Here is a 62,718-nt window from a genome sequence, read left to right as displayed (position 1 = left end):
ACTGATTGCTCATCCACATTCTGCTTGTTTGCCCTGCTGCTTTATGCAGATTGATGTTTCTTCCGATTCAGGGGTCAGCCATCCCCACACTCTCACCACCACTTCTCTCTTGGCATTTTTGTGCCAATGACATGTTGCAGAATGCATCCCACAAAATGGCCCCATGGAGACCCATGTCACATAGGCAGGCATAGCTGCTGAAAGGTTCCCAAGAAGAGAACAGAAGAAGAGACAGGCCAGCATCTGATACGTGAAGAAAGCCACAGCCTTTGAGACAATAAATGGACATATGATGGGGCCGACATATTTTGAAGAGCAAAAAAGAAGACACGTTTGCCGACTTCTGCCTTTAACTACCGGTACGGATTGCTTATGATGACTCTCCTTTTACATATCCATGAAAAAGAGGGCATGTCCTGGAAAAAGAGGACATATGTAATATGAAAGCACAGTTGCTTGACCCATTCTCTCTAGCCCCTTTTGTGGACTAGAGAGCATTTTATCCTGAAAGTATGCTTGATGGAGCTTCATTTTTTTATATGGAAAACGAGAAACCGAAAGAAGTTCTATTTATTATCTCTTCTTCCACCTTCCCTCAGCCAAATAACTTGTAATTCTACTTCATACTACTACAACCAAAAAACAATGTATTCTATAATCAGAGCAGCAATTAAGTTACAGAGTAATTGGTAGGTGATGTGAAGCTTAGAATGGGTGAGCCCCATTATGAAATCAAGTCTGCCATATGTTTAAGAGATACGAGTCTGTTTCAGAAATGCTTGGAATGTGTGAGACATTTATTCCTATGGGATGCTAACTGAATGCATAAGCAAGACAGATTAAAGGAACTAACAAAGCTGCAGATGCATTGAATATGAGGTGTCCATGTTAATGCGCATAAATGTATTAACCTGCCAACTGTTCCATGCTGAATTCATATTCATACCGTGATTGTGTGAATTTTGCTGGGAAAATCAAGGGAAGTAATTGGACGCAGGAGTGCTGTGCTGAACAAGTCTGAAACAAACTGACTTGTTAAATTCAGTTTGCTGTATGGCACATAGAGGTATTTAGAGAGTACTTTGCAACAGGGAGTGTAAAAAGATACAATTCCACAGGAAAGGACAACTAAGAGCCTTGTGGCACCTTCAAAGGGTAGCGCACTTACACGGCAGTATGAGGTTTGGTAGTTAAAAGCCACAGAACTATATGAAAGTTCACGCTGCACACACAAAAATGTTAGCCTTCAAGGTGCCACAAGCCTCTTTTCTGCAGCATTTGCACCTTTTAAATTTCCTGTTTCAAAGCAACATTCCCTCCACGGCAATTCTCCGCTCCCGTGAGAATCAATGTGGTATTTAGTCATAGAAAAATATTATTATACTGCCAGCTCATATTAAATATCAAGGGGTACAATAAATCATAAAAAGGTAAAGGGATCCCTGACCATTAGGTCCAGTCGTGGATGACTCAGGTTGCGGCGCTCATCTTGCTTTACTGGCATGACTAAGCCACTTCTGGCGAATCAGAGCAGCGCACGGAAATGCCGTTTTCCTCCCCGCTGGAGTGGTACCTATTTATCTACTTACACTTTGACATGCTTTCGAACTGCTAGGTTGGCAGGAGCTGGGACCAAGCAACGGGAGCTCACCCAGTTGCGGAGATTCGAACCGCCGACCTTCTGCCCTTCTGATTGGCAAGCCCTAGGCCACCCACATCCCACAATAAATCATAAAGCAATAGAAAACACAAACACATGTACTTAGAATAACTTTCTGCACACAGGGAAGGAACTGAGCAGAGGAGCAAGCTGCATTTTGACTACCCTGGCAGGCTCTGAATGTGCTTGTCTGGGGGGAAAAGACTGTGCAGACTTAATGAGGGAAAATGGAAGGACCGCCTAGATCAGCCTACGCCAACCTGCTGCTCTCCAGATGTCTTGGGCTGTTGGTAGGTCCAAAGCCAATCATCTGATGGAGCCTTCCTAGTAGTCTCCCATGGAACAGAAACACAACTCATGTCAATGAGGAGCTATGCCTTCAGTACAGTGGGCTCAACTCTACAGAACTCTCTCCTAGTAGAAATCAGCCAGAGACCGTCCCTGCTACATTTTGGATGCCTGGTTACAGCCATTTTATTCCAGGGGGCCTTTGCACCACGAATGCTGCACCAGTGTTTTAATCCTCTGAAGTTTAATTTATAGTTTTCATTTTGTATATTTTCTGTATGTATTTTATGAGCAGCTTGGGGATTGAGATGGTGAAAAATGGGTTATGCATTTAAAAAATAAAGGAATAAATTAAAAACAAACCTGCACCAGCCCCCCTCCCAGCACAGAGGGGTGGGGACTTTCCTGCCTCAGCATCCCAGCAGCTTTCCACTTTGTAATTTTGAACAGAACAAAGCCACGCCATGATGTTGTCTCATTCCCAGAGGCATTATTTTGTGGGGTGGGATGGGGGGGCAGGTGATGACAGCCCCTATTGGCCAATTACAGGTGAGGATAAGGAGGAGGAGGAACGTGTTTTGGGGATGTGAGCTGGTGATGAGCTGATGAACGTTGTAATAATAATAATATAATAATAATTTATTATTTATACCCCGCCCATCTGGCTGGGTTTCCCCAGCCACTCTGGGCGGCTTACAACAGAAAAATGAAATAAAACAATTAAACATTAAAAGCCTCCCTAAACAGGGCTGCCTTCAGATGTCTTCTAAAAATCTGGTAGCTGTTTTTCTCTTTGACATCTGATGGGAGGGCATTCCACAGGGCAGGCGCCACCACCGAGAAGGCCTTTGTTAAGAACAAAGGGAGCTGCCTCATACTGAGTTGGATCACAGGCCAGTATTGAATACACTGGATGGTAGCAATTCTCCAGGATTTCAGACAGGTACCTCTCCCAGCCCTATGGAGAGATGCCAAGGATTAAACCTGGGACCTGCTGCATGCAAAGCAACTTCTCTTCCAATGAGCAATTTGAGAAAATACAGCAGACAGACAGACAGGTAAGTTTTCCAAAGTCTCGGATTGGCTCAGAAAAATTGTTTCGATTTTTTTATTTCCCCAGAAGAGCTCAGATCATTTCAGAGTAAATCCAGGGCAACTTTGGGAGAGCTTGGTCATTTCAAAAGCGAACTGAAACATGTTATTCAATCAAAATACCCATGACCAGCATTAAGCTGGGGCTGGGTTTCCAGTTTTATAATTGTCTAAATATATTCAAACTTTGGCCAATACTTGATGTTACAGATATCCCAAGCATTTGGGGGTCGGGAAAGAAAGAGAAAGGGAGTGAAGTGTAAATGGGATCTTGCATATTTCAGATGACTGGTGTTCACGCTGGCAGTCCTGGGAAATCTATACCTCTTAGCTCTTATTTTGGAAAGCTTTGGCTGAAAAGGCTTCAGGTCCCATGAGACTGATATGTAGATGAGACATTAAGAAAGACTAGAATGCCTTGTTATTACCTCCCCACATGCGACTAACCAGCACAATGGCCTGGGAATACCATTCATTCACCAGTTTGGGTTGCTATTGAATTCATCCTCTTGTTCCAGGTCTTCACATTGAAAAGCCATCACAGCAGAACCTTGTGGGCATTCAAGGAGAAGGAAATCCGGACACTGAAGTGCTAATTGTGATGGAAGATTCTGAATCCAGGGAACTGATGGACAAATCACAATGAAGTTAGGATCCAAATCAGTGATGTCCCCCCACCCGTCCCTGTACGCACGCACACACATTTCCTGTCTCATTTTAGAGACTTTAAAAAGAATAGATCGTGTCAAAGGAAACTGTGATGAGGCAGAACACGGAGCAGGAAACATGTTGCTAATTTTAATACTGTCATTCTTAAATACATAGCAACAAGTCTATGAGAACTGAATCCTTATTTCAGAGACATTGGTTAAATTGTTAAATTGACATTGGTTAAAGGTTAAATTGTCAACTTTTGCTGTTAATTCTACTTCATCCATTAGTTATATTTAAGAAATATGATTTTGCTGATGATGCTTTGAATGAATTGTTGGCAGAACTTTACATGCTTGCATGGCATTATGTTTCAGCAATAGGAAATCCATTTTCCTCCCAAATGCAATTTTGTAAACCGCCACCTTCCTCCTCCTCCTCCTCCTCCTCCTCCTCCTCTTCACTATCGTACTCTGAGCTCTCTGCATATTATCCATTTTTTAAAAGAGTGTGTGCATGAGCATTCCCCAATCTGGTGCCCTCCAGCTATCTTGGGCTGCATTCTCAAAACCCCAAGCCAGGATGGCCTTTGGTCATGAGGAATTTAATGGATGGGTAGACCAAGCTGCCCAGCACTGCTTGGACTATTGCCAATACAACAGAAGGACCAACCAGTGGACAGTTTGCCCAGGGTCCTCTCAAAAGTGGAGCTGGTCCTGGTTCAAGATGCCTGGAGGCCAAGATGTACATGAGCACAACATGTGAGACTGCAGGATATGTTTACTACTTGCACCAGGGATAAGGAACTGTGGACCTCTAGCTGTTGAACCACAACAGCTCCCATCATCGCTGACTATTCACCATGCTGGCTAGGGCTGATGGGAACTGGAGTCCAACAATATATGGAGCGATATAGGTTCTTTACCCCACATTCACATGTTATAGCAAGGAGGAGAGGTGCCTTGAATTAAAATCACCATGCTTTAAATTAAAAAAAACCCCATCCCCAGTATGGTGCATGCCTGAATTGGTATTTTGACTCCACTTCCATCAATCCCAACAAGCAAAGCCAAGAGTCAGGAATGGTTGGAATTGTAGCCCAGAGATATATAGAAGGCACCAGGTTGGGGCAGACTGCCTTAAACCAAAGTTTAGCATTTCAATAAATATTCTGCAGATATTTTAATGTAGCATGTGCGTACATGAAAATCATACTACGACTGCTTTGCCATGTACTGGCATCTCCAGACAGGGCTGAGAAAGACCCTTGTCTGAAACCCTAGACAGCTGCTGTCCGTTTCATGACAACTTCTGACAATCCTGCAACTCTTTTCTGGGAATTAGTCCCACAGAGTAAATACGCGCAGGATTGCACTGGACTTTGATATTCCAGGACCACAAGATGGCTGTGTCCACACCATACATCTAAAGCACTACGATAACACTTTGAACACTCATGGCTTCTGCCAAAGAATCCCAAGCGCTGCAGTTTGTTAAGGGTACTGAGAGTTGTTAAGACCCTATTTCCCTCCCAAAGTTCTCTGAAATGGGATTGGATGTTAAGCCACTCAAGGAATTGTAGTGTGGTGTGAACATAGCCAGTGTCTAAATAGGAGCTAATAGTTTTTCTTTAAGTAGGGCACTTTATTCTGGGAACCTGTTCATGTGGCGTTTTATACAGCTCCACCACTTTCTATCTAAATCTTAGCCTGTGCTTTTTTGTTTTGGTAAATGATTAAAAGTATGTAGAATGAAGAATTTTAAAGGGGATTATACTTGTATCTCTTTTGGACTAGAAAAACCTTAAACTGAATGTGTCATTAACATGTATCCTTCTATAGTTCCAATATTGCCTAGTTCTATTGTTTTCTATAGTTAAGTATTATAAAAGAGTATGTGAAACAATTTTAGATTAATAAGAATTACCAGAACTACTTGGAGAAATAAAAAAGATTTATATAAAATAATGAAATTCTAATCTATTTAGCTTGATGCAAATTAAACCACTAAATATCACATTGGTTGCAAATCAGCTGTTCAAGAAAAATTAAAGCTTCTCTTATCAGATTGTCTAGTTCTCTTCCAAAGATTTGAATAAAATCATATAGAATATAGATGCTTAAAGCTGCAATCCTAACTCTACTTACCTGGCAATGATCCATTAAGTTCAATAGGGCATATGCTTAAATAGATATGGATAGGGTTCCAAATTTACCTTAATAATTTTTTGTGCACTTCTGTCTAGAGCAACAAAATGTTTCTTACAAAGTATTACATATGTGGGTACAATTAAATTCAATGGAAGAAAACAAAAATCTAAATTCTGCATCAATAGCTTCCATGTGATGCATGGAAAAGGCAAGGAAGAACAAAATGTTTTAAGTAATTTTTAAGTTTGCAGTATATGAAAGTGTCAAACATTGTGTGTGAATATAAATGGATGTATTAGGTTTGCTGCAATTTGTGCTATGGTTTTTAAAAGTACGTTTTGTGAATTGATAGGAGGAATACACAGACACAATAAGGATTACAAGTCTCTTTGATGAACTCTGCCTCATTTAAATCTGATTCTCTCTCTTTGTTACAGAAGAGATTATCTCCCTTAAATGATTATTTCTCTTCTTTTGAAATGTTCACTGAAAGAAAAAAAATAATTGACAATATAAAGTGTATAGGACAGTGTAGGAGCGAGTGTGTAAAAATAATACATGGGTAAACAAAATTAGCAAAGGATCAAGATTTCACTGCGCAAAGACATGCCACTACCAGCAAATTTAGAGTGACAGTTCTGGAACAAACAAAAAACAAGCACACACAGCCTCTTTGGAACACAAAATTCAGACTCTTATAAAACAACAGCAACACAAGCAATCCATGGATCCTGGTGAGTAATTCTATTTGGGCTTTTAATTTTTGTCATGACATATAAGTGGAAGTATTGACTTTGGGCAGAGAAAGCCTCAATAGACGTGTTACAGAGAGAGAGAGAGAGAGAGAGAGAGAGAGAGAGAGAGAGAGAGAGAGAGAGAGAGAGAGAGAGCGCACATTTGGATTTCTGCTGGAGGTGACATTTTGTGATCTGAACTGTAATGGGTAATGGGAATGTCTTTGTTGCAAAACTTAATAGGATGAAAACACAATTCATAAAAAAGTGATTCAAAATTAAAGGACGAGCTTCTTAATATACGAAGAAGTTTACATAAAAAAAATATTTGTGCACAAACAAGCAAGCATTTTCATGCATTGTGCATCTCAGAAACAAGAGTTAAGGTTTCATTTGACAGGGAATTAATGTCACTTTTGCTTTGCCAGTGCTTCCTGTTGGGGTAAGAAGCCTTTTCTTTCCTATGACAGAATCCTGCAGCTGAATGGTTGATAATGTCAAAGGGCTGTTAATATGCTAAGCCTTTTAATGGCATGGGATACCTCCATCCTGTTCTCCCCAGTTTTGCAATAGTCCTTCGTAATTTATAATTTGGCTTGAAGAATCTGAACACTTCCAACCGGGTAGAATTTAAGATATGTAAATTATAATTTCTTTTAAAGGCCTGAATTCTGCTGCATAATGACTTTAACGTTTATTATTCAAATACCAGAACCGTTGTTGTTGTTGTTTTTTAAAAATGTTTTGTTGATCAGGTTTGCCAGATAATATTATTTTTAAACAATAAGGTGGAAATCCCAACGCAACTACCAAAACAAGAAATTCACATCATCAGCAATTACTTTTTTACAATAAGCTAATATACAGAGGTGCTTTTTATTTACAAGCTTTAGTGATGTGTCAATTAAGTGTTATAAAAATTCAGTCAGAAATTCATGATATTGGAGCACACCTCATTTATCTGAATGGTTTGATGGATATTCAAGTGTTTGGACAGGTGAAAACCCCACTGACAAAGGGCATAAAGGGTTCTAGTTGCCAGCGAATAAGCTCTCATACAGCACAGTCCAAGGCTGCTCAGAAGTAAGCCTCTACCGAGGTCAGACAAGGGGGCTTAATCCCTGAGCAAGTGCATATAGGATTGCAGACCAACAGTGCAATCCTATACATGTTCTTTCATCTACAAAGAAATCTACATAGGCCGGGCCCACTGATGGGGCAGGGTGGGGAGCCTGCCTCACCTCACCTTGCCTCCATCACCTGCCCTGTTGTCTCTACCATGAGTGGTAGCGGTTTCCGATGTGCTGAAATCTCACAAGATCCCACGGAATGCATGAGATCTCATGAGACTTCGGCGGTATCTTGCCAGAAGCTGCTGCTGGCGCTTCACAGATGGGATACCACTGGTGCTGCAGGTAAAAGAGGTGTGATGCTGGCGTTGGAGTGACAGCGAGGGGAAGCGGCACATTGCCATTTTGCCCCTTGTTCTTCAAATCCCCTCTCCACTTGTCTGCACTTGGCAGCCTTCTGGGGTTTCCCAAAAACCATTTGACATCTTCAGCTGGGCTTTCTTGTAATTGATGTTGTTTTTAAGTGAAGTATTTCTACTTTTAAAGAAATCAGTGTGGAACTCTCTCTTTTTCATGGCAGAAGGAAGGGTTTCCCTCAAAAACAAAATGAGCAACCACTTGGTAGCCAAGCCTCGCTGACTTCCCATGTTTCAATTAAAGTTCAGGGGCAGGTGTGGGGCGCAGGTCCCATCAGCCCCACCCTGAATGCCCAATGACCAGGGTTGGTGGGAGTTGTGTTTCAGCACATCTGGAGGGCCGGGGGTTCCCCACACCTGCTTTATGGGCTGTTGCTGCTTCTTTGCCTTTGAAAACAGGTCACATTAGCAGGTAGTCGTGTTGGTTGATCTATCTTACAGTCTGCTACTGAGCCTGGTTCAGGGTTGATGTACAAAACTCTAAACAAATTGGGTCTAGGATACCTCAGCGATTGCCTGAACCCTTATATTCCAGCTCAATTACTGACAGGGGTGCCAACTTGAAGAAAATATTGGGGGGGCAGGTAAGCCCCACCCTGGACACTTGGCGCGGTAAATGGACACCCTTTGAATGGCAATGCTCATTAACTTGGGGGCTGGGCTCAAATATTTTATGGGTGTGTGTGAAAGGACCTTGGCCCCTAGGAGTTGGCTATGATCACTGAGATCACCTCCAGGAGCATCTTGGGTCCCTCCTTGAGTTGGTGAGGCTTGTTTGACAACAACAAGAAAATGAGCCTCCCGTGTCATCAGCCCAGACCTGTATAACACTCTGCCATTAAAGATTCAGTGGGTGCTTTCTGTGCCAACTTTCAAACACCTGCAGAAAACCTTTCAGCCAGGCCAATGCAGGCAATTGAGAATATCCTGTACCTCCTGTGGTTGGTGGCTGCAGCCCTCCCAGGGACAGCTGAGGGCAGGATTCCTGCATTGCAGGGGGTTTAGCTAATAACCCAGTTCATAACCCAGGATCTTCTGCAAGCAAAGCCAGATACTCTACAGTCAAACCATGGCTGCATTAGTACTGATAAAGTTTTCGTCATACTTTGAACTCTCCATAATACTGTTTGTCCAGTATTAGGCTCCAAATGGGCTGGAGATGCTAAAGGCACAACAGCTTCCAGGAGGCAGGCAAGACTAAGCCACTCCCCCCCCCCCCAATTTGCTTTTTTAAAAGTGAGGAAAACATTGGAAAATTGAGCCTAGAATGAGTCAAGATAAATATTTCACCCACTGGAGGGTGGAAAGTTTTTTTCTCTTGTGAAGTGACTTCATGATGTTTCCCCAGATAATTTTATGTCATTCAAAAGACTCAAATAATAGCAATAATATTTGGTGTAGTTTTAGAACTGATATGACTGGGTTGTTTGGGGGGGGGAGGATGCTAACTAGGAACTCTGATTGGTTATATTGGTCTCTACTTGGTGGTGGTGGTATATGATTTCAGAAAACTAGCACAAGCCATTGGACATGGGTTTTTAGGGGAATACCATATTTCAGGGTTCATAGTTAACACTCCTGTCTTCAAGACTTGTAGACGCCACTTGAGAAAGGACAGAGTGTATTTGTGTGCAGCAGTCTGTTGAGAATATTAGACACACTCTAAAGATGGAACAAGTAAAGAGGGTCTATTTAACTTTGAGCAGTGAGATCTAATAGACAAGGCACCCATCAAATTTACAATATGTGGGGTCTTTGCTAAACCAGGCTCAAAAGTCCCTGCTTCTCTTCACCACCAGACTTCAAAAAGAACAACAAAGGGCCTTTTTCTTTCCAGCAAAGGATGATTAGCATTTAACATTATTATCTACCAAGATGTGTCTGATTTATCCTGCTCGAGGCACTCAAGCCATTATGAACAGCACCCTTTTTTATTTTCACAAGGCTCAAGCATCAGTCGGGCACACCCAATATTTTTTAAAAAGTTTTCTTAAAGGGGGGAAAAAACCTGAAAAAAGAACATAAGAGCATATGGCTATAAAAATTCAAAGACAAAAATCTGTTTTACCTCTTTCTTCTCATGGAAAACATAACCAATTTTACACCCACAGAAGACACTATAAAGTAGGGGTGGGGTGGAGAAAAGAAGGGGGCTTTCGCATAGACAATGCAAGAGAAGAAAAGAAAATTCCTGCTTACGTCAAACAGTATGAACAGTTTCTTAACAGCATCGGCCGCTAAACAAGCCTGAAATGAGTTTTATTTTATTTTTTAAAGGCTTTGCAGCCCTGCCTTCCACTCATCTTGTAGGTTTCTAAAGTGGGGGTTGGGTGGGGGATAAAAGAATCACAGTTCCCTGTCTGCTAGGTAAGCAATTATGAAAGAATATTTTAATCATTTTTCCAGTGTGTACCCAAGGTGATGTGCATAAGCACACAAAGAAAACCTGGGTAAAATAATCAATAATCTTAGTTCAAAGAACAATAAAACTGTGCGGCACAATTTATTATTTGTGTCAGGAAGCAAAAGAAATTCAATTCTAAAATGCCTCTGAAAACAAACAAACAAATAAAGCCTTTTACTAACCCCTGGGAGGCATATAGAAATCCACACCTTACATTTAAAGCACTATGATGCCACTTTCAATATTATGGCTTCTCCCAAAGAAGCCTGGGAACTGTAGTTTGTTACAGGTGTTCGGTAGGTTTAGCTCCATGAGGGGTTCCTTAACAACCATGCATTTGATGTGTTTGCTACTCTGAGATCCTTTGGGAGGAAGGGCATGATATAAATTTACTAAATGAATTAGAATAAGAATAAAAACACGATGGAGTTGTGATTGCCTTTCTTGGTTTAGGTCCAATGGTTTGGTTTGGGTTCTAAGCTCCAGAGCAGGAGAAAACAAGCTTGCTCCTTCCTCCATGTGAAATCTGATCTCCTCTCAGTCTCCTCTTTACTAGGCTATACATACCCAGTTCCCTCAACTGTTTCTCATAAGGCTTGGTTTCCAGACCCTTGATGATCTTGGTCACCCTCCTCTGCACACGTTCCAGCTTGTCAATATGCTTCTTAAATTGTGGTTCCCAGAACTAAACACAGTCCTCCAGGTGTGGTCTGAACAAGGCAGAATAGTCCCAGTACTATGACTTCCCTTCATCAGGACACTATACTTCTGTTGATGCAGTCTAGAATAGCATTAGCATTTTTTGCTGCTACATCACATTGTTGACTTATGTTAAGCTTGTGGTCTACTAAGACCCCTAGATCCTTTTCACATGTACTGATTATTTCTACCTAAGTGTAAAACCTTTTATTTGTCCCTATGGAAATTCATTTTGTTAGTTTGGGCCCAATTCTCCAATCTGTTAAGGTCATCTTGAATCCCAATTCTGTCTTCAGCGGCATTGACTTGCCCTCCTAGTTTGGTTGGTCTCATCTGCAAATTTGATCAGCATCCTCTCAATACCTTCAACCAAGTCATTTATAAATGTTGAACATCAGGTCCAGGACAGAACCCTGCAGCACCCCCACTTATCACTTTTTTCTAGGGTGAGAAGGAACTATACTTGAGTACTCTTTGGGTTCGGTCAGTCAACCAGCTATAAATCCACCTAACAGTTACCTTGTCCAGCCCACATTTTAGCAGCTTCCTTGTAAGAATATCATGGGGGGTCTTTTTCAAAAGTCTTCCTGAAATCAATATGCACTATGTCTACAGGATTCACCCCGATCCACCAAGCTTGACATTATGAAAAGGGGAAATGAGAGTCACCTGGCATGACTCGTTTTTTAGAAACCCATGCTGGGTCTTAGTAAGCACAGCATCCTTTTCTACGCATTCACAGACCAACCGTTTAATTATCTGCTCTAGGACCTTTCCTTGTATCGAATATCATACCAATATTTGGTATGACCAAATATCACAGGAGTTGTGAGCAATCATAACAGCCACAGTGATGCAAGGAAGGCATTCATGGTATTTCTGGCCTGTCGGTGATGGACTCTACGCTGTAACTATAGTGTTGACACTTGCAGGAGTAACAACAATCTCAAGCTGCATTGAAAAGAATTATGAACCGTCTCTTGATTACAGCCCAAAGGGTGGGCTTGATACAAGCCACAAGAAACAAGTTGTAACACAAACAATCTACCCTGACTCATTCTGATAACAAGGGGTTTGATTGGAATTCTTACTTGCCTCTAGAGTAACATTTAAACAGTAGATTTCAAACCACATTATCAATAGCCAGCATGAAAGTAGTGCCCGTTAAAAATGATTTTCTGCAGATTTATGGGGAAAAGGTGGAGTTTCCCTGTAGGTCTGTGCCGTCTGTTTAGTTGCATGTGAAACGGACAATGTAGCAGAAGTTGCCTGTTTTTAATTTTTCTTTTTCTCCATGGGCTGTGATGTTTTATTGAAGACTCATACAAAAGGAAGGGGGGGAATTAAAACCAGACAGCTCTGACTTCATTGTAAATTTCATATGCAGTCCAGCAGGCCGTAACAAATAGCGTCCCCCCCTCCCCCCCTGCCTCATCAGCTCTTTGGCTATTGCTTGGGGATTGCATAAAAACACAAATAACATGTGCCATGTGAGTATCCTCACTGATTTTAAAATACGGAAAATGGTGTCAAAATAAAAAATAAATCTTTCGTTATGTAATACCGTAGTATTGCATAGTGAATTTAGCAAGATTTAAAAGATGCAGGGGATGGGAAGCTGCCATTATTCCTTTTTCAAATCCTAATTTGGATATCACAAAAAGAGAAAGGGAGGGGGGGAGCTGGAGAGACCAGCAGGAGAGATCATTTTGCATATGGAAAGTAACAGACGTGTACAGCTCAGGAAGAGAAACATACCCCAGGCCATAGCTGCCAAGTTATCCCTTTTTAAAGGGATTTTCCCTTATGCTGAATAGGCTTCCTCGCGAGAAAAGGGAAAACTTGGCAGCTATGCCCCAGGCAGGAAGAAGGGAGTCATTCTATCACCAATATAGTTTTATTCTTAAAGACACCACTAACCCAATGTTAGCATACAAGCAATCAGTCATATTTAAGTTCTTATTTAATGAGAACTAAGACTAGATTCACTCACTAAGGAGTTAGTTCCATTGATCACACTTAGGTATTTAGGATTATGCTGTGTGGTTGCAATCTGACGGATACATACATGGGAGAAAAAAATACAGAACTCACAGGGAGTCTTGCTTTTGAGTGAACATGCAGAGAACTGAATAAGAGCAAATGTTATTAAAAGGTTTACTAAGTGCAGTAGGTGTAAAAACTGCAGGTGACTGCAAATGTCTGGTGTATTCCATTTGTAATAATAATTATCTAATAAGGACTCTGGGAAGGATAGTGAACAACTTCCTCAAAAAAATTGGAATAGTGGCAATGCTGTAGTTTGAGAAACAGTTTTTGAACCCACTGCTGTGACCTGGTGAAGCGGAAGTGCCTTTCTGTCCCTTGAAAAGCTAATAGAGCTGAAGGAGGAAGTTAAACAAGGGACACTCTTTCACACTTCATCTTTCAGCTCTATGGACTTTTCGAGGCTAAGATTAATTCTACTTGAATTGAAGACTGGAGGCACACCATACATTTAAAGCACATTACTTCCCCCAAAGAATCCTGGGAACTCTAGTTTGTTAAGGGTACTGGGAATCAAACCTCTGTGAGTGATAAACAACAGTTCTCGGGATTCTTTGGGGGAAACAGTGAGCTTTAAATCTATTGTGCGTATGTATGCACTTTCTGTCTCTCCAGAGGAAGGGTGGTGCCCGCAGCACTTGCTCAAAAATTTATTTGCGCCCAAGGACCTAAAAAGATTGGCGACTCCTGTAGAAATCAACCTGAAACGCCACTTAAAGGGAGAGTGCAAGTGGTTGAGCCTTCAGATGGCTGTTCCTGCCTCTGTCCCATCACCCTCTCTTAATTCTCTGAGCAACCCAGGAGGGAGAACTGGACCCAGCTGTTCTGCTTAGAGAAACCATTCGAGAAAGAGAAGGCAGCAGCTGCTCCTCACAGGAGCTTCCATTTCCTTTTCTCTCTTCCTCGCCCATTTTTTTGGGATTATGTGCAAAAAGAACTGGAGACGACCAGCAAACCCAGTCCACCCAATTGCACCATGCAGAGAATGAAAAAAAAACAAGACTGCAGAGAGAGAGAGAGAGAGAGAGAGAGAGAGAGAGAGAGAGAGAGAGAGAGAGAGAAGAAAGGTGAGCAATTGTGTAGAGGCTGTTCTGGTTCACCTTCACCTCCTCTCCTCTCCGACTCAGTAACGGATGGTTGCACAAACCCGCCCAGGATCACTTATATGTCCTTCATCTCTCAAAGGCCCTCTCTGTTCAGAAGGATCTATACTCACTGACCCATCCTTGCTCTTGGGGCAATGCAGCATGGAGGATTGGGGCCCAGCAGGACTGTCTAGGCGAGTTCTTCAACCTCTGTTCCCTATTTGTTGCGGGACCACAAGTCCCACCATCCCTGACCACTGTGAAACTGACTAGGGGTTGCTGTACACTTAGAGGAAGAGATGTCTGCAGCTGCCACCTTGACCTCTACATGGTGCCCAGAAACAGGTGGATGAGCAGACAGACAGATGCTATAGCCAGTCTCTGATCAGTCAGCAACCCAAGTTCTCTAGACCATACCTGCCTATCTGCCACTTGTGGTGGCTGCGTGGTGAGGAAGATCAGGCCAAAGAAGGGGCCTGGGGTGGGGAGAGGAAGGAGGCCCCCTGCCTCTATTGGTTACATCCCAACTTTCCTCAGAATTGCTCAAGGCAGCATAAAAGGGCTCTCTCCCTCCAGCCACTTTGTCCTCGCAAGAACCCTGCGAGGTAGGTTAGGCTGAGAGAGGCTGGCCCAATGACACACAGCAAACCTCCGTGGCTGGGGAGGGAACTGAACCCGAGTCCCACCCCCACCCTACCCCCTTCCTAGCCCAATGCCAATCTTCAAATCACACAGACATATTGCCAAGCCATTCCAGGAGCCGCTGGTGGCTATTACGGCAGCCACGAGATATTTACAGGTGAAACTCGGAATATTACAATATTGTCGAAAAGTTCATTTCTTTCAGTACTGCAACTTAAAAGGTGAAACCAATATATGAGATAGATGTATGACATGCAGAGCAAGATTTTGTCAAGCCTTTATTTGATGTAATTATTTGTCGTTAGGTGGGTCAATTATAAATGGAATGTAATTAATGAAATGTAATAGTGATGTTTATTTTTATATTATTGTAACTACAGTATTTGTTTTATTACTGTGGAATTTCCAAAAGAAAGCATTTGTAAAAATTAAAAGAAAAAAATATAATACAGTAAGTTGCATTACTGAAATAAATGCACTTTTCGACGATATTCTAATTTTCTGAGTTTCACCTGTACATGGGAGCAACTCCCATTGAAGTCAACGGGAATGGCTCCCAAATAGACAGGTGCGGGATGGCGCAGGTATGATTTGCACCATACCATACCTCACCTCACCTCACCTCACCCCACCCCACCCACTCCTTTCACTTTGTTCTCCTGCTTAAAATTGGCCCCTCCCTCCCCCCCCCGCCTCTCTTTGTTCTCCCCTCGCATGGCAATTTGCTACTACAGCGGCGGCGGCAGCACCAGCCTCCGCCATTCAGCCCCTTCTCCCAACCCCCACCCCGCTTCGCGTTTCCGTCCGGGACGGAGGCGTTTTGTCCCTAGCGGCGCCCCGTCTCCGCAGCAGCTGTTCGCACCAACATGGCGGCGGTGCTGCTTCTGCAGGAGCTCTCAATGTCAGCGGCTGCGGCGGGGAGGCACTTGGCGCGCGGGGCAGGGAGAGAAGCGGCAGCCGTTGCCTCCACCGGCGGCTTCGGGCCCAGGTATACATCTATCTATCTGCCTATCTCTATATAGCTATACTGGAAGCGGGCGCGTCAACGGGTAGATAGGGGAAGCGGGAGGGCCGTGGCCCCTCATCCTCCACTGTCCACCAGCCCAGGAATGGGATTGGGGGTGGGACGAGATAGGGTGTGTGTATATGTGTCTAGTTGTGCAGGTGTCGCAGAGAAAAGGCGTGGGTTGAGGCCACGAGCCAGGGTGTGTGCGTATATATACATATACACGTGTTTATATGCGACAGTCTTAACTGGGACGCCCCTAACCCAGCTTTGCCTCCCCCCCCCCCCCGTGGATGCCCCTGGGAGTCTACTCGTGAGGGCGAGCAGCTCTTCGCCTACCCCCAACTCTTTAAGGGTTTTTATTCTTTTATCAGGCCTCCACTATGCGCAGTTCGCTGTGCATCCAGCTGTAAACGGGGGGGGGGAGAATTCGCTCTCCTTTCAGATAGAAAACAACACCAAAGATTGTCCAAGAGGCACCTAAACAAACAGGGTTAGTGTGTTGTATGTTTTCGTTTGGAGACCTGAGCCGCGTGAAGCGTAGTGTTTGGTTGTCAGGTGCATTCACTTGGCGCAAGGTGATAATTGCAAGCAGCCGGGCATGGGGAAGAAGGCCATGAAATGTAAAAGGAAGCAGCAGGTAGGCCTGTGCCTTTTTCCGTGCGGAAAGGCAGTACTGTATATACAAGATAAGAACCTGCCATTTGCAACAGCGGTCACTGTGATGATAGTCCTTCCGGTTTCTGTTAATGTTGATTTGACTCCTGTATGGAAAATAAGCCCATCGTTTCAGAAGCCTGATTTTTTCATTCTTGTGGTGCTGGTTATTTCTTTATTAATGTTAATCTTCTGACTGAAGCTTACTTAAGATGTGCTTTTCTCAGAACTTTTCACAGTTGCAAATCATGTTTCCCTCTTCCTTTAAAAATATTGTAAACTGTACAGTACTGTTGTTTTGCTTGTGGGTGAATAGGAATTCCACTGCAGTAACTTCTGTTGTAAGTAAACTCTTCTATCTGTATGGCTTGAGAGAACATGAACATGAAGAAATTAAAAAATGTTGGAATAAATATATTCAAAGCTATCTTTGTAAGGCACCTGATCTCTTTTCAGACACACACGCACACACATATTATTTGCAGCATGGACAATGTCCTGTACTGTAGCTGCTTCTGAATGACAAATTTCATCTGTCAACAAACTCTTCGGGGACTGGGAAGCAGTGAATATTATTATAGCGTGTGAATATGTGTACATGTACACCATATTTTGACTTTTCCTTTGCATCTTAACCAGTTTCCCTAACAAATTCATTGCTGATTTAGTGGAGAAAATAAGAGGAAGAGTATATTCACTTCATACTGTTTAGGTTTGGTAGTTGCCTATGATAACTTTCTACATTTGTAGTTAATTAGAGCTAAAGAAAGTTCACTTAGTTCAGACAAATTGAACTCTACCATATGCTATCAGCAACCAGTTTGAGGGTGAAGCGGAAGGGAGTATCTACAGAGGTTTTATTGGAGCTTGTATGGAAGAAAAGTTTTACCTTTTGAGTAGTCTTTCTCTGTGTATTTTTCTCCCTCTCTTCTATGGGCTAAATTTGACCCATCTGATTGGTTATTGTGGTTTTTTAAAAGTATACTCTTACCTGTGGGAGGAATAAAATACTGTACTATTGTCCTGTGAGGGAAAATTGTCCTGATCTTTTGCAGAATCAAGCACACTCTAGTGCACTGATTTTAAGGCATGCCTTACCTTACTATAGGATTGGACTATTAAGATTTTTCTAATCATCCCTAACCTGTCTCATCCATTATAGCTTTATTATCAGTTATTGCATATTGTTGGTTGGTTGTAAATATTTGCATAGAAACACTGCTGAATAAATAGAAGATTCAGATTGAGATTCATATGCTGTTGTTTCTTAAACCAGAAAGAAGAAATGGATCTGCATTGGAGCAAAATATGAAAGAATTTTCTTTTTGGAAAAAAACCCCAAACCCCTATACATGGATTCAGTGAGACTTACCTCAAAATAAGTTTCCCAATAAACGTGTGTAATGTTGGAATGCAAGTAGTTTACATGAGTCTTCTTAGATAAAGGCCTACTTGTTTCTTGGCCTACCTCTATCCCTTTTTTAATTAACTTCACAGTTGTATGCAAATGTTTGTGTCATTGGGAATCAGGATCTGAGCAGTTAAAACATTTTTATAGTCTGATGTTAGCATAGATTAAAATGGCTACACTTCTGGACAAATGCTTTGTGGGTTGTCTTCTGTATACTAAAGCTCATTGGTAATGCATTTTTAAAAATAATTTTATATTGAATATTGGAACTTCAGTTCTTGGGTGGTCTTAAGCAATGCTTTTTTTCTGGGGGGATGCAGGGGTATGCATACCCCTAAACATTTTGTGAATCTTTGTACTTTGGTCCATTTACTGTATTTATTTTTCCTGATTTGAACTATAAAATGGTGATTTTCTTGAGTCCAAATGACAGTACCCCTAAACATTTTAAAGGAAAAAAAGCACTGGTCTTAAGTTATCCTAAAATGAGGACTTCTAGTAACAGCTTCTTTACATTGCATTCTTCTTCTTTTCAACCCATTGAGACAAACATTGATGTATTTAAGCGATCTCCTTGAACCCAAATATCCAATTAGTGCTACCTCAAGGCAGTAGATCGCCCCAAGTGGTACACAGCATCATCTGGAAAGTGTGTCCCAGTATTCCTTGCAATGTTATAAAAGGCACTTGGTTGTGTGTGCCTGCACAATGAGTTATATTGTAAAGTTTCCTAAGATGTCCATCTCTGATTTCATGATGCTTCACTGTGCCCCTAAAAATATTGCCTCAAGCAATTGCTGGGGTTGCTTATGCAGTCTAGGATTTTAACTCGCTGAAAGAATGAACCCACTTTCACATTTCTTTGAATAGTGGAAAAATCAGACACTAACAATGTCTTAAGCCACCCTTAATTAGAGCCTACTATCAAATTTTGTAGGACAATAAATCAAAAGCAGTGCTGGTTGTTAAAATTAAGATTATACCACAGTTCTAATTACAGCATGGTATACAACAAATTGAAATGCAAATATGGTTTTTGTTGTGTTCAAATAATTGGTATCAATATATGTTCAATATTCATCTTGCATTCTAGAGAGGCATGACTTTCAATTGTTTCTCTCACTTTTGACACCTATATTTTTCTGGCAGATAAACAGTCTTCTTTGAAAGATCTATTACTTAACCAGCCATTGTGTTTTTCAGGAATCTCAAGAATGTTATTCATTACAAAGCATGTATTTGATTGTCAGTGTGAGAAACTTCCATTCTATTGGTAAGGTCATTCCATATATCCAAAGAGAGCTGGCAATTTCAAGCAGTATTTGAACTTTGTTCTTCAATCAATATGATTGGTGGCAATACAGATTAACATCACATTTTTTCTAGACTAAATAAAATTCTTTTAGTTTTAAATAAAGCAGAAAAATAAGTTCAGTTTTTTACATGATTCATAACACTGCTTATTACTGTACTTTTTTAAAAAAAAATACAAGCCCTTAGTCAATTTCTGAATGAAAAAGTTGCCTCTTATTTGTTTGTGTATGTTTCAGTTCTATGATTGACAGAGATTAAATTTTCACCAACCCACTTGTAGGCATCTTTTGAAATAGTTGTACCATAATGAAACTAAGCAGTATGTAAAAGTCTTGACTAGAACTCTACAAGGTTTAAAAAAATTCATTAAAAAGCAGCCACAGAGTGCAGATTCTAGGTATTCATTAGGGAAAACTTACAAGTGTTGTTTACCTCTTATTTCTCTATTCAAAAATATTTATTTTGTCTTTTAGTACTCCTGCTAATAATGCTGGATGTCAATTGCATTTTTTGTATGGCATCACAGGACAAACTCTTTGAAGTCCCTGCTTTTGAGAGAATAATGCTCCATTCTGAAAATAAGATTATTTTGTGCACGTATATTATGCAATATTTTGAGTAGATATATATCCTTCAAAAGAACAGTGTCCTGTCCAGAGAGCAGATGAGTTGCAACAGCCCTTTGCACAGCTGATACTGCAAAACCTCAAATAAATATAGATAACTTGTTTTCTGTAGAGAACCATTTATTCAGACTCAATACATCATGACCAAATGCAGCCCCCGGTTGTGTGTACACTTGTCAACTCACTGATTATTGGTTTCATCTAGAAATGCAGTATCTGGTGCCGCAAGATATTCATAATTCATAATCTACTGTTTGTAGATTTGTAATTAGTGTGTGGATATATTTTAAATGGATGTTTAAGGGTGTAGCATGTTTGAAGTGCAGTGCTTTAAAATGCAAATTTAAGAGCAGGGAGCAAATTCACATCTGCATGTGGTAAAGCGGAATAAGCTGTGAGACGGTTTTACATAGGATAGTTACGGATGCAGTCCTGTGCATACTGTTTGGGAGTATTTCAGTTGAAGTGATTGGGAAAGAATTGCACTGTAAAAATAAAAGTACGTTGGGGAGATATATAATGGGCCAAGTGTGTCTGGTTTGTCTTCTATTGTGACAAACGTGGACTAGCCTGTGTGTGAATGATTTGTGTGAAGAGTTGCCATTGAATGTGTTAATTCTTCTTGACATTTATACCCACTTCTTCTGAAGTGACCAGAAGGAAAATGGATGGGGGACCTGCCTTACTTGCTGAAATTCCCTCTAAAGCTCCCTTTATGAAGTTGTTGTGAAATTATGCACAACGATTAAAGATGCCTCTTTTGCGTCTGCTCACACTTGCTTCTTCCTATTTATTATGCTGTTATACTTCACACAGATATACATAATTGGTTTGTTAAAGATATTTGAATAATAAGTGTGTAAGATAATAGTGTTAATGGTTTTGGTCTAAATTGTTAACTATTGCTAAGGCAGTTGATGCCACCAAGCTAGTGACCATTGAAAGATGAAAGTGATAAAATCCCCTATGGGTGATATATGGTTGTGGCTTTTTGCTTGTTCCACTCATGAAAACAGGAATTTTCTTTTCTCTCCTCCCATTGCATGCCCTCCCGATCTGCTCCTGAGAATGGGGAGACATCCTGGGGGGTAGAAGGTGGTGGCAGGGGGCATGGAAAGAGAATTCCTATTGCATTCACGAATGTGATATTTTGCCCTTATAGTTGTACTGTGCCCTACATTATTGTAAGTTTTCCTACTAAAGGCGCAAACTCCTTTGTTCAGAAGTGAGCAAACTTGTTGACGGTTAATAAGTGAACAAGGTCAGTGTTGATCGTTTTTCACAATATGACTGTTATTAATTACTAGGAGGAGATAACTCTACTTGCAGATATAAACAGCACCCCTCAAACTAGCTATTTGAAACTGTTCCTTTGACTTTGGGGGACAACTGGCAGCACAAAAATGACTTTTGGGGTGTCTTTTGTAGCATGCTTACTTCAAGCATTAGTAGAAATCTGTTACATTTTCAACAAAAGAGAGGACCTTTTTCACAGTGGCACAATGTCTTTGGAATGCCCTCCCCAAAGAAACATGCCTGCTGCCATTGTTACAAGTACTACATGAATGCTGTCCTACTTGTGCATGTGCAGACATTTGAGATACAGTATTTTTTTGCATTTTATCTCCATTCAGTTCTTTTAGTTGTTGTTTTTTAAAAGTGTCAATTGTTTTGTTGATTGTAAATTGTATTTGTGCCATGAATTAGTTTTATTCATACTTTTTGGTTTCATCCTGAGATGTCTTGTTGAAAGAAGGTTTAAGAAATAATTTAAGTAAAACAAATCAAAACTGGAGGAAGAGCAGCTGCAGCTTGGTGGCAAAGTACATGCTTTGTATGCAAAAAGTCCTAGCCTCAGTCATTGACCACTCTGGTAGGACTGTGAAGCATTGACATCTGAAACTGGGAAGCTACTAGTCAGTGTAGACACAACTAAGCTAGATGGACTAATGATTTGACTCTGTATAATTAGAATCATAGTTGGAGGAGATCACAAGGATCATCTAGTTCTAGTTACACCCCCTGCAATGTTGGAATATGCAGCTGTTCCTTACGCGGATCAAACCTGCAACCTTGGCATTCATCAGCACCACACTAATTATTTATTATTTGGTTATTTGTTTGATGTATATACTGTCCCTCATCCAAAGATCCCAGAGTGGTGTACAACATTTAGAACACATTAAGTAGCTTCCTATATCATGATGTTCCGTACAGTGGTACCTCTACTTACGAATTTAATGCGTTCCGAACGCACATTCATAAGTTGAAAAAAATTGTAAGTCTAATCCCATAGGAATGCATTGGGAGAAAAAAATCGTAAATTGAAGCAACCCTATCTAAAAATTCGTAAGTAGAAAAAATCCTATCTAAACCGCATCCAAGATGGCGGACGGAGCTCCATTCATAAATAGAAACATTCGTAAGTAGAGTCATTCGTAAGTAGAGGTACCACTATAACTAAATTCAGTGTTGCTGTTTTTGGCAGCTTATTTTTACTTTCTGTATGTTAATAAACTTTCTATAAGGCTTACCTTCCATAACTATGCCACTAACACATTTTAAAGTTTGAAGATGTTGTGCCTGTCTTGTTATCTTGAAGGTGCCCCCCACCCCCCACCCCCCGTAACTAATTTATAAAATTCAGAAGGAGTTTGGAAAAGTAAAATATCATAGCCTTTCCTGAACACAGAGGTGGGTTGTGGAACGTTAGCTGTTTCATTCCTCGCAGTTCTGGAATTAAACCCTTTGACTTTTGTACTACTTTGTGATAATAAAAGCACACTTGTTATTTACTGCGGCTTTTGGTACAATCTGAATATATTTGTGTGGGGAGACATTTGACATTTCAGAAAACACTGGCAGGGCAGAACTTAGGTCACCTGTGGTTTTTGCAAATTTGTAATCCTTCCTCCCCCAGTCGTCTCCCTGTTCCCACCAGCCGCCCACAAATACAGAATTCCAGTACAGTACTAGTCAGGAGCTAAGGAGATGCTGCATGGGCATAATTACTGTTCTGTTAGATTTTGTATTCCTTCTTAAGCTGAGGAGTTGTTGTTTTGCTGCAGCAGTTATTGGAACCAGCATAATTGTCTACCTTGTCTGGCCTAGGCAGCAGTTCCTTGGCTTGTTATCAGTGGGTGACTCTTTCTGCAATTTTGTTATCAAATTACTCATTTTCTTAAGCAATTGCATGTATAAATAGCAATCTGATTGACCTATTTTGGCATCCGATGCTACAGAAGCATGCAGAAATGCACTTTTTTCACTTGGAGTTTGATAGCACCATTGGTTGTGATCAACATTGGGGGGCTTCAGTTGCATTTATCTATTTGTAACGCTCATATGAAATGCCTAGTAGTTGTTCATTTCCTAAATCGTGTTTTTATTACCTAAAGGGTCATGAGTTCAATTTCAAAAGACTGGTGAACTTTCTGTAGTAATTGGCTTTGATACATGATACCAAGTAGCTGCCTGACCTTTGGCTAGTAATGTTAAAATTAGTTTTATTTTGGTTTTTATTCATGCACCAAATGAGTGGCATCTGTGTTTCCAAGCCAATGTTGTTGCAGGAGACTGATATAGTGAAATCACCTGTCCATGTCTGGACATAAGGTCAGGTACCTTTTTTCTCCAAGTTAAGTTCCTCTATGTGTACTATCTATCATTTTGAACATTTTCATTTCAGGTCTATGTTTCAAATCCTGTTTATCTACAATATCTTTAGTTTAGGGTACAAGCAAAACTATTTTTAGATATTTATAAATATAACATAGTAAAGGTCACTTGCCCTGTTTCCTGTGGTGAATAAAATTGTCTCTAGACAGGAAAAGTTATGCAACATAGAAAAGAGCTCAATTTTCCTATCTCTTTCCCTGTCAATATGTCACAAAGAAATATTTCATTGGACTTCCCAGGCATGTAGTGGCTTGCCTGCACATATTTAACTGTGGAAAATTAATCCAGTTAATTCTAGGAAAATTAGCAGGATTTAAAAACTGCCAGATAAGTAGTAAATGTGTACTGTATATTGTTATTGGGGTGGTGGTTTTTGTTGTTGTTCTTTTTATGAGATGTATTATGTGTTTAATGGTGGAAACGGCCCCTTGGTGTTAGGATCAAACAAACAAACAAAAGCTATAGAGAAACTGACTGGTGTTCTTTGATTGAAATAAATTCCATACATTGTACGATGCACCCCTGCCCTCTCTGAATGTAACTTCTTTGGATGTAAATCGCACTGGATATTTCCAGGTCTTGAAGGTTTTGATTCAGCTGATAGCTATATTTATTTATGGAGAAACACACAGCATAATGTATTTAGCATCGATCTTGATTTCCTGGGTCTTGACAGCAGTCAGTCAACTCCTGTGGTCCTGATCAGCTGCACCTAGAGGTGAACACCATCAATCACCTACAAAAACACTACGGTCCAGGGACCACCAACCATCATCACTTCTGTCTTGTTTTTATTCAGAGTGTAAATCCATAAACTATGACTTTCCCTCACTTGTTTAAAGTGGAAACTGCATCTCCTCAATTTGAAGAGCAGTAGTTCTGAGGGTACCCCACACAGCGTTTGAAGGCTGAGCACCAGTCGCATTTTGCAATTGGCAGTCGGACTTTTGCAACTGGATGGAGATGTCCAGGGGCCACCCTTGGCACCTAGCACCCCCATCTGCCTGGCTGCAGTCATCTGGTCTGCTGGGCACAGCAGCAGCAAAAGACACGCCTTTTTGCTAACACGCTGCTGGATGAATCAGATGTTTTGCAGGGTAGATCAGTAGCAAAAGACATGTCTGACCCCCCCCCCCCCGATTCGCCTGGCAGCATTTATTTATTTATTTAGCTAGCTAGCTAGTTGTGGGGTTGCCTGGTCTGGTAGCAGAGCAGCAATAAAGGTGCCTAGACATTGTGTCCTAAGTCCCAGGAGCCACATGGCTCCTGGCATTCCTATCCCATTTTCTAACGCTGATAACATCTGTACAAGGCTGTTAATATTATTGGCAAAGAATGGAACTTGAAGGCATGCTGAAGATTGACTGTGCTTGCCTTTTGAGAATATTTGATCAAAAATGTAATAGAGCCACATCTAGCTTGCACAGATGGGCTGCATTCTCCCTGAAGCAGCAGGTGCATAGCATGCGGGTAGTTCTGATCCTCACTTGTCACTCTCATTAGATTTACAGATGGCCACAGTGGCAGGAAGTGCCTTTTGGTAGCTTCGGCTAGTTTGTCAGTTATCTGGCCTATTCTGGAGACGACGGTCCTGGTGTCAGTAACTCTTCCTGCGGTAGAGTATGACTAACTTGTGCCCCCCCCCCCGGAGGTTGAACTTGCAACTCCCGTCAGGCCCAGCAACATTTGGAGGGCCACAGATTAGCGGTCACCTCTGCCATGGTTACTTTCAGATAGTGCTGTATTGCTGCAATGTAGGGATGCTTTTAAAAAACAGTTCTATAAGATTCAGTGAGTGCAAAAACGGTTCTGCCTACGGTAATTATTGTCTGTGTTTCAGCAGTTGGAGCACGTATCTAAACTGATTTTGTTTCCAAGCTTGATTTAAAGAGCTGGTTTGGGCCTTTAAAGCCCTAAACAGCTTAAGAGCAGGCTATTTCAGAAAATGTCTGCCCTCACACCTATCTGCCTGATCCTTAAGGTTGACAGTGTGGCCCTGCTTTCTGCCTTGTTCTTGTGTGAGATATGATAGCACCATGTAATAAGATGCCATTGCCCCATTTTTCTTGTGATTTTTAGGTATGTCCAAACTTTTTAGAAGAGAATGTACCACTTGCCTGAAATTCTGGCTTTATCTTGTTTGCTTCACATTGGGAGCCATTCAGATACACAGCATTTTCTTTAGCTTTCTGTAGTTCACAAGGCAGCATGTGAGACATTCTTAGCTATTTTCTTCTAATAAATGGAACTTTGTGAGTAGCCTTAAAGTTCATTTTCAGTCGGAAACAACTGGGATAGTCTCTGCTTCGGTAGCTTGTTTCGCTTTGTTAAAATATCGCACATCTGGGTAAGCCTGATTTCTAGTCATTATTAAGAATGATATGTTATAACCAAGATAAAATACTAGTTAAGTTTGCATGCTTGAAAATGCTCTCAATTAATCACTAAAGTTTAAAGTATGAGCTACTAGAAAGCTAATATTGAGGAAGTAAACTATTTTTTGCTTTCTGTTTGAAGGTTAGCGTCTTGTGGGAGTGGGATATATTGTCTTTCAGACTTGTTCAAGTTACAGTCAGACCAAATAGCTGACTTTCAAAAATTGTGATGCTTGTGTAGTGGTGGAATCTATGCCAGCAAGGCAGCTATGGCACCTCATAAACTCGAAATATAATTTGCATTTGGAAGTCTGCTTGCTTTGTGAATTATGTAACTGCTTCAGAGACAGTTCAAAACTTAAAAGAAGTCTGGTTTTTAAATTCTGTCTGTAGTAAACTTGCTGATCTGATGTTTCCCAAAGAGGAGTGGGATGGAAGTGAAATAGATGGACATTTATAATGCCCTATCTTGGTTTTCAAGGTAAACAATAAAGCATAATGAACTGTACAGGTATCTTGATTACAAAGCGGCATATAAATGACTACAGTAAATTAATAAAAACAATAGACTAATAAAAATGATGAAGTCTCAAGCTTCATCTTTTTTTTTAAAAAAAAGTGTGTGCTTGGAATCTTTCATCAACTTCATGCTTTTTTACTTTGCTTCCAGTTATTTAATGAATATTGATAACTACAGTTGAAGACAATGGGTTGGATCCAAAGAACCTTGAGAAGGAAAAGAGCTGCCACCGCTTTCCTCACATGCTTGAGCAAGAATTCGCATAGCGATATGAGAGGTTAATTCTGTAGCAGATCTGTTTCCTTCTGCCTACACAAGAGGCTACCGTGTTTCTCATATTATAAGACATGTCTTATATTTATTTTTTCCTCAAAAAAACACACTATGGCTTATTTTCGAGGGATGTCTTAATTTTTTCCTCCTCCTCCTGCCGCGGCCGGCATTGCTGCTGCGCCTATCACTATGTCTTATTTTCGGGGTATGGCTTATATTCCTTGAATGCTTAAAAATCCTGCTATGGCTTATTTTATGGGTATGTCTTAAAATATGAGAAACAGGGTATACATTACAACCTCTTTGAATGTAGTTGGATTTTCACTGGAGTAAATATGTGGATTATATGGAGAAAAATTGTAGATCTTTAAAAACACTTGCAGGATTGAAATAAATCCTACGAATTGACCAAACAGTCAAAAAGGAACTGCAAAAATGTAGTAAACAAGAAACCCGCATGAAGGGAGGGGGGGAAGTCGTAGCTCGGCAGAGCAAAATGTTAGATGAAAATTTATAATGTTGTGTATAAAAGAATGTTTTTTTTATTATTTTAATTGGATAAATTGGAAATTGAATAAAAATTTATTAAAAAAAAAATGAATGTAGTTGGATTTTCTTGCACAGTGTTCCCAGTGCAAAGTGTCAGTCCTTTTGTCCAGTGCAGGGACAACTTTTGGATCCAGCCCAGTGTTTGGCCTAATGTACCAACTGAACCATAGAAATGGCTTGAATCATTTTGCTGGGACAGATCTTTAGAAGTCAGTTACAGTGGCTATTTGTAGATAAATGTGTACATCAGAGAAATGCTGAACATTTCTAGGCATTAATTCAGAGTCTGTGTCTTAACTAGTCTCAGGAGTGTTCTTTCATTCATGATCCTGCCTTGAAACTTCCACTACAGTTTGAATTGTTTGGAAAGGGACTAATGAGTTTAAGTCCTCTGATGCTTCATTGAGGTTCAGAGTTCCAGAGGAGTCGCAGTAGCTTTGCATTATTTTTTTCTGTTTGTTCGTGACAAACCAGCTACTGTACTTGCATAGAGTAGTACAGTCCTTGCCACTGGCAGTCTCTGTGTGACAGAGAGCCTGTAGGCTGACATAAAGTGCAGCCTGTTGTGAACTGCTAAGTGAGAGTCTGCCAAAAACTCAGTAGACAGAACTAATTGGGGGGTGGCGGGAGGTGGGTGGATTTTTGAGCCCTCATTTCTCTCCAATTTTTTTACAAGATGGATATTGTTAAAGTAACTTGTTTATGTAAGATTTGTCTGCCTCTATTTTCTCATTGCATGAATCATTTTTTAACTTAAAGTCTTGCACTGCAGGTCACTGAACACTTCCACATGGCGGCTGGCACAGGACCAAGCTCAAGACACGCAACTCATCACAGTTGATGAAAAATTGGTAAGGACTTTCTGCTGCATATGCTGCCTTGAGGGGTTGTTTCTGTGCAACAGGTATTCAGTCCTCCATAGTGTACTGGAAAAAGAGTGTAACCGCCGAGTAAAAGGCCTTTCTTGACTAAATAGGTACCTTGGTAAGTCATAAAAGTCATAGAATAGAATAGAATAGAATAGAATAGAATAGAAGAGTTGGAAGGGACCCTAAGGGTCATCTAGTCCAACCTCCTGCAATGCAGGAATATGTCTTCAGGAAAATGTGTACTGAGATATGCAAGAGTTTAAAATACGAAATTATGCATCTTGACTACATTCATGTTGACTAAATTGTGGTTAGGAATCAGTAAAAAACATTTTTAATGTGACATATTGGAATCTGCCCACTTCCCTGTTATACATGAATGATTTACAAACACTTCTTAAAATTAACTTGTTGGGTTGTCTCATTTTATCGCAATACAGTTTAAAGAAGCCATGTAAATTAATTGTAAGCTGTGTTCATACACCCTGTTGTAAATATGCATGAAGGATTGCAATTAAAAACAACTGTGTGGCATTCTTTTGCTAATCATTACCAGATCATAATTTTGGCAGCCTTTAAGTTCTAACATATTGCAGCGTGTGGTCCATTACTAGTACAGTGATGCAACCTGATATTTATGCTTACATTATACGGTGGCCTAACTTTTGTTGTAAAGCATCCAAGACTCCTGGTGGGAATGTCATAGTTAAAAGAATAATCTTCATTGACAATTGTATCATGTTTGATTTTTGGAGATGGAAAATGGTAATAGAACCCCCAAGAATCCATAAGTTGTAGTGTGCTTACCTTTGAACATTGCGAGAACGTACCTCCTAGAAAGAAAATGGCAGTGGCTGAACAAGTCCTTGGGGAAACTTGCAGTGCTGCCTTAATTAAACAGGGTAGTTATTGAAGGATGTAGCAAGTGCAGAGCTGCATTCTGGGGGGGATTCCCAGCTCACCTATGCATCCAGGAGCATTTCAGTGTATCAGGGTGGGGATCAATTGTGCTCCTCCTTTTCAATAATGCCATTACAATTAATATTAAATGAAATGAAACTTTCCGATTGACTTCTTCACTGACATTAGGAATATGAAGAACAATTCTTGGTGCAGGTTTTGTTGAAATGCTTGGTCATTGTGTGGGAGCACACTTAAAGTCAACTGCACATATAGCAAAATACCTGTGTGAGTTAAGTTCATCTTGTAGGTAAAATGCACTCTGTGTTAACCCTAGATTCAGATTCTGCATATTTTTACAGGTATTTTTTGTTAAATGAATAACCCCCCCCCAAAAAAAGAATACTTGTTATCAATCAATCATTGTAAAGCTGATGGTGGGAAATTCTCCAAGCTTCTTAGGATTACATATGTCTGTTCTAATTTACCCCTTGTCCTCCCTAGCCTATTTGAACTAGTCACTTACAAGGATCATCTGAAGTACTACTAGACTAGTCTTCACTGAATTTAGAAACGTGGACCCTGAATGAATGAATGAATTAACTAACTATAAGGTCATTACAAAACGTTCAGTTTGTGCTTCTGTGGCAGACTGAACTTTTGATGTTTGATGATGAAAAATAAATTAATGCAATCCAGCATGAATCCAGCAATGAGCCACAAATTTGCATCGTGTCCATTTAATGTGATAAAATTTAATAACCCAAACTCTGATTACTCATATATACTTTGAGACTGACTGTGTAACTTCCTTAACTTCAATCAGAATTATTGAAATTTGAATGGACAACCCTGCAAATTTCTTCCTCTCTTGCCACTAGTCTTCTAGCTCAATGGAGCACCTTTAATATTCTTTCACACAACCCCAACCTCTCAGCGGTGCAAGATTCTAGGAGTTTCAGGCACTCACCCAGGGTCCCTGTTTCCTTTTGGAAATGAGGCATGGTAGAGACTCTGGTCTCACAGGGGCCCTGGGTGAGTGTCTGGAACTCCTAGAATCTTGCACCGCTAAGAGGTTGGGGTTGTGTGAAAGAATATTAAAGTTATGAAATGATACATGGTTTATTTACGAATATATATACAAGCTGAGCCCCTGTGTTGGAGGGGCTCCCAGCATTGCACTCCAAGAGGGTCTGGTCTCCCCCATAGCTGCAGCCTTAGATTCAAACAGAAATAAAAGATACTCTGAAATGTGGGTCTGACCCTCTCTCCAGCTTGCTGCATTTTACCATCTGCAACATCACTGCAAAAACTCCATTCTAAAATCTCCACTCCACTCTTCAGAAACTCTTCTTTTCGTCTTCTACCTGACTCAGAGCTGGAGGAGGGGCCTCTCACATCTGTCCTCTTTTAATGGTCCAGCTCCCAAGGCGATTACTTCATCAGGAAGCCAGCCTGGCTTGTAGTTTAACATTTGCTGGGTCCAGGGGTTAAGCACCCACAAACTCTGGCACCCACCAACTTATAACTATATATCCATCCATCCATCCATCCATCCATCCATACATACATACATACATACATACATACATACATACATAGAGACAGACACACAGTTCATAATACTGGTTAATCATGAGCTTTTCTGGCAAAGGGGCTGCCCTTATTTCCTCACCTTTTATTGCTGAAATGGGATACTATAGAATAATTTGACTGCATCATGTTTCAGTGGAGTTGACTTTTAAATGTGTTTCTTAAATTTGAATGCCCTTACGGTGACATTGATAAATTCTGCAAAAGAAATAGGCAAAATATTGTAGTGATTCCTAGACTGGGAGACAGAATGTGGACAATTGCAGAAGATAATTTATGTGGGTGATACGTACTCAGCTTAAATGAGACGCGAAGAAGTCCTCGATATAGCAGAAAAAATACTTTTGAAAAGATTCCTCACTTAGCCTTGCCACAGATGTTTATCCTACATCTAAACAGTCAGATCTAAAGCATGGGTCCTTCCGTAGCATCCTGAGTTTGTGGCCTAACAGGTGAACCATCCATGGGTTGAATTCCAAAGGTCTGGAGTTTATCCTGAGGAGCTGATATCCATGGCTTGCCAGCTGATCTTGGCTGACATTATAAAATGCAGGGTGAGAGGTGGCCCCTCTAGGCTTTGTCTATGTTGGGAAATTGCCCTGTTGCTGACGTGAGATGTCAGCAGTGGTCTCCCTTAGTGGAACTTAAAATGATTTAACTTCTACCATATGAAACAAAATTGGTTCCAGTACTATTATAGAAATCCTGTTTCTCCTTTTATAAAGTTGTGTGTGTCACATATAGTTCTCTTAAACTTCAGTAATCTCTGTGGTGTTTCTGCATGAACCCTCATGCCTGTTAGTCCACTCACACTCTGATTTGTTGAGTTGTAAGTATTGCTCTTCCAGATCACTTTGCAGCTCAAAAAACAGAAAATATAAAAGTAGCTGTCCTAATTTGTCTATATGCTGTAGCAAGAAATGCTTAATCCAGTACATAAGTACCACAATACTATTGTTAATTATTAATAATAAAAGTATTAGTGGCAAGTTGTTGCTGGCAGGGTTGGCATAATAATAATAATAATAATAATAATAATAATAATAATAATAATAATACTGCAATTCTGTGGGATTTCTGGTCAAAATGAGTCAACTTCCTAAAGATTTCCAGGTTGGTATAAGATGCCATTTGTCCCCATTCCAGTTGGGCTTTGTATATTGGAAAGAATAGGAGAAACCTATCCTAAAATAGCAGGCTTCATTCAGGACAAAGGAGTAGCAGGAACCTTCCCACTCTCCCTCCTTTCCCATAGAGTTGAAGGGACCAATGTTAATCGTAATGAACTGTGGGGAGATGTAAGTGGGGTAGAATTTAAAGGATGTTTAGAGATATCACTTTTAATGTCCTCACTGTGGTTTGGAGCCATACTTCTCACGTTGAGAGTCTGGCTGCTCCTAAGAGAGGTACACTGGGGGTAATGTAAAGTAGACTCATCCCTATCCCAAAAGACATGGACTGGAGTAGAAAGTATTGTTTCATTCTCTCCAAGTCAGGGGTCATGTGCCCACCCACTTCAAGTGGTAGTAGTGAGGGACCAGCAATGCAACCCTTTATTTTCCATGGTCTGTTTTGTTTCTGCAGGGAACCTGAAAGCATCTCTCTGATCCCTGTCTGCTCCTTTGATCTGCTTGACCTCAGACTGGAGATAACTGAATGCTGCCAGCTGAGCTGTTTGTCTTTACTTTGTGCTGGTTACGCTTGGAGGCCTAAATAATTCTTTTGAGTTAGGGGTGGCTCTCTGTGACACAGTTTTAAGACCTCTTGTAGATAATGCTATGGATACTTCAGTATCTGTTCTGAAGCTTAGTGATACTGAAAATTGTGGTCATTGTTGTAAGGTTGACTTGTGGATTTCTTGACCAGTTCTTGAACTGATAACACAATAGTCCCAGTGCAATCTTATGTGTGTCTACTCAGAAGAAAGTCTCATTTAGTTCCATAGAACATGCTCCAAGCAAGTGTGTATTTGTGCACGTAAGTGAATTAGAAGAGTAAGTACGGTATTCACTGTGGATACCTGTAGCCAGACTTTTACCACATGCCCATCAATCTAGGGGCATGCTGCAACCCCCAGACTGCTAGCCAGGATATCAGTATTGTTTTTCAAGAACTCTGTATGATTATGACTTGGTAGGACATCACCCGATAACAGAAGAACTCAGTAAAATTAGAAAATACAGGTTGGTGTTTTGAGGGAGCTGGAGATCTGCTTAGCTGAAGATTTGAAGCATTCAAAAGGAACACAGTTTGAAGTATACATTTCATTTCGAAATTCCCTTTAACATTGACTTCCTAGCTGTCACTTCAGAATTGCTGCTAATATAAGGCATTTTACAATATATTGCATTCAGTTAAAACATTTGTTACTGCCAAATGTCCAATACCTCAAGCAGTATGTTTAACAGTCTGGTGTACTAATGGCCTAAAATTGATTCTTACATTTAACTCGGTACTTCTGTCTTTCAAGAGTGTATTTCATTCCTATTATAGGATTTACTGTGGATTGAGGACAAATGAAAACTGGCATAGAGAAAGATGGTCCATCTTGGATTGGGCAAGTAGGCTAATGGCCTGATCTGGTATGTTTGTTAGTAATGAGCAGATTAATGAATTGCAGTTAGGAATAAAATATAACAAGAGCTACCTGAAAATGGAGACTACAAGAGCAAAGGGGAACATTCCCACAGAGTTCCTAAAAAATGTTTTTAAGACTGGTAAGAAAGATGAATGTTTAGTTGACAGACAAAATAGCACAGTATGGTTCTTAAGCTGAAACAGGACTTTTAGTGCTAGACAGATTTACATATTCCCTGGTATGTTAGGAATGCCTTAAGATTTATCTTATTTTAGTAAATGCATGTCTTACCTTTCCACCTGGGGACACCCTTGGCAACTAACAATATAAAATACAAAAAAATACACTCAAGTAAAACTTTTAAAAAATATTTACAAATGGATAGTTGAATAGCAGATAAGTACCAAAACACACCAGCCAGTTAAGTTTTTTTTAAAAAAAAATTCTGCCAAAAGAGGCAGAAGAGGGCAAAACATGGATCTCCCTTGGTAGAGGGTTCCACAACTTGGTGCAGCTCCAGAGCAGTCTCTTTCAGACTTACCCCACAAATGTGCCTCCAATAAAGAAACCTCCTCTACTGATCTTTCAAGTGTTCTGACCACAAATGATTTAAGCCTTTGAAAGTAATAGTTAGCACTTTGAATTGAGTCTGGAAATGAATCAGTAACCATCTGGAACCACAAAGGATGTTAGGTTTCCCTGTAAATGACACTGATAGCTTAGATTAAGTTTCGTCATAGGGAATGTGTTGTGATTATGTAAATCTCCCTGGGGATCTTATTGAGTGATAGTATAGAAATATCCATAATGATTTTTTGATATATATTTTTTCAAATAAGCTCCCAAAATGTTAGTAACCCTCCTGTGTATATGTCCCTGAGAAAGAGAGATTGGGTCTGCCAAACTATTCACCAGGAAGAATAGTTAACCTGGGCAAGTAGCCTTGTGAGAAACTACAGGGCTGAGTTGTTGGGACAAGAAGTATTGGCTTACTCTTTAAAAAATACTATTCAATGACATCTTTTCGTTCATGCAAGGACTTCCACTTCAGTGGAACTTCTCCTTCCACAGCATCCCTCACCCCCGATCTGTTTGGGGTTTTAGATTGTGCGGGTGGAGAAGGAGGGGGAGCTTGCAGGCAGAAGTCCTTGGGCGAACAGAATGACTTCGTTGGACATGACTCTTTGCTAGGAATGTCTTGGATAAATCAAAGGTCTTGGTTTTATAATGAGCTGCCATTATGAGCTTGGAATAAATTAAAAAGAACTGAGCTGAAAGGCATCCCTTGTAATCTTTTATAGACATAACATGTCCTTTAACATACTTTGGATGCAATGTGGTTTAACTCTTGCTTGTCCTCCGTCGTGAGATGTATGAAAAGGACTGGGTTCATGGTTCATATTCAGCAGATGAAGTAGGCTGGAGGAAAAAATCCATGTTTAAAAGGCAGGGCGCTAAACATATTTCAGGCTGTTGTATTTGCATTTTTGTTATTGGAGATACCTTCCCTAATCTAAACATAACCTTGTCTTTGCTGGCTCATGAAAACCTAAATCCTAAACAAGTATCAGTAGGCTTCTGGCACAATCAAGCGATTTTGCCGCAATTACTGAAATAGCCTCTCAAATGAATTGCTCAGTGCTTCCTAACCATGCTGAAAACTCCATTTGTGGGAACAATGTGCCAGCATTTGTACAAGCATCCTAGAGGCAGCCAATTCCTCTGTACAGAGATTATCCAGTGTGGCTTCCCCACAGGACAGGCTCAGGCCTTATCTGCAGCTTATTCTGTGCTCCAAGACTTGTGGTTTGCCCCATTTAGCTGCTGAAGACTAGTTTCACTCTCTCGTCTCCATCCAAATACATTCTTACAGCTAGTTCCAGTTCAAAGCATAGTTGAAGGACAGCTGTATCTTGGACGCAGGCATTGGAAGGATTATAACTGCCATGTGACCAAAGCTTTCTGTTTAAACTGAAGGTTAATGTCATTGACAGGAGGAAACTTTTCTTCTTTGACCTTAATATAGGAACTGGTTTGTTTTTAATACTCACAAAAATTTGTTGACGAGAAATCTGGAAAAATTGCAGTGTTGCTTAAGATAGCTGTCAAATATCATGAATTCTTGGCACCATTCTTACTGATAGGATAGCATTCTTTCTTTCCTGACCAGTTGACAGAATCATTATATGAAGACTCGCATTTACTCTGGCAAATTTTATTTCAAGTGTCTTATGACCACATGAGGCCCGGTTATCTGAGCAGCACTCCGACTCTGAAGCTCAGTGCTTTTGAGTATTCCCCACTAGAATTTAATTATTCCTCGGCATCTACCAATCAGTCCTAACTTTTTGCTGGAATGGACTCTCTTAATAGGTTGCAGTATCACATTGTCAACATACAACCATAGATGCTGCCTTATACATTGAGTCAGTCCACTGATCTATCTAGCTCAGTATTGTCTCTATCAGTTGTTGTTGTTGTTGTTGTTGTTGTTGTTGTTTAGTCGTTTAGTCGTGTCCGACTCTTCATGGCCCCATGGACCAGAGCACGCCAGGCACTCCTGTCTTCCACTGCCTCCCGCAGTTTGGTCAGACTTATGTTCGTAGCTTCGAGACACTGTCCAACCATCTCGTCCTCTGTCATCCCCTTCTCCTTGTGCCCTCCATCTTTCCCAACATCAGGGTCTTTTCCAGGGAGTCTTCTCTTCTCCTGAGATGGCCAAAGTATTGGAGCCTCAGCTTCACGATCTGTCCTTCCAGTGAGCACTCAGGGCTGATTTCCTTCAGAATGGATAGGTTTGATCTTCTTGCAGTCCATGGGACTCTCAAGAGTCTCCTCCAGCACCATAATTCAAAAGCATCAATTCTTTGGCGATCAGCCTTCTTTATGGTCCAGCTCTCACTTCCATACATCAATACTGGGAAAACCATAGCTTTAACTATATAAACCTTTGTCGGCAAGGTGATATCTCTTCTCTATCAGTGGGACCCACCTTTAATCCAAGCGTCCATTTCGGGAACGCTTTTCTAGTTTTAAAATCATGTATTTGTGTTGCAATTGTACTGCTGTTGCAACCCACTTTAGATAAGGCTTCAGCCTGATAGTGGGCCCTTATCCACCAGTTCTGGACCAATGATCTACATTGACTGACAGCAACTTTCCATAGTTTCAGATAGGATCTTTCCCAGCAAATACAAGGTATTTAATCTGGGATTTTCTACATGTACAACATGTGTTGTGCAACCGAGATATAATTCCTAGGTAGCTATGGTTAGCAGAGCCCACCCCCCACAAATCCTCATCCATTCTTCATGTGTGTGTTTTTTTAACCTACCCCAATGAAATTGCAGTTTTTATTATATGGAGGCTTTCTTTCTTTATTTGCTGGTTGCTTGATATGCTGCGTCCTATTAGTACTGTACACTGTTCCTTGGACTAAAGGACATAACCATTCTTTTTGTTTACGACAACATTAATGCTTTCTATTTCAAACATTTGATTTCTCCTCCCACCCATCTTTTCCAAGGGTAATTAAGGAACCTCAGAAGCAAATCCAAGACATGCCTAAATAACTTGGCATGGGGCTCCAATGCCATACTTCTTAGTACATTGCGGTCCTTACTACTTGAAATTCTTATAAGAGCTATAAAACTATGCTTAATTAATTATATAGTTCTTGATTTTAAACATGTTCATGCACATTAATTTGGAGAAGAAAAGTAACTTACATGAAACTGTTTTACTTGTAATATGTGTAAAAATTAAAGTGCATTTTTACATTTTTAAAGTCTCTAGAAAGTTTCATTTACAGTCATACATCGGTTTGCGATCGCAATCCGTTCCATGGAGCCGGTCGCTCCCCGAATCGGTCGCTCCCCAATGCATGCTTCTGCATGTGCACGAAACGCCGATAGAGCGCTTCTGTGCATCTGAGCACCGCGGAACCCGGATTTAAACACTTCCGGGTCCGCAGTGGTTGGAAACCGAAGCGGTCACAAACGGAGGCGGTTGCAAACCGAGGTTTGACTGTATGTGAAAGGTGGAATTCTACAGGAAAGGGCAGTCTTTCTTGTCATACTTATTTCAGCTGTCTAAAGCTTAAGCTATAAGTACAGAGTGCACAGAATATGTTAAAATCCCAATCTAGTCCTTTTTTGTGTCTTGTGTTACACCTTGCCTCAAATTCTGGTTGCTCTTTCTCTGCTTATCATTACTGGTTTAATTTGATGAATTTCAAGTAGCCCTGATGTTTAGGCACATGAGATTTGTAGCTGTAATTGCATTGCTGGAAAAGTTAGTATATCTGGAGTCTGCAGTTTTTTTGGGTGGGGGGATGTTGGCTTTAAACTACATCTCCCTGGAGGTTGGTGAGGCTTTCTCTTTTGAAGTTCTTTGAACACAATTTGTTGATTGAATTAGATTTTTAAGAGGGGGAGAGAGAGAGTTGCATCCTTGAAAAGTGAAGGAAGAGAAAGTTGTTAAGACAAAAGTAGCTGCACAACTATTTATCTGAATGTTCATTTCTAGTGAAAGGTGATACCACTGGTCAGCATTTGGTACTGGCACTGTAAACTGGTGACAAGCTTCAGTTTTAGATATAGAGAAACTTTTAGCAGTACCCTGTTTCTCATATTTTAAGACATACCCATAAAATAAGCCATAGCAGGATTTTTAAGCATTCAAGGAATATAAGCCATATCCCGAAAATAAGACATAGTGATAGGCGCAGCAGCAATGGCGGCCGCGGCAGGAGGAGGAGGAAAAAAATAAGACATCCCTTGAAAATAAGCCATAGTGTGTTTTTTTGAGGAAAAAATAAATATAAGACATGTCTTATAATATGAGAAACACGGTATTTACTAGGCAAAATAACTCTGGTTTTAAAAGCAGAGAGAACTAGAGCATCATCTGTTTGAATTGTACCCTATTGCCACAGAACCCATGTTAGCTGTGGAGTCTTGTTTTGTGTATATGGTGGCATTGTTATGAAAAGAAATTCCAGATTAATTAGATGGGAGACAAGCTTCAGACATAAAGACAATGGAAATGTACAATTAATTTATGGTCTGTTTTGACTGTTCACATTTAACGTTTAGTGCAATTTATTTAACTTTATTTCAGTCCTTCTTTTCCAGAATGCTTAACTTTCAGTTTCTTTTGCATTCTTCCATCACTAATTGTGCTCATGATTATCACTTTGAAGTCTGCCATGTTGAAAGTGATAATCAAAGCCACAATTAGTGGTGGCAGATTCAACTCCGCAAGTAGTGTATGTGAAGCAAGGGAGTAGAAAATAGAAGCCATTTGTAAATGGGCAGACCTCTGCGAACACTGAGGTGCCTTGTCTTCTATTCCAGAGAGCTTACTAATTGATTATCGGCTGTCATGTAGCAACCTTGGTGGTGAAGGTACATTTTAAAATAACATTTGATTGATTGAAAGTGCAGTAATATGCCACATGATTTTTCTGTTCTAGAATCCTTGCAAATGTGCCTGGGGCTACTACAGGCAAGCCATTACCCTTAAACTTTTTGAGACGATGTGCATTTCTGTAATAGAACCATATAGCTTGCAGTCCCCCCCACCCCAAATGAATGCTCCAACGCAGCCCTTTAAAAATAAATGAATAGGATTTTGAGAACAGAGGTTACGGTGGCACAGTACATGCATATTTATATTTAGATAAGCATATTCAATTTTTAAAAGATTGATAATTCATTGCAATTCATTGCCTGCCAATTAATTCCCTCTTTAATTGGAATAGTGTATCTCAATTCAGCCCCCAGTGCTTGCTGCCACTTGCTTTTCTAAGTAATTACTGTTTGATTAAGCATGTGGTAGTGTTAGCAAGCTCAGCTGGCTGGCTAGTGATACAGAGCTTTCTGTAAAATGTCTGCAGGCAACAAGTTCTCCGCCAGTCGACAGACTGTAGCAGTGGCAGATCTAGCAACGAAATCAATATATTTATCCTTGTTTGTAAAAGGGTTTTATAGTCTTCCAAAAGAGACTTTACATGAGAGATACTCATTTCCCATGATGGCATTGGATCATCATTTGCTAGCTTTTCAAGTATTTTTGTGGGTCAGCAGCAGCTCGTTTTGAATTACTAACCTGACAAAATACATTTTTGTGATGGTAGCTACATTTAGCTTTCAGATTAAGGGACTGGTGGGTCTGGCTTTCATTTCTTCAGTTTCTTTTCACTTTGGTACATGGTTGTGCTATCTCTGCTAGGTTGCAGGAGCGTCTGAGATTGGGGGTTATACAATTTTTCTAACATCTCAAGTGTCTGTTTTGTCTGCTCAGAGGGCATTCTTGTGCAGAAATTTCAACGCTTTAGTCTGGAGCACTGGGTCAAAGGATATGTCTCTTTGGAAGGCAGATGGGGGAGACCTTTTTATTCATGAAGTAGCATTTCACTTTACATCAAAGAATAGTAGGTTTTCAGACCTCATTATGATGGCAGTTCAGTGCAGCCCTTTAAGAAGACATGCAACATATTCAATCTGTTCTAGATGCTTTGGGAGACACTTGTCATAATAACTTTGCAAGGTTTCAAATTTGCTATCCATAACCACTCCAATCGAGAATTAGTTTAATGCTCGCAGAAGATTTCTCTGCATTCATTCCCTGTGGTATCAGGAACTACACATGTAAATTCCAGAACTTAATTTCTGAAATCAGAACCATATGAAGAGTGCAAAATACTGTAGGTTTCTTGGGGTGGTTGGGCAGGAGAAGGCATACTACAAGAATCCAGCCCCTTCCCTTGTTTTGAGGAGGCGACAATGAGAAGAGCTTCTCGTACCTTCCATACAAATGGCCGAGATTGTCATTGTCTATAGTAAATGTCCCCTTAGCACTCTTTTTAAAGAAAAGCCTTTTGTTTTACAACAATTAATTCCAGAAATAACACAGAATTCTAATTATTGGGGCCTCTTAATAAGAGTAATTCCATAACAACGCCCTGTGGTGGCAGAATTCCCTATCCTTGGTGAACGCCCCTCCAATATTGTATTGAGGTTTTCTATAAAAGATTCTTCAGTTTCCCTGCAGAGGTTTTTTTTTTATTAATTAGCTTCCTACAGTTAGAGTTTCCTCTGAACTAATCTAGTGTCCCATTGTAACCAGCTGCAAACTAAATGTGCTCATTGAGGCTTCCCTCTAATATGATATATTTCAATTTTTTTGAAATTATGAATTTCACATATTTGGATTCAAATAAACTGGATCCTGCCTGGTTTATTTGAATCCACCTTAAAATATGGGTTCAAACATACAACCAGAAAGATAACAAAGTGCTGCAGCTTCTTACGGAGGGCCGGGGGCAGTGGCTTCCTGTGATATTTCAGGTCAGCCTTTCCCAACCTCAGATACCGTTGGACTACAATTCCCAACATTCCTAACCATTGGGCTGTACTGGCTGAGGCTGATGGGAGTTGTAGTCCAACATCATCTAAGGACCCAAGATTGGGAAAGGCTGCTTTAGGTCATATGTGATCATCTTCAGCTGGTCTATAGTATTACCTCTTTAATGTGCCCCCACAGGTCTGTAATATGTCAGGGGTGTTGCATAGGAAGCAAATAAATACATCCCTCTTGCCTTTCAGTGGGGCTGATTAGCCTACAAAGCAGTTGATACGGCCAGGCTGAGTTCAGCATTAGGAGGAGTGTCATGAGGGGCAGTGCAACCAGACACATTCCTTCCCCCCCACTGCTAGAGATCTGTGTGGCAGGAAGAAGGATGTTGAGGTCCGCCAGTGCAAGGGGAAAATCTGTGTGGGTTTTGTTCAATACATTTTTTAAAAAATTCAGATTTGCTTCCCTAAGAGAGTTGAAATCTTGCCACAATTTGGAAGGACCTCCTTAATTTGGATTGGCTTTTGTTGAATTTGGAAAGTTATTTATTGTTTATTTTCGTTACTATATTAAACAAGAGAGAGAGAGAAAACCTCAAAGTTGTTTGCATAAACAAAACAAAAGATGGCTTCTACAACAAAGAGGTTCCCGTTTCTGGTTTGTAATCCACCCTAAGAAACGGGGCAAGGGAAAATTTAAAATAAATGTTAACAAATGCATTGGATATTTACAGTTGCTTAGAGGAGAAATGGGAGGGAGGGGGAAGCACCAGAGTACTTCTGGTATATAATAAATGTGTGTTAGGGAAACAGGCTTCTAGAAGTAGTGTTTAATGGGGACTTGAAAGTTCTAGGCATTAATTAACAAAATACAGTGAAAGTTTAAACTGTTAATAGCCGTGACATCCCTAAAGCATAGCAGTGCAGAATGCTAAGACTAACAGTTCTCTCTTGTGTACTATTTTAACAGGGTAACTGTCAGTTCTTCCTAGCTCCCCTTTGGAAATAATCTTCCTTACTTGATGCTTGTTTTTCCGCCTTTCATTAACAATGCCTATCACAGCATGAAAGTGCAACATCTCTCATTACTCAAGATGGGGAAGAAGAAGAATGTATTGACTGGCAGGAGCTGGGGGCACAGCATCTAATACTTCTACTTCCTAAAATAAGATTTCATATTAACGCTTGCAAGTTAACATAAGAGGACCTTCTAAGCCACTGCAGAGGCTGCTCTAGAGTAGCCTTCAGTAACCTCCATGTGTTTTAGGCTAGCTGGAGTTGATAGGAGTTGTAGTCCAAAATGTCTGAAAGGCCCCAGGTTGGTGCAGGCTGTTCTAGACGCAAAATCTTTGCCCACACTGTTTACTCTGTAGCAAATGCGTACCTTGTGTTAATTTATTGATAATGCTTGAAACTGGCATGTTGGACCCCTTTCCTGTTACCTAAACTGCCCTAACCTATTGCGTGTGAACATTTAAAGCTCTATGTGTGCCTTTGTGGCCTGTCTTCCCATTAGTGGGACACATTAGTGGGAGAGCCTGCCTTTAATTCTGTGGTTAAGTCTGTGTCCAGGGCAGCTGTCTACCAGCTCCATCTGGTGCATCGACAGAGACCTTACCTGCTTGCATACTGTTTCAACAGAGTGGTACATGCTCTGGATATCTCCCACTTGGATTACTGCAATGCACTCTACGTGGGGCTACCTTTGAAGGTGATTTGGAAACTACAGTTAATCCAGGATGCGGCTTCCAGAGTGGAGACTGGAAGCAGCCACCAGAACCATATAACACCGGTCCTAAAATATCTACATTGGCTCACAGTATATTTCCAAGCACAGTTCAAAGTGTTGGTGTTGACCTTTAAAGCCCTAAATGGCCTCGGCCCTGTATACCTGAAGGAGCATCTCCACCAACTATACTACTTTCCAAAGACATTTGAATTTTTAAATGTTTGATGTTTCATTATGTTTTTATATTCTATTAGAAGCTCCCCAGAGAGGCCAGGGAAACCCAGTCAGATGAGCAAGTGGGGTATAAGTAATATAGTAGTAGTAGTAGTAGTAGTAGTAGTTGTTGTTGTTGTTGTTTTAAAAAACACACACATTTCAATAGCTTTTATTGAGTTGGGGAGACACTGTTTTTGAGACCAAAACTTTCACAGAAAGATGTCTATGTCTAAGAAATAAGTTCAGTAAAATCCATAACTCTTCCCACCCACCCCTTTATACAACCCTTTCTCTCTTCAGGCATGCTTTACCTCTGCAATGATCACAGATTCGTCGATCACTTTAGCCATGTTTAGGTATAATCCTGCATGATCAGGATACTAAATTGTGGGGAGAGCCTCCATGAGCACAGCAGACTCTGCACCCCCAGCACATGGAGGGCAACGGGAATTTGACAAAGTGGCTGAAGCTAGCTAGCATGTCCATTCATTTCACCATTCTAATTATATGAAGAGAACAACACCTCAATAGAGCTTTCTCTCCCATGGAGTTGCTCCATGCATCTTAGGATGACACTCCAATACACTGTTCTCATGATCGTACCAAAGCTAGAACTTGCTCTTGACATCACTATGGAAGAACAGTATAAGAAAATATATAAGTTATGCATAGCTGCCAAGTTTTCCCTTTTCTCGCGAGGAAGCCTATTCAGCATAAGGGGAAATCCCTTAAAAAAGGGATAACTTGGCAGCTATGAAGTTATGAGAATGATAGAGAATATTATTGCAGGGGGTTGGACTAGATGACCCCCAGACCCCTTCCTAGTCTACCATTCTGTGATTCATTGTCGTCTTTGTGGAGGCCATTGCTAGCTGTGTTTTTGGTCAACAGTGTAAATGGTTTGCTATACAGTGGAGTCAAAGAAATCCTGTGCAACCCTTAGCTGCTCTATAGTCATGGTTTCTTCTTTTTGACCATTATTTCCTGATTTTTAAAACAGAAAATAATACTCATTGTGGCACAGAATGGCAGCAGCAAGGTAGCAGTGGCAACTGCCAGAATCTGCAACTGAGCATATTTGGTGGGAAATTGCTCATGGTTGGCCTTTCTCAGGTTTGTGTAGCATGGTGCTTCTTTTGGGGAAGATGAAAATTCAGAAATCTATCTTTTTGCCTGCATGTCTAATCTGACAGTTCCTTTTGTGTTGAACTTCGCTGCTGGTTTTCTTGTGTTTTGTCTGAAAAACTGCCAAGCACAGCAATGCATATACTTACAGCCCCCCCCCCTCTCTCTGTGTGTGTGTGTGTGTGTGGAGTGGATGAAAAAAATGGGTGTCTGCCTGCAGAACAAACAATTTTATTCCTTTCTTTGTGTGGTAGGAATATAACTCCCAATTTCCAAACACCTCATTCTCTTGATGAAATTGTATGGAAGGGTTTAACGTGCACAGGTAGTTAGAAATATTTGTTGGCAGGATCTTAGTGTACCCGTGGATAAATACAGCAGTGGTGATTTTTTTTTTAAGAAATCTCTTAAGCACCAAATATTTCAGGGGTTACCAGACTTTTTCTCTGTTTTTGTTGTAGTTGCAGGGGAGGGAGAAGACAGGAGGGACACAAAAGCAAATATTACTGTTTCACTAATTAGTTATATGAAATGAGCAAAAGAGAAGTAAGGTAGTCTTGGTTTGATAGTCCCTCTCCCTAAAAAAATTTTTAACGCTACTAATGCCTGTGTTGGTGTCATGCTCTGGGTGGTGCTGGGTTGTTAAGTTTATAGATTATTCTTACGGCTGATAGTATGGCTAAAACCAAAGAGCCTACAGACACATCTCTTCAATCTCTGATCAAGTGACATCTCTTGGATATCTGAAATTGAGCATTAAAGGGCAAAAAGCTGTTTTTCCTGGGAGAAAGCAGTGGGGCCAGAGGAAGTGAGGATAAGCCCTAGTGTGTTATGCTTTTATGATGCATTATTGAAATGCCACAAGTCTTCGCAAAAAGGGGGAAGAAAGTAATTTGCAAATCGTCCCTGAAACTGGAGGGCTGAAACATACACCCCCTCTGTCAGAAATTCTCTCTTTGCTTTCTTTGGTTCCTGCTGTTGTTTTTTCTTTAGGGAAAATTCAGTGTCAACTCTTGTTGGGTTGTCATCAAGATGGGATTTCATGTCTCTAATATTTTGCCCCACTGGTTAGTTAACACAGGATGGGCAAAGAAGAAGTAAGTTGATAGCAAATCTTCGGCCATATTTTGCATCCTCATTTGTGCTCGTTTGTGGTTTAATGCATATATGGGTGAGGCTTGGATTGGATTGTCATGAAAACTATGAGTAGGAACTGTGGTAGAGCTTGCTTGTGTTAACTGCTCTTTAACATTCACCCCTTCCTTGATGCTGTTCCTTCAGTACTTTTGTGTGGCAGGGAAGCCATTGCATTGCAAATGGTTCAGGTAGGATGCTATTTCTGGGCAGCTCAGTGCCCAGTGATTTCCTTCCCTCCTGGTCGTCTCCAGGTGCCTGTGGGGAAATACAAGCATGAGCTGGGTTATACATAGATACAGTAACCAGGCCAGCAGCAATGTTAGTGATTGACAGAATTTTTTCCACCACAGTATTTATGGAAACCACTGCTAACAATATCTTTGTACAGCATGCTGACATTTCTCCCAAAGATTCCCTATTGGGAGATAGACAGAAGGGATCAAATGGAGAAAAACCACAGCTGCCTTCCATGTGGGAATCAACCCAGAATTATTGTATGAATGTCGATATGTAGCAAAAAGACAAGCGTTTGGGTATAGTAAGTGATGCGCTAATGCGCTTCCCCAGATTAGTTACATACCTGATCATGTTAAGTGTTTATTCTGCAGACTTCCCTTCCTCAAACCTCAACCTTAGAAGACAATTGGGAAAAGCATTGAGAAATGAAACAGTTTCACCCTCAAAAAGTCACACCAACAGTTTTCAGGAGCAATACATGGAGGCAAACACTGCAGTTGTCCCAGTCGTATGTTTTTCAACTCCATCCTCTTGAACTTTGTTTTTAAACTTCCAGTGCTTGTCCTGGCACAGTCTGTTTTAACCAACTCCGTTGAAACATCTTAGTGGTCTATTTAAAATATGAGACATGCTAGCAAATTTGTCTAAACTTACCTAAAGTAGCGATATCATCTCTTCAGTCCCTATCTTTATATATAAAAAAGTATAAACTGTGGAGGTTAAGTAGGTTGGGCAACCGGAAGTAATTACTAAGTCCAGTGTGGTTTAATAAAGGCAGAGGCTAATTATTCAGTTTTTTATTTAAGTGAAATGGTGCCAAAAAGGAGGCTCCTGCAGAGCAGCTGCACTCCTTCAGTGTTACCCTAATTTACCACAGACACAACTGTCACAAACAGAACTTTTAAACTTGATATAATGGAAGTTGGGGGGCTTTTGTCTGGAGTGCATGCAAGAAGAACCCTTTTATACAAATCAACCGGCAGATGATGGACAATGATGAAAATTTGATTCTTTGAAGTCATAATGGTCATTGAAATGTGTGAAATTCTGGCATTGAAAAGAGGGCAACTAGCAAGGCTCTGAATCTTGGGTGGCTGCTGGAAGCTTGCTGGGAGGTTTTCTGCATTTTGACATCAACTTCCCATTGCTTGTTCCCAGCTTCCTTTTATTTAGAGAGGAGGAAAATGTTAAACAGTAGATATTTGCTCTCATGGGTGCTGTACAGTCTCTAGTGGTCATATTTGTGTGCTCTGCCGTTATGCAGATGTGAAATAGTTATATGTTCCTGATTTCATGAAACAAAAACTGCTAATGTCCAAAGGTTGTGGGGTAGGAGGGTGGGTTTGTTATTGTTTCTTCCCTGTGGCCACATCATAGTCTAAAAGCTTGCCTTACTAATTTTCCCCATAACAAGGTGGCTGAAGTAATACAATTACTCTCAGAAATGAGGCAGAACACGAATGATGAAACTTCTTCCATGATTTTGGAGGGAGTGATCTAATTTAAAAGCCCACTTCTTCTGCTTTGGGGGAAGGAGTGAAACTGGTTTCCTGTTGTTGTTGTTGTTTTACAGTTGTGTTATGAGCTATTTCGTTATTAAAATTCCTCTCTTTGTTCCTTGTTCTTAAAAGCACCTCTCTTATATCACTCCACCCGAAAACCTGCTTCAAAATGGAAAGAATCATCTGCCATGCCAAACAGGATTCTAGTTCATTATATATACAAAGCACCAGTTTTTTGTTTTCTATATTTTGAAGATACACGCACACCAACATAATATCAAAGAAATCCCACAGGTGCTCTGCTGTCAGCATTTGAAAATGAATGGACACAGAAAGCTTGGAATTGTTAAGCACAATACTGCTAAATATACAAAAAGGTATTTTTTAAAAAAATAAATTAAAAAACCAACTCTTTCCCAACATCTTTGTTTCAGAAAGTTGGTTCACAGGTAGTTTTCACTGAGAACTTGAACTCGCAACAAAGCGCTGGAGACACAGTAGAGAGTTGGACTTAGTTCTTTTCAAGTATTATATTGTTTTTAATGGCGTCTTGAAGCGGGAGCTTTAGCCCATTGAAATGTCGCTAAAAGGACAGGTTCTTCTGTCAGTAGCTGAAGCTGTGTGGATGAAATGATCACAATAGAGTGTTGTAATGCATTTTCAAAGTGTGAGAAATCAGTTTGTCTAGACTGAGAGTGCGCCTACAGGGAATAGGAATTTTAGAGCTTCTGTGCTCTTTAGGTGTCAAGTATGTGAGAGATGCCAAGCCTTTATTCCATATCTTTGGCAACAGCTCAGCAATGCTACAGTACCTTACATGTCTAGTGCAAGCAAAAACAGCAATTCTGTGTCAGGACAACTCAGGGCTTCACAATCCAGAAACTCATTGTCCTAAACAACTGTCTGTTCAATTGCCAGCTTTAAACTGGGGGAGGGAGGAGTGTGTATGTGGGGAGGGGGGGAGGGGAAGATATCAATAAACAATTGCTGTATTCCCAGAAGGCATGGAAACTTTGGCTGTAATGAATCAAAAGTACAACGAGCTAGCAGCATCATGCAGCTATTTTAAATTATTAAAGCAGGCCCTGTTTTTCTTCTTGCTCTGAAAAAGAGGCTTTCAGAAGGATAAATCCCTTGCCACCACTAAAGGTTTTTTCTCTCTCTTTAGTTGCAGCCAGTCAAATACTGTACATGGTATCTACGGCTTGACATTTTTCTTCATTAGAAGTAATTTCTAAGCATAACAAATCTTCCAAGGGCAGCATAGTCCTATTGTAAGGCTATACACTAGTTTTAAAATAACTACAGTAAAGGCCCTGCAGTGGATTGACTTGATGGGGGTGAGGCAAAGAGAGACTTGATGCTGTGCACCTAGGACATAACGTAGCTTTCTTTAGTGTTTAACTTCCAATAGTGAAGAAGCCCTCATCTCTGATGTGCTGCTTTTCAGTAGAAATATCCCCTTCTTGTGACCTACTTTCCCCACCCATTTCTGGGGAGAGGAGAGACTGGATTCTATCCTCCTCCACTGAGTCACGAAGGAGATTCCTCTCCAGAGTTCCCTTGGCTTCTTTTGCACATCCGGCTACTTCAGACAGCAGTTGGCCTCTATCTAGAGTACATCTTCCATGTACTCAGCACCAACAAGAGATGCTATTTGGGGTGGCAGGGGACGATTTGCTGTTGCTCAGAAGTGGGGAAGGGAAAAAAAATTATGATTACTATGTCTTATGAGAATATAAAGGACAGAAATGTGATTGCATTCAGTGGTGACCTAATTCTAATAGAAAACACTCCTGCTTGTGCAAGAATATCAGTTCCGCTCTACCCACTGCAGTTTTCTGCTCCCCACAGCCCTGCTGTTAAGGGCTGGGTGACTCGCTGGAGTAGTATGTGGTATTTTTGTACAGAGGGCTGAAGAAGATAAGAATGGAGACTTGCCTTGGACAAGCACTTTCTGCTAGCATGAAGCCACAGATTATGATCCAAAATGCCATGTGTATCAGGTCTGTACTTTCATTTTTGCCTTGAGGAAAGCACCTGGAAAGAACACCTAGTATAGTGATAGTCTAAAGACCAGTGCATGTTTAGCAACCATGGTAAACAGGAGGCCTCCATGGCATGCTTTTCCCATAGAGATGGTGAGTCACTTATAATCGTACCTTCTCACTTGCAGCTGACAATGTAAAACAGAGATTTACCTGTTCAAGTATCTTAAAAAATATGACACACACTGTGGGAGGATTCCCCTACCTGCAAGTGTTTGCAAAAGAAGAAGAAGCCATTATTTGTGTACTACAGAAGCTAACACAGAAAATTCCTTTAAAACCTGCTAATTTTTGCAAATTTGAGAGTTGTAAGCTTATAATGGAGGGACACGGGTGGCACTGTGGTCTAGGGCTTGCTGATCAGAAGGTTGGCGGTTCGAATCCCCACAACGGGGTGAGCTCCCGTTGCTCGGTCCCAGCTCCTGCCAACCTAGCAGTTCGAAAGCATGTCAAAGTGCAAGTAGATAAATAGGTACCACTCTGGTGGGAAGGTAAATGGCATTTCCGTGCGCTGCTCTGGTTCGCCAGAAGCAGCTTAGTCATGCTGGCCACATGACCCGGAAGCTGTCTGCGGACAAATGCCGGCTCCCTCAGCCAATAAAGCGAGATGAGCGCAGAGTCATCCGTGACTGGACCTAATGGTCAGGGGTCCCTTTAAGCTTATAATACTATCGTGCTTCTTAGTGTCTCTACATGCAAATGAGGTGGGTGCAGAAACAAGCCTAGGGAAACTGTTGAGATATATCAAACTAAATCATTTAGTTCTGTGGAAGTGGGGAGAAAAGCGTACAGCGTTGTGGGAGGGGGGAAGAGCGGGGGAGCCAAAAAATCGGGAGAAACTTAGCTTCGTGGGCACTTGGAGGATTCTGGGGATGAGCAGACAGCAGTTGGAGCCTCTGTGCAGGTGCAAAGAAGGGAGAGGTAACACTGGAGTCAGAACAAAAGTGAGCAATTTGCTTGGCCTCAAAATACATTTGGAGGTGGGACTGGCTGAATAGAATGCAAGCAGTGAAGCAAGTTTATTCTGCTTAGCACTGGTACACTTTGGGGAGAGGGCAGTAGAAAAGAGAGTATGAGTGGAATGTTAGCTGTGAAGCGAGCATTCCACCCAGACAACTCCAGGAGCTATGTTCCATGTGAGCAAGGCTCTCATCCCTAATATTGCTTAATTTTTCTTCTTAAAAAAAAGATACAAGGACATCAGGACTATGCATTTTCACACTTCTGGAACAGTCGTGGTCCTGAGGTCCTTGCACGTGTTTTGGGTGGTATGGAAAAAAGGAGGCAAATACGATAATGTGTGCAGGGGGGGGGGCAGTAAGTGGGCTGGGAATCATCTGTGACTTTGAACAAATATTAGCATATAGGGAAGGTGGCAGCTGATTGGCAGGTAGAACATATTCTGCAAAGCTATAGCTGACCACTAAAAAAGCAATAGATTTTGCAAAAAAAGGGTTGGGGAGTTTTTGACACAGGCTTTTTTGTGATAGCCAACTAAGTCATATACAAAAGTTTGCTTGTTTCAATGGATTGAACATGACTTAGTTGGCTACCACCTCTTATACATAGTATGGAAAACCACAGAGAAATAAAAGCAGTGCTTCATGGAGAAGTGCAAGAGAGAATAAATAAATGCAAACAAATAGGCAGCATTACTTTTTGGGATGCTGCATTTTTACATTGGAAATATATTAAGGGGGGTGCTGGCGGGGTGCTTTATGCTGCCTCTACCAGTGCACTCAATAGCCATGTCTCCCGCCCCCCTTGCTGCCGCTGCCGTCTGTATGTTCAGTAGTCATGGGGCTCTTCATGCACCCTGGTCCTCCATACACAAGAGGCATCCTGGTCCATTCTAGAGATGGTACAGCCCCTTTTCATATGCGCCAAACATGGCTGCCTCACATAGCCCCTATCCTTGATTCTTTAAAAACTTCAGTATTACTAGGGGTAGGAAAATAGATGTGCAAAATATGGCTGCAGAGGATTGTCTCCCCCACCCCCTCTGCAGTTATGAGTAACATTGAACTGGTTAAGCAGTGCTCCCTTACTTGATGAGCACATAGAACATTGGCCCTCTAGATGCTGCTGAACTGCAACTTCCATCATCCTTGGCCACGCTTGCTCCAGCAACATCTGGAGGGCCAAAGGTTCCCCACACCTGATGCAGAGGACACAAAAGCAAGCTTGCAGGTTGTATGTAGTAGGGTACCCCTGAAGGCAGCAAACTCCCAACATGCGCTTGCGAGGGCAATGGCCATGTTGTCTTCCCCAACAGCTAAGCTCCCAACATAGATGGTCAGTAGGAGAAATGGAAACTATGCTGAGGGTGTGAGGAAGGGAAGAGATTGTTTCCTTGGTGTTGGCCCAGTGTGATGTAGTCAGCAACCAATCTTGATGGCTTTGTGCCGCTTGAAAAGGGAGAGAAAAGCTGAGAGACCAGAACCCAGGATCTCTGCCACTTAAGACCATGCATATACCCTGCGCACTGAGCAGTCGCACTTGGTGGAGGAGATTGGGATATTCTTTCTGGCTCTCGCTTTTCCATCCCAAATACTTGTTGCCTCCAGGCCACCAAAATAGTGTGCTTTTGCACATGCCTTCCTTGTCTTCTTATTTTCCCCCAAAGAGCTGGGCAGCTCATGCTGAAGCCTCCTGTAAGCTTTGTTGTAAAGAGCATTTTTTCTTATTTCATAAAATGTATGTGCCGCTTGGTTGTTAAAAATAAATAACCCTCTTGTGTACAAACACACCACCCCCATCTCTGTCTGTCTAACAGAAAAAGAGACTTGAATCGTATCATTTGAAAATATGGGACACACCCTCAAACCAGTAAAAATGAGTTTTGCATTTTTATTCTTCCTTAATATCTTCTACTTCGTTTTTCATGTTTGTTTGTTTGTTTGTTTTTTAAATGCCTTACCTTTTGGGAGTTAATGAGAACTGGATTCCTTTTAGTCGGTGACCTATAAAGGATTCCCCCCCCCCCGCCGCCGCCTTCTTTTTTTAATATGTCCTAATCCCAAGGATATGTTAATATGAAAGCGGATGTATTATTGCTAGTTGATTTCTATAAACAGACATGTTGGAACAATCAAGCCTCGCCTTATTTTTTCTGCAGGTAAAACACGTTGTGTGAAGCCTGACAATTGGTTGCCCAACCAAACAACTTTTCAGATATTTCTTTTTTTAGCCATCAAATGCCAATCTGTCAGGAGAGAATGTAGTTTTGTGTGTTGCAACATTTTGACTAATAATTGGTGTGTCTTCATATTATGACTAGACTGGTATTCAACATAAACACTACTTGCACTCAAAGAAAACATTTATGATTAAATTGTTAAAATATTTTGACAGTTTGCTTTAGGTAGTCTGAGCTCAGCTTTTGTGCGTTGTTGTAATTTCCTGTGGGGTTCCCCCCCCCTGCTTCTAAATGCAAGACAAACATTTCACACTTGGCAGTTGTGACTGATCTCTCTGAGTTTATTTTATAAAGTGAAGCAAAAAAGGGGAGGAAGGGGATAGAAGACGGGCCTCCTGTTTTCTTTCTTTCTAAGGATGGTCTGGTGAGAATATGAAGAGCTTTTAAACTCTGTGACAGAAGAGGCTCTGAAGTTGGTAGCTGGAGGCTTATTTTAAAAATCCCAATGTGCTATTTAGACTTGTTTGCCTCCTCAAATTTAAGTCATGTCATCACTGGTTTGGATTAGTTCTGTCTGCCTGCAGTTGGACCTGTACCAGATCAGCCTTTTGTTCCTGGAGAAAGGCAGCGGAAGACAGTCCAAGCCTCTCCCATTGGCATTGTGCATGCAAGAATCTAAGTAGGCGGCAGTTTTGAGTTACTTCTGCTAGCTTAATGTGGTGGCTTCTGCAGGAAGTATTTGATGATCCACACTTTTTTTGTCAACAGCTGTTAAAGGACTAGGATTGCTGTGCAAATTATAGAGAACTGCTGAGAGGCTTTCCGTAAAGTTTACTTTCATAGCCTGACCCAGTCACAAGAGCTTGAGATGGATATAATACTACTGCACCAAATGTAAAGAGACAGTTCTCTGTCCGGCAGGATCTCGCACATAATTGAATAAAGGGCGGGGAGCAGGTAACACAAAGGGCTTGAGATGGATACCTTTCTGTTGGTTAGATTTGGCCCGCTCCGTGCATCATACAGCCAAACCCTCTCTTTCCACACCATCATTCTAACAATCCAGCCTTCTTGCTGCCTTTCCACTCTCAAACCTTAACATAATGCATGCAATGACACTATTGCCTACAGCAAGTTACTAGTAAAGGTAAAGGGACCCCTGACCATTAGGTCCAGTCGTGACCGACTCTGGGGTTGCGATGCTCATCTCGCGTTATTGGCCAAGGGAGCCGGCGTACAGCTTCCAGGTCATGTGGCCAGCATGACAAAGCCGCTTCTGGCGAACCAGAGCAGCACGCGGAAACGCTGTTTACCTTCCCACTGTAGCGGTACCTATTTATCTACTTGCACTTTGATGTGCTTTTGAACTGCTAGGTTGGCAGGAGCAGGGATTGAGCAACAGGAGCTCACCCCGTCGCGGGGATTCGAACCGCCATCCTACTGATCAGCAAGCCCTAGGCTCTGGTTTAACCACAGCGCCACAGTAAGTTACTAGCAGTGTTCAAAATTTGCCAGGCACATTTTACACCTGGCTAGTAGCCACTTGTGACCCATGCATGCATGGGGATCCTTGGATCTTGACTGCTTTCACATACTGGCAACACATTCTGTAGAATTTTATCTGTGATAGTTTATCTGTGCATTCAGAACATATTTCAGGACTAAGCATTTATTTTTTAAAAAACAAATTTTTACTAATAAAAAGTGACGTGGGAGGCACCCTCTTTTCTGCAATGCTGCTTCATAGTAACAACAAGACAGATTATATTTTAAACTGGGTTAATTTCTTCCAGCAATGCTCAGGATCCAGGAGGGTTATATAAACACTGCAGGCTGTTTGAATGTTTCTGCTGCCCCAAAAGACACTCCTGAATGTTGGGGACCCTTTGAAATAGCCTCTGATGCTGCACAGGAAACTGCATTTGGAGGAGAGAGAACCCTAGTATAGATCTGGAAATCTTTGTGTGTACTTGCAAGTCTTTAGATTTCAACCAGATTGTGTTACAATTCATAACTGCTTTATCAAAGTATTCAGAAGCCTCAGAATGGCATCCAAAACTGTCAATGTTTTCAAGTAATTTTACCCAAATACTTGCCTCAACCTAGTTTGGAATGTCTGACTTGTCAGGTTGAAACCATATCCTTCCACACCTGCCCACACACACACCACTTGCTACCACGTAGCAATGACCGAGGTTGGTACAGCTAGTCCAAAACAAGATGCTCGGCACTGACAACCACAGGAAAATAGGTTTACAGCAGCCCCATTCAAATCCATCTCTGCAACCCCCAATGTCTAAACCTCTCATTCACTTCTATTGGGATTCAAACAAGACTCTACAGAGCAAAAAGAGTCTCAAAAGAGCGTGTTTTACCTGCAGGTTGGTTTAATTCAGAGAGAGGAATTCCACGTAGTACTAAGGAGATTGCTCAGTCAGTGCAAGCATTTCTCATGGCTTGATGGAACAGTCTCCCCTCTCCTCCTCCTCCCTGCCACGTCGTGTGGGGAAGCAGAGGGAGGAAAGGCCAGTCACACTACCAAAAGTCCTTGCACAGATCTGGACTAGTGGGAGCAGTTGGTTAAATCCAACCCAGAAGTGATAAAGCTCTTTCTTCTGGGCTGTTCATATCATTTCCCTGGATGGAAATGATATCTTTTAAGAAGAGAAAACTAACCTGTTTATTCTTACCCGGGTCATATTTGTTTATTCTTCTTTATTATTATTCTTTTTTGCAGGACATTTCACCTTTAACAGGTGTACCAGAGGAGCATATCAAAACCAGAAAAGTTCACATTTTTGTTCCAGCCCGTAATGCCATGCAAGCTGGTGTTAACAATACAAAAAAATGGAAGATAGAATTTGACACAAGGGAGCGCTGGGAAAACCCACTGATGGGCTGGGCATCTTCGTAAGTATAAAATAGCTGGCAGGTTCCATAGTTGGTAGGCTGTTGAGTGCTATGGAACTTTATTCTCTGGCCTTTTGAATCTAGCAAACCTTTCCACAGTCTCTCGTCTGTCTGTCTTCACCATCTCCGAAGACTCCACCGGCTGATATTGCAGTGGGGCTTGGTAGACAGACTGTTGCAGATCTTCTGGCTGCCACTGGTGTCACTGCTTAAATGGAATTTCAAGAGACAAAGATTCTAATTCCAAGGTCCATGCTCAGTTTCTGCTAACGCAGAACTGCCTGTGCCTCAAGAGGGCTTTCTTTTGCCTCCTCTCAAAGCAAGCAAGTTAGAAACTTTCAAGTACAGAGGCATGACACTAGCTCTCAGCCTTAATTCCCCCATCTGTAATATGAGCACAATGCTCATGATCCACTGTATTGAGTGACTGAAAGATTACCAAGATAATGTATTGAAATTATTTAAATAAGACACACTAAGCATTATATTTGCAATGCTCGCTGGGAGACCAGATTTCAAATCCCCACTGAGCCATGAACCGATCAGGTGACTTTGAGCCAGTCGCAATCTCTTGGCTTAACCTACCTCGCAGGGTTGTTGGGAGAATAAAATGGGATAAGAGAAGGCTGAACCACAAAAGGGCCAATAATTATTAGCCTTCCACTTTCTGAACTAAGTATTATTTTGGTAGCAGATTAATTCTGAAATTAGATTTTGGAGGATCTTTCACTGCACATTTGAGGAGAAGAGATCTTAGCAATTGAATGAACTTAGATTTCAGTGACAGTTACAATAAGTGTGTGCTGCAGTGACTGTGATAATGGAGCTCACTCTGCTGTCCTTAATATGTTCAGTAACATATTTAAATTGCCGTTGCCCAAGGCAGACTACAAGGGGCTGGAAAATACCTTCGATTTCCTTCTCCACCTAATTTGATACTGAGTGACCTCCAAAATGAGTTGGTGTATGTTTGTATGACAGTAGCATGTGGCAGCATCTCTACAGAATTATGTTGACTTCTGTGTTTAAAAGGCATGGTAAAAAAACAATCATGTTCACAGTCGGTCTTTGCATATGAAGTTAGTTCAGTATCTCTAAAGAAGCTAACTGACAATTCTGCAAGCACCTGCATATTGCATGCCCAAAGAGCATTTTAATAATGATGCAACTATGTCAGCTGTCCTCAGTGAAAGGTTCTGTTTCCCCATTTTGTGACCTTGGGATAAGTTTTTATATAAATTTTAGAAGCTCTATAATGTACGTATGTATTCTCATAAATTCTGAGAATTCACCATGCTTCTCTTGGTGGCACAGAAAGTTCTATTTTAGTTATTCTGGTGGGGGTATTCATGAAAGAGACATTCTGAAAAAAAATGTACTCATATGTTTAGCATTTTGGGTTGCTGTGGGCTGGATGTTTGGCTAATTCAGAAAGTGGAAGGCTAAGAATTATTGGCCCTTTTGTGGTTCAGCCTTCTCCTCTCTAGAAATACGAAATGAGAGCAGAAAAAGTAGATTATCTTTCATTGTTTCTCCTTTTAATTTTCTGACACCTCAAAATGCATTCCCATCTGCAAGCTATTGGGGATCGTGGAGAACAGGAAGCTGGAGGCAGAAAACTTTTATTGTGCCTCAAGTACAAATATTTGGTCAGAGATAGCCTGATTAAATGCTTCTATTATAAAGAATTATATTGCCTTACTGCATTTTGTGTTTTCAAGAGACTGGGAGACTTCTATTCAACCCTTTGGTTCTTGTGCTGTCCCACAATGTTCCTTTTTATCCCCTCCCCAGGTTTTTAATGTATGAAGCTGCTGGGTGACGTCAAATAGTTTACATATATGTGTTTTTATCTCATCCTTCATCAAATAAATGATCACACGGCAGGTTGCATAAAATAAAAACAGTAACATTGAAACAATTAAAACAATATATCATATTTACTCAAGTCTAATGTGCCATCGAATCTAACACACACCTCAGTTTTCAGAACCTTGAAACAAAAAAAAAGGTATTTGCTGATGAATGTAAATGTGCTTTCGAATCTAACGTGCACCTTAATTTCCGCAACATAATTTGGCCCAAAAAGGTGAGCATTAGATTCGAGTAAATACGGTAAATTGAGTAGACAACCCACCTCCTCCTTCTCAGTATGATGTGCCAACGGTCATACCCCATTAAAAGTCTGACAGAAGAGATGAGATTTTAGCTGACACTGAAAACTAGCCAGAGTTGGCACCCAGTGTTATATCAAGGTGGAAAGTAGTTGATTGCTGGGGTGCCATCACTGGGTGCCACTCACAGGTCACTGAGGTGCTGAGCCTCACTTGGGGACGGAAGGAGGAGGCGGAACTCCCCAGTGGATCTCAGTACACAGAGGACGCTCGGTTCTGTTTCTCTTTGTCATCTGAATTGGGTGAGGCTGGTAATGACCTGGATGAGGAGTAATAATCTGAACCTGAATCCTGACAAGGTGAAGAAGTTGTAGGTAGATAGTTTTGCTGTCCTGGGAGATGGTGTTTAATCTTTTCTGAATCATTGTACTGACCCTGAGAAAGCAGTTAAGACCCGGTCATTAGAGGTCCAAATGACTTCTGTGGCATACAGTGTTTTTCAGCAGTCCAGCCACTTCCGAATGGAGGGAGGCTGGCCCCAGTGATTCATGCTCTGATAACTGTTGCCTGGAATATGCACAGTGCTAGTCCTTGATCTTTGAAGCCCTAAATGGCTCAGGGACTATACCTAAAGGAGCTCCTACTCCCATGTCAACATGCCTTTTTTTAAAGATCATCTGCCAAGACTCTTTCCCTCCCCGTAACTCTTCCATCACTAGTACAAAGACAGCCTGCAAGGAAGAGGGCTTTCTCAGCAATGAGACCCAGGTTATAGAATTTCTTCTCCACTGTCGGCACTAATACTGCTCTTGAATATAACAGTGCCAGGCAGAGCCATTTTTACCCCCCAATGATAAATGTGAAAATTGTAGTCTATATTAAAGTTCGCGTGTGAGAGAGATGGTGTATATTCCACACTAAAATCTAGTGTGATGGAGAGTGGTATTTAAAATGTTTTAAGCAAAGAAATAACTAAACAATGATATTTTGCAGGGCGGATCCTCTGTCCAATGTGTTGATGACCTTTTCTACGAAAGAAGCTGCTATAGCCTTCGCTGAAAAAAACGGTAAGTGCAGGCCACACTCCATGCAGTGCTTTGGTGGCACACTGCCTGCTTCTGCCACTTAATGGGAAAGAGGAATCCATTGTCTTTATTAGAAAGTGCCTTCCTCTCACCTTCTTCTCCTACCCACCAAGTGTTCTACCCAGTTAGCAGGTTTCTCCATAATGCACCCAGCCTTCAATGTTCATGCCTGACTCAGGGATTGCCTTGTTTCTTGACTTTTGCTGTCCCGAGCCATAGCTTCCCTAGTGATTGAGATTTACTATGACTGAGCAAGAGGCAGCATTGCATTATTGTGCAATTTTGCTGACATAACCAGATGTTTTCAGAGTTGTCCATTCTAGTCCCCCATTCTACTGGAAGCATGCGAGATAATATATTCCTTTTGTTTTGCTGCCTGACCTTCAGAGGTGAAGGAACACAGTTGATTTTACAGACACCATGAGGATAAATTATTTGCTACTGTGAGAAATCTGAATTTGGAAAAATAGATTACAATATACATTTAAATACAAACTAATCTTTTTTAAAGGACTGGCTTAAGCCCTGTGACTTAAAGCACAATAGTTTGATGTGGCTCACAAGTCAGTGCGGGGCACACATCCTTGCTGTTTTGCCAACTGGGAAGGTGGCTTCCGATACCGAGCACGTTTGCTCAGTAGGAAAGTTCACTGCAGTCCAGTGGAGATTCCATCAAGGAAATAGGTTTAGCACCAAGGACCCAGCTCTTAACAGGGGCACCTCTGTTAGCACTTATACCCTCTAAGCATTTTGCGATAAATATTATTTGGTGCTCTCAGCGAGATGCTCAGGTGCTGTACTCCAGCTGCCTCAAGCACATTCTTGGATTCATCTGGCTCTATTTATGTAAGGCTGAAAGTGTTGAATTAGCCGTCTTCCTAACGGAACTAAAACACACTTCAGATGTGTCAGTTTTCCCTAGCATCTTAATAGTCTGAGGGCTTTCTGAGGAGGAGGAGGACTTCTTGTAAGCATTTGCAGCTCCTTAAGTGTTGGCACAAAAAATTAAACCCTTTTATCTATCCCATTTCCTGCAAATTCAAGAAACGTAGTACTTAGTACTAACGTGAAGAACCAAGAGTGTTGGCCTACAGCCCAGTGTAATGCGGGCGAAGGACAAGGTTTCCCCTCTGCCGGTGCCAGGGCACCTTTATCTTGGTCTACAAGTTTCACTAATTCCACAACTAGGCCTCCTGAGCACAGAGATTGGAGCTGCTTGGCAAGGATGCCAAATTATGTGCTAGTTTATAACACTCGGGGAAACAAGGGGCCATTAAACTCATTTTCACTCTCAAATTCTAGAGTCAAAAGTTGAGCTTGTCTCTAGAGGGATGAAGGCTAGTGTGCTAAACCCAAGCCTGTCTAATATCTTCCTCCTTAGCATATTTTTTTTTTTTGCTTCAGGATAAACTTTCCTTAAACGAATCCCAGAAAAGAATTATGCTGAAGGTATTTTTAACTTACACCGGCAGTTCAGCACCTTTTCTATTTGTAGGGTTTTATTTGTATGTGCGTGTGTACAGAGCATTTCTGCTCATCCCTGCTTAGTCACAGGAGGGCAAGTAGAAGCTCATGCCTGCCTATCTGGGAGAAGGAGGGCTCCCCTCTGAGATCATGGCATGACAGGACATTAACCAGGCTAAGGGATAAGAGCGAGCTGGTCTGTGCCACTTCATTGATTTTTCCCTCTGCTTAGTTGCTCCTATAATATTGGGTGATCTCTGGAAACATAGCTATTACCCCAGCCCAGTACAAAAGAGATTCTGGGTGCATAAAGGACATTTGAAATGGCATATGCTGCCATTCCTTTTCATCCTTATTTGGAGCGAACTAGATGTGTGAAGTTGAACTGAGAGGAAGAAATCCAATCAGCTGACTTTTTCTGTGGTATGTGTGGTATATACGGTAGCTTAGTCATTTGGGTATGTTGTTTATGCACCTCATTGTCATTTTATGGCACACCTACCTGGCCTGCAGGGGGTTGATGGATGGAAAGCAGAGATTGTCCATTAATGTACAGGTGGATCTGGTTTGGTGGAGAATGAGATGGGATGGAAATAAGCAGCTTTCTTTTGGAAGGCTCAGTTACAGAACATGACGTTAAAAGGATCCGGAGAATACTTCTGGACTTTCCCCTCGCTTATTATGTTACTCTTTCAGTGCTTATTATAAATTCATCTAAAGGTTTCTATTGGGTGAGCAGAAACAATAAAAGTACAATCTAATCCTGCACCTGCCCCCTCTGCTTGGTTTCTTAATATGCTCCCTTTCCCCCCTGCCTTTCCTGAAAATGGAGTATTGTGCTTGTAGGTGGGCTTCATGTACCTTAGGGAACATAGGAAGCTACACTGTGCTCTCCAGGGTTTCAGACAGGATAGCCTTCCTGCCATACCTGGAGACACCTGGGACCTCTTTGCACGTGAAGCATGCGCTTCACCACTGAGCTATGGCTCCACATAGGGCATATTTAGGGGACTGTCGGACTCGCCTGCTACCATATTTTTCGCCCCATAAGACGCTTTCCTAGCAAGCCTTCAATGACTCAGAAGGAAGGAAGGGGTGAGAGAGGGAAAGGAGGCAGGGAAGAGAGAGAGAAGGAAGGATGGAAGCTGGGAAGAGGGGCGGAAGGGGCTCCCGTCCATCCCTCCTCCCGGCTCGCTTGTTGTTGCGAGCGGCGGCGATAGCAGTGGCCCGCAAGGGCTCTTTTTGGGCCGCTCTTGCTAGCCGCCATTGGCAGAGGCGCTGTGCCTCTGCCAATGGCAGCTAGCAACCCTGCTGTTGTGAGGGGGGCGGCAGCATCGGCCCGGAAGGGCTCCTTTTGGGCCGCTGCTCCCGCCAAACCACCTCGCAGGGGCAGGCTTGCTAGCCGCCGGTGGCAGAGGCACAGCTCCGGTGGTGGCAGCGGCTGCAGAGGGAGCACCAGCCCGATTTTGGGCTGATGCTGTCTCCCCCGCCGCTGTGAGCCATGACTCCGGCGGCAGAGGCATCCCTCCGCTCTAGGGATCCCAGTGCCTTCGCTCCATAAGACGCACAGACATTTCCCCTTCCTTTTTAGGAGGGAAAAAGTGCGTCTTATGGAGCGAAAAATTCTAAAGCAAACAAATTAGCTCAGCCTTACAAACTTGGTCACGGCAAATTTTCTGTATCTTTTGTAGAATATAACTAGACTTTAGGTGTTTGCTCTTGGTATCCCGTAGACTTGTCTTCTTGAACAGAAAACCAACCTTCATGGCTTATTGCAAACTGCACCTGAAATATTCAGAAACATAAGTCTAAAACACACACTTGGGCAGAAAAAAAATGCATATGCATAATTCCTTCAGCCCGGGTTTATATGCATAAGATGTACATAAGAATGAAGGAAACTTCCCTCCCTTCTACTCCCTGGCAGCCTTTAGAACCTGCTCACTGACAGAGGATGGCCATGTTACACTTTTGCTGAGTATTTGAATAGTCTGTTATCAAGATTGCCTGCCCTTCATTTAACCCTCTCTATCAGCGACAGACTCCCCATCTCTTTTCTGTGGTCAGCAGTTCCACCCCTGTATTATCATCATATGCAACTCCATGTGCTGAATCTGATGGGTGCAACTGGAATAAGGTTTACAGGGAGGGAAAACCCCTTCAAGAGATTAGAGTCCTTTGATTTCATCTGAAATCTTTTTAAGCAGTGGGAGAATTGGCAGTGTCCCTGGTCTGCAGAGCAGCTGATTCTGAATAGAAGGCCGCTTAATAAATTCTCCCAAGCTCACCTCCTTGTCCTTCTGGCTTCCTTGTGGCATTGTGGTACCCTGCTACCATGCATATTTTCAAAACTTGGCCCGACATCAGAAAGAGAGGTGTAGATGCATGAGATTACAGGACTTCATGTGTCAACTGTTGGTGCTGGTCTATCAGCAGGAGCGGCGAAAGTTGGAACACACAGTTCCTGAGATCTGACAAACCTGAGAACAGGTGGAGGTCACATTTAAGGCATATCTGTCTTAAAGGATTATTGTTCACTGCCTTTTACAAAAGAATAAGCTAGTAATTACATATAGTATATCAAATATGTTGGTTATTTCTTTTTTTGTTAGCTCTTAAAAGCTTGATGTTGCAATTGTTTGTGTTGCACTTGCTCTGTTTTTGGGTGCATGTGTGTTGTTTAGAATTCTCTACATGTTTTTTCCTAGGCTGGAGCTATGATGTTCAAGAGCAGAGGATTCCAAAACCTAAATCCAAGTCTTATGGTGCAAACTTTTCTTGGAACAAAAGAACAAGGGTGTCCACAAAATAGGTTGGCATTGGCTGTCTCTGCGTCTGACTGTGAATAAAGTCAGCTGTGCTGTATTTATAGTCCATGTATAATACATCTCTTAATCTCCTAATAAATTTGACCTTTAAACTACTCATGCATCTTGTGGTGTCTATTTAAAATGTTTTTGATGTCTCCAATTGAACCTGTTACAAACTTCCCTATATTTAGAGAGGAGATTTGGGGTGTTCATACCTCTAGGAAATTGCTGTACGTGGAATTCATTAAAAGGAATGTTTGAAATGAGCTGCAACATTAAAGATCAAGCCTTGCCTTTTGGAGTAATTTTATAGTTCAATAAATGTCCATCCTTTCACACAGAAAGGCTGTTAGATGTTCCTCTGGTTTTTTCGCTTATTTATATAGAAGAGGTTAATCTGTTTAAGTGCTAGCAGCACGCGATCTCTGCTTACTGTTTTAAGCAGTTTTGTAAACGGCATTTTCTCTGAGCATCTTCCAGTTCACTTCACTACAGCCGACTTCCTAGAAAGATTCCTTATCTGAAGACTAGCTCTGGAACACTGAAGTGTCGCATTCC

At 41.3% G+C, this 62,718-nt stretch overlaps 1 protein-coding gene across 1 annotated transcript; it reads left to right on the top strand.

The window, feature by feature from the left end:
* Positions 1–15,767: 15,767 nt before the first annotated feature.
* NDUFS4 (NADH:ubiquinone oxidoreductase subunit S4) lies at positions 15,768–62,273 on the top strand. The gene is made up of 5 exons (XM_035100496.2): positions 15,768–15,925; positions 28,119–28,197; positions 54,515–54,687; positions 57,795–57,868; positions 62,059–62,273. The coding sequence occupies exons 1-5, from the start codon at positions 15,804–15,806 to the stop codon at positions 62,160–62,162; spliced, it is 552 nt and encodes a 183-aa protein (XP_034956387.1). The 5' UTR covers positions 15,768–15,803; the 3' UTR covers positions 62,163–62,273.
* The last annotated feature ends 445 nt before the right edge of the window (positions 62,274–62,718 follow it).

This window comes from Zootoca vivipara, chromosome 11 (genome assembly GCF_963506605.1).
Source record: "Zootoca vivipara chromosome 11, rZooViv1.1, whole genome shotgun sequence".
Taxonomy (NCBI): domain Eukaryota; kingdom Metazoa; phylum Chordata; class Lepidosauria; order Squamata; family Lacertidae; genus Zootoca; species Zootoca vivipara.
Note: the sequence above shows the minus strand (reverse complement) of the source record. Positions and strands in the feature narration are given on the sequence as shown.

Coding starts and splice junctions, on each gene's coding strand:
- NDUFS4 (XM_035100496.2), top strand. CDS start 15,804: ATGGCGGCGGTGCTGCTTCTGCAGGAGCTCTCAATGTCAGCGGCTGCG. Junction 54,688..57,794: donor CTGATGGGCTGGGCATCTTC/GTAAGTATAAAA, acceptor GATATTTTGCAG/GGCGGATCCTCTGTCCAATG. Junction 57,869..62,058: donor AGCCTTCGCTGAAAAAAACG/GTAAGTGCAGGC, acceptor GTTTTTTCCTAG/GCTGGAGCTATGATGTTCAA.